At 31.8% G+C, this 72,089-nt stretch overlaps 2 protein-coding genes across 7 annotated transcripts; one reads left to right on the top strand and one right to left on the bottom strand.

Annotated features, from left to right (window-relative positions):
* Positions 1-24,903: 24,903 nt before the first annotated feature.
* LOC133190416 (uncharacterized) lies at positions 24,904-71,233 on the top strand. 6 transcript variants are annotated; one of them, XM_061326039.1, is made up of 32 exons: positions 24,904-25,263; positions 26,718-27,029; positions 35,070-35,177; positions 46,558-46,698; positions 49,231-49,785; positions 51,148-52,116; positions 52,873-52,941; positions 53,677-53,746; positions 54,198-54,301; positions 54,568-54,828; positions 54,941-55,116; positions 55,469-55,580; positions 56,467-57,357; positions 57,843-58,002; positions 58,440-58,511; positions 59,253-59,355; positions 59,553-59,670; positions 59,925-59,990; positions 60,113-60,178; positions 60,270-60,338; positions 60,430-60,801; positions 61,882-61,989; positions 62,581-62,657; positions 63,066-63,362; positions 63,649-63,775; positions 64,204-64,394; positions 64,618-64,726; positions 66,103-66,219; positions 67,879-68,478; positions 68,875-68,996; positions 69,251-69,415; positions 69,657-71,233. In XM_061326039.1, the coding sequence occupies exons 2-32, from the start codon at positions 26,810-26,812 to the stop codon at positions 69,855-69,857; spliced, it is 6,816 nt and encodes a 2,271-aa protein (XP_061182023.1). In that variant the 5' UTR covers positions 24,904-25,263; positions 26,718-26,809; the 3' UTR covers positions 69,858-71,233. The 6 variants fall into 6 exon arrangements, with proteins under 6 accessions (XP_061182023.1, XP_061182021.1, XP_061182020.1 ...); XM_061326037.1 differs by having other exon boundaries at positions 55,415-55,580; positions 57,867-58,002; XM_061326036.1 differs by having other exon boundaries at positions 24,905-25,263; positions 55,415-55,580.
* Positions 42,449-44,163, bottom strand: LOC133190597 (paraneoplastic antigen Ma3 homolog). The gene has a single exon (XM_061326289.1). It carries the CDS (start codon positions 44,161-44,163, stop codon positions 42,940-42,942), a length of 1,224 nt encoding a protein of 407 aa, XP_061182273.1. The 3' UTR covers positions 42,449-42,939.
* Positions 71,234-72,089: the final 856 nt, after the last annotated feature.

Here is a 72,089-nt window from a genome sequence, read left to right as displayed (position 1 = left end):
ATGTCACTGCACTATCCATGAAATGAAGCGATTTCACAATGTCCTCAAAATGTTTAACATTTCCCGCGGGGTCCCACATCATACGACTGAAATAGACAATGTGGCGGTGATGAAATTTATCTGTCCCGGAAAATAAATTTCCTATATCATGTGTCAATTAATCTTCTTTATCAAAATGTCGTTCAAGAACAAACAAAGAAGGTACATCGGTTGAAACAAGCAGGTTATCCTAGTTGCACCATTAATTATGTTTCATTATTTTTATTTTCAAAATGTTACCAGAATAGGTTATGTTTAAATAAGGGATTATTTATTTATATGGCGTTTTATTGGTATTGCGTGTTACGACTATGTGTACTAAAATGTGTTGAATTCTAAGAAATTAACCAATTTATTTTGTGAACCTAAATAAGAGCAATAAACGTGAAAAAATGATGATATTATTCTAAAACGTTTCTATAAATAATGAAGGAAGTTTGTGTTTGCGTTAGAATGAGGGATTTATAAGAGAGAGAGCGAGAGAGTACAATAGCTACTTTACTATTAAACGAAATACTTTTCCATGAAAGACGAATAATGTACACACATTAATTTTTAACATTAACTATCACTATCATTTCATTCATATTGAATACTACCACAAAGATGATTAACTCTTTTCTTGGTAAATATTGATTTTATATAAATGCACTTATTACAATTAAATCAATATAAATTAATTTTACATTCGATAATTAAGAATCTTTGAGAAAAGAAAAATCATAACTGGTCTAACATCAATAGAGATTATTTTCTCTGTACAAAAAGAAAAAAAACTCTAAAGGAGAAATGCAAGTAATTGAATTTAGTCATTTACTTCAGGTATATCTAATCATAAAATGCTTGAATATATAAATAAATAAAAGTGTATGGTTTAATTCCACGTCTGTTTAATTCTAATAAATAAATTGTCATGTTGTAAATTTTGTATTTACTGCCACCCAGTAAATTCAAAATTTACAACATGACAAAATGAAAAAAAAAATTCCAAATACAACTCGATATATGGAAAGAAATAAAACCAATAAAACAGGGTCTATTTATGCTCGTTTAATACATACATATGTTGTGTATGACCAAATATTTGTATTTAAAAAATATAAATTTGGTAGAGGATTGTTACACTATTTGACGGACCAATCATTTTAATATAAAATATCATAGTTTGAAAATTAAAGACGATACCGAATTTTTTCCTAATTTGACATTTAGACCCTCATTATCCTTTCGTTAAAAGACGTCCGTTTATATATATATATATATATATATATATATATATATATATATATATATATATATATATATATATATATATATATATATATATATATATATATATATATATATATATATATATATATATATATATATATCCAAAAAATGAAAAGAAATATCACAGTGTCCGGTAATTAATATGAAAATTAAAAATAACAAGGCAACAATGTTAGTAAAACGTAAGCGCTTTCATTATACTTCTTCAGACGTTTTACAATTCAAAACAATTCAAACATGTGACGTTATAACGCTACCTGATGATAACGTCAACAACAATGCAATGACGTCACAATGCTTATAGAGGAAACAATTATAGAGTCTAAGTAAAATTACTTTGTTCATTAATAGCGTAATAAATAATAAAGTCATGAAACAGTCTATATTAAACTATTTAAGGACGGTTTAAAAATCTTGATGAAATGTTTTTCTTTTTCCCGTCTTTCTAAAAGATTTTCTGTTTTGAGTTTATAAAAGGGATAAACTGAGAATTGTCCCTGTCCACAAACAGCAAGATGTTCACTGAGTTTTATTTTTCTGTACTCGGGTTGGTTGATATGTTGTCTATGTATGCGTATACTGGCAGGTTCCACAACGTGAATCTGATTCACGTTGTGGAACCTGCCAGTATATTAAAGAGGGAAGTACTTTTACACTCGGAAATAAAGAATTTACTATCAATGCAGATATGACCTGTGCATCTAAAAACGTTATTTATTGTATAACATGCACTGGATGCGGACAATTATACATAGGAGAAACGGGGACCACACTACGCACTACCCTGTTAAGAAATGTTTTGTTTTTTTTTAAACTTATAGTTTTTATTATAGATTTTTACTTTTAATCATAGATAAAAAATGTTGCCCCATCTCGGATGATGCTGCCTAAGCTGAAGATAAAAGAAAGTAATTTATGTGTGACGTAACAAAAACGTCATAGCGGTCCAACATCTTAATAACTGGTCCAACATCACATCTCAGCAAAGAAATGGAAATGTCGGATTTTTCTTTAGAAGCAGTTTTTAAATTTAAAAAATTATGAATATGTATATGAGGTTTTTATTCACATTGAGCAATCAAGAAACTTGTAGACCTATATATTCATTTGAAAGGTCATTGTGGTGAACTTCTTGCAAAAATATGTACTACTTTAAGATATTATGTACTTTGCTTTGACGTATTAAGGGCAGCTTTCTGAAAATGTTAAATCTCCTTGAATCAAAAAAGCGACAGAAACGACAACCTTTCGAGTAATTTTACGACGCTCATGTCAATATTACAATAAAAATTTCAAGAAAATTTGACGTTTAAAGACTTATATGTGATAATCAGTTTCTGATGTTCTAAGCTCTGATGAATAATTTTGGACACTGGAATACATTTTGTTTCACCAAGTCAAGCACCTGCTCGGTATGCATGGAAAATGGTCTTGAGTACTGTTTCCTTTTTTCCAGGAAACATCTACTCGCATTAATAGCATTAAAGGATTGAACAAGAATTAATAAAAAAGGAAAAAACCCATCTTGTAGTAAAGTTCTAATTTTGAAAACAACAAACTATGGAGTATAGGAGTACATGTATACTAGTATATGTATCATTACAGATATGATAGTAAGTATTGATTACAAAACAAAATAGAGCAGAAAAGGGGGGACTGAGAACACTGTTCACAAGTACTTGAGGGAGGGGGGATCTGCAAGTGTCTTAATGTAGGTTTGTTCTGCAGATATTCAAGTGTCATTCTTTCCATTATCACTATTTATACGATATTTTACATTAAGCATCATTTACAGAAGTATTGAAAACAATAGATCGTCTGGCTTACGAACACCTCTTGTCCTCTAGAAAATGAGATATTCAATTATTACATACTAATATTACTTAGGATCGTTAGTCATTGCTTATTTTTTGCAATGCTTGGAACTAATGAGTCATTTAAACATTCACATTGTAAATAATTTATTTTCTCCTAATGCTTCTAAAATTTGAAAAAAATCTTTAGAAGAAAAACATGTTTACTGCGTTTCGAGCTCGTGTAGCATATGAAGTTCAGTTATGGATCCTCGATGGTATATATTTGTGTCCCAGTAAATAAATCAACTTGTGTCCTAAATAATCAAAATACAAAAACGATATCAAACAATGTGTATCGAACCCCTCTTGTCACTGTTCGTATATTTATTGCAACTCTTCAGCATACTAACTTTGTGATGAATAGGAGAAGGAACGATAACTGTTAATACATTCACGACATCACTAAATATTTCACTTGAAAATTTCTGGCAGATTTATGGATTATTATAGCTAAAAAATATGACGTTTACATCCCATAATTATGCTGGAATAATTGTTCGGCAGTTTTTTTTAAGTTCTCCAGTACCGGTTTACGTGGTACTTTGACTGAGTAATCAATAAAATGTGAAAAAGTGGGGATTATTCGCCACTCGTGAAAACAAAACCTTAACGCATAAAGATGTCAAAAGGCTAAGGGCAATTGCCAGTGTACTGACAATATCTTTTTTCTTTAAGCACTATTGTGAAAGAAATCATTAAAAAATGATGTTTTCAGTGGAAAAATAGGTTTCAGTATATGTCTGAAAATACTAATAATCATTATGTATTACTATAATAGTATAATTGCTTGTATCAGCAATATATCATGTAAGATTTTTTATTTCTTTCTTCAAAATATTATACATATATCACATGGCTTCGAGGGTGACATTATACATATATCACATGGCTTCGAGGGTGACATAACACTCCAGGACTTTCCTGTCACCGAGGAGCAAACATTCTGGTATAGTCACCCCAGAAGTCATGTGGTATATGTTATATAACATTTTTAAATTAAAAAATAGTCTAGAATTATTAAAATTTAGGCAAATAATCCAAAAATGCTTTCATGACGTTAAGAATTGCGCTCCGTTGTTTACGTTTGCTTAGCAACCAACGTCATGAAATCTCGAACCCGAGCTACAAATGCGTAACATAAAGACACGTGAAAGTGATCGGGAGGGTGTTAAAACTGTTTCCGCTGGGTGATATAACTGTTTCCGTGTGTTACATAACTGTTTCCGGTGTGATTCAGCATTCTTCAGGAGTGAAACTTATTACATTTGTGATATAATAGGAAAACTTCTTCAAAAATGTTATATCACTATTTGTTTGGGCATGTCAATTTCAGAGAACCTAACTTCTTAATCCACAGATACTTGTGGAAAGCCCCCCCCCCCCCTTTCCCGTTGTACAACCCCTGGCCTTGGATTTTTTGATAAATTATATTTATAAGACTTAATTATAATGCAGACCAAAGGGGAAAATTGTTTTAAAATGATAAAAATAAATAAATAAATAAAATGAAAAGAGAAGAGAATCATTCCACACAAAAATTACCGGACTGACTGTACATAATACTATTAATTTTTTGTTTACCCTCCAGGTTTTCGCATTGTATACATGACAGATTAGTGTAATAAATATAAATTATGAAAAAAATTCCAAGGGCCTGATTTTTTTTAGGGGGGGGGGGGGGCTGTCCACAAGTACACGTCTCCTAACCGTGTATCCAATAAATACGTTTATCATATGATTGAATAAATCCCAGCTCTCTGATTGGCTGAGATCCAATATTGTAGAATTAATACTGCGTTATGCATGATCACCTGCTTGGGTTCTTCAAGGTTACATTTTTATTTTCCTACATTGGACCAAAGAAAGACTGTGAACTTCCAGTTGATACAATAAGATACAATAATGTATGCAAAGTTATGTTCAACTGCACCCGACCAGGTGAATATAACGATTATTTTTTCTTCACTGGAACAAAAATAGATCCAGAACTTCTAGATTGATACAATTGGGTTTGAAAAGTTATTTTACCTGCACTCGACTAACATTTATTTTTTTCTACATTGTACAAAAAAGAAAGAAAGAAAGAAAAGACAAAGAATAGATCAAGAAATTCCAAATAAATACGACTGGTTTTGTTTATTTTAATCCCGCTTCCCTCATTAGGCTGTGTCCAGCTAAGACTTCAACAAACGTTAACAAATCAAAGAAAGATTGCAAGCTTTGCTTAAAGAGTTTGTATCATTCAATCATTGAATCATATAATAAAACAATTATTGCTTTTTCAGTCAATATTTCTTATTAGGCTTGTTACTGACTGTTTACAAAAATATGTCGGGCTGTTCAAGTCCATGGAACTTCGCCTCGACTTCCATTAAACAAACCGACATATTTATGTGAACATTCAGTAACAAACTTGTCGAGGACCAATAAAAGCTACGAATCAGTTACAATTACAAAAGATTTTCTTGCCTGTGCAAAGTCATCTTGTTGTTTACTGATTTCATTACTGAAATGGGGTACAACTAAAATTCAATCTCAGCATTAAAGAAGTAAATTTATCAGTTTTTTTTTAAGGGAAAATAATAATGACATGATGTTTTTTCTATAAATTTGGATGACATAACGTCATTTTATTAGCCATGTTTGCCGTCCAAAATTTGCAACTCACCGTCCAAAGGAATATTGACAGCAGGCACGTTACGTCAGTTATCTAATGACAAAGCGCCGGGCATTAGGGGTCATTTGGATGAGACCTTAGAAACCAAGGTCCCGTGTCACGGTAGGCGTTGGCACGATAAAGAACCCTCACTGCTCAATGGTCCTGAGTGACGAATATAGATCTAAATTTTGAAGCCTTTTATTGGTATATGTTGATGTCTCAATATGAGTGAAAAATTCTTGAATGGGACTTAAAACAATATACAATCATCAATCGAACAAATATTGTAATGCTTGTCTAAAGTCGTTGAAGAGGAACTTCATGATCACTGGTTCGTACTGTAAGTTTGTATTCATATTTGAGTATATATTTTCTTTATTTTATTGATACTTTTATGACAAAGAATGTGAATGGTAATTTTTACGTGTTCTTAATGCACTAACAACTCCATAATGTCAAAGAAATATCAGTAGGGTTTTGCTAATTAAGAATAAACAAGTGTAAGATATTTTTCAGAATCCAAAGAAATATACCCATGAAACCAATTTTTTTGATTTTTTTTTAATATCTCTTTTTTCCCTGATACGGGTTTATGTGTATTTGATAATGCATTAAAAATATTTAATGCTTAAACTCGGATGAAAATCTCAAAAAATTTACACGAACTTTAAAAAAAACTTACCATACACGAATTCCGTTTACTAGTATTCGAATTTGAGTATTTTTCATATTTAACATTAAAATCTTCAAAGACGTGAATTAAAATAAAAACATAATAGCTTAAGCAAGAAATAGAACTCTGCTGCTATGGAAGTGTCAAGGCCGGTAACCCTTTTCGTCTAGTTACGCCATATTTACATTTAAGCCTCAAGGTCAAGACAGAAATCTATATACAGGAAATGCTAATGACATCTATGGTGTTTTTAAATGCTGTAATTTGCTTCGGTTGTGATTTTAAAACTCTTTATCTGTTTATGGAATACTTTTACGCTTATGTTCCTTTTTGAAGAAGGAAAAAAAATCTTGATTCCTATGTCTATGCGGATGCAGAGTGATAAAAGTTATCAGGCTGGATCAACATATGGGTCATTAAAATGAGGTATTTTCTGATGATAAAAGTAAAATTGGAGAATTTATCATTTGAAGGTGCATACTATTAAGATCTTACGTTGCAACATTATTTTTAAGACTGACGTTATTATCTGTGAAAAGTAAAATGAAATGTACGTCGATATCTTACTGCATGTATTTATTCCAGGTTTATCATTTTTGTTGTGTGTATGTCATGTTGATGACAAGGTTAAGATCTTTTGCATTAGAGGATTGCAAGTACTTTAAAATTATATAAGATTCTGTTGTTTCCACTCCACTTACAAAAATTTAAAACCACAAAAAAATTTGATCATATTCGTACATGTTTTTCCTTTGGCTTTACATTTTTCAAAAATTACGTACAAGTTTCTTGAAATTGATGTTTTGTCAAACGAGCTTAAGTATACAATTGTCTAATATTCTTTTAAAATAATAGGTGTAATACGATGTATTGAAATTTGAAAGATTCACTGATGTTGCATTTTTACTACAAAATTAACTGCTTAAACTAAGTTTATATTTAAAAAAAAAATGATTTTATTATAGATATAACAGTTTACTAACGGTATAACATTTATTATTAGCATCTTCAGCTTAAAACAGTGAAAAATGTTCATGTTTTGTAGAACCAACATACAATATGAATTTCATTTTGTTTAAATTACTTTTATACAAATTTAAAGTGTCAAAAACTTTTCTGAGCTTTGTAATTTTGGAAAAAATTTCGCACATAGCTATGAAGTTGGGGAAATGAAAAAAAAAATGTTGTGAATCTATTCTTTGTTTGTCCTATCTATTTATCTATTTATGATTTAAAATATGTTTACGATGTCTATCATGTACAGAAACTTATACCATAACCATTTTTCTGTTGTATAAATGGTCTGTTATTCTGATATTAAGCAAATGAAGATTAATGATATAGAGAACAGCTAGTTCCTCTCAGAAATATAATTTTTTTACATTATTTTATAAGAAAACTCCAGATATACACGTATGTATTTTGTATGTAAAAAAGTGTTATGTCCAAATTCGAGTAAAACACATTGTGCTCATATTATTAATTAATTGAAAGTAATAGTTTCCAGGAGAAAACCCATTTCCAAAAAAAAAAAAAAAAAAAAAAAAAAAAAAAAAAAAAAATTAGATGTACGTGATATTCGATCTCTATTTTTCAAACAGCAGAGACAGTGGGCTATAGTTGAAAAGTAGGTAAAATGTAATATTTTTAGCAAGTTCTAAAGGGAAATAATATTCTATGCATATGTCTTCATTTTTTGGAAATATTACTTATATTTGAATGCTTATGCATACTTTTAGAGATTGAGATTTGTTTAAAATTCAAAATTTCTTAGAAGAAACAGGTTCATAAGAAATGTGACCGTAAATTGGGTCAATTTTAAAAGATAAATTAAATAAATTGGAAGGAGACTTTTCGTATTTTCCCCTCATTTTATTTAATACTTTCATAGTCTTGCCCACGATAAAAAGCAAACCTTATTTTAGATATTATCAAGTTACTGACTGACTACAGGATATTTGGAAAATATTTAAACAAAAAGTTGTTTTTTTTATTTGTTAACAGGAAAAGATAAGTAAAAAAATACATCACCACCTTGTAATATTTGAAAATAAGCATTTTTTTTTCTTTTTGTTGTGTGTGTGTGTGTGTGTGTGTGTTTTGCTTTATCATTTAGTTTGGTTTATTACTCAATCATACTTGAAATGATTGACAACAAACTAGGTGGGTGTGAATGTTCATCTCCTCAAGTAGAGGGACTTACATGATGTAGGTATTTTATTTTTAGTTTGACAAATCATCAGGCATTATACTCAAGGATACCAAAATTTTTATAATTTTTGTTTCGTGTGTACGTGTTCTGTTTTGTTTTGTTTTGTTGGGTTCTACTGTATGTATGATATTGTGTGTGTTTTCAAAAGTGTTTAAAAATTTCATTTTACTCAAGATTTTCTTTAAATAAAATAAATCATTTTGATCTTCTTTAAAATTAACAGATCAATACATTACGTGTTTTTTTTTTTTTTTTTGTTTTTTTTTTGTTTTTTTTTTTTGTTTTGTTTAATATCTCCGTGTTTCACGCGAGTCACCAGATTTCAATTTTAGAAGGAAATTTTCCAATATTTTCTCTGTTGTGTCTAAAGTTTAAAATGACATATCAATTCACCTTTGAATACCTAGGAAACGATTTCCAATTAGTTCTGAAAATATTGCTACATTTCCTTTCCAGATCAATCAACCCATAACCCATACGATCATAAGAGAAAAATATTTTTTTGCCTTTTTTTTCAATCAGTTTGTTGATATATCGAAGCATGACATATGTGCTGATAAAGTGTTCATACTGGCGTACTGCATTATTGATATGTCCTTGCTGTTGTCTGAATCCAAATAATAAGAAACAATGCTTTTTTGTTCTGTTGATCATGTCTTGTCAAGGACATTGAATGAAATCGAAAATGTCCATAAACATTATTTATGGTTCAACTCAATATTTCATGAATTAATAAAAATAAAAAAATTGGATTGTATTCATATTATTTTAAGCAATATATCAAGGAAAGTATTTTTTTTTGGTTTTTTTTGGAGTTTTTATTCAAACTGGATAAATATATATATGACAATCGCTTTGCTCTACAGCTTAAACTATTTCATCTTCTTGCTTGTATGTGATGGATGTCTTCAAACTCAAAACTCAGATCAAAGAATTCGATGCATTTGCAAATAGTTTGATAACACATTTACAAACCTACACATGCATGTGTGTATTGTTTTATAAACCAAAAATCTCTTGAATGTGCATGCAAAAAAAAAAAAAAAAAAAAAAAAAAAAAAAAAACCAGCTATCTGCTAAGATCGATGTAGAAACGACTTGAATTATGTATTATTTTATGCAAATACGTGTTTTAATTTTTTGGTATCCTTTAACATTTCACATTAAAAGGATTGGATAAGAATAAACATGATGGACAGTTTCGCCAAACGCAAATAAAAACCTTGAACCTTACCATGACGACATAGAGAACCTCCAGAAATGATTAATTTAATCACTTGGAATCGGGTAATGCTATTGCAGTTGATAAAAGATAATTCTTCTCCTACCATTTCATGCTATTATGTTTCATAACTCAAAAGTAATTATATATAATTTTCTCTATTGACACATTTTTGCAAGAAACACCTTCGTGAGAAACAGTATTGCAAATGTGTGAAGAAAATGTCGAAAACAAGATGCTTATATGCTTGAATCTTAAAAAAAAAGATAACAACATAATAAATGTCTAATTATTGATTGAGAAATATGGTAAACAAAAAGTGTTTATCGAAAGATTAATATACGGTTTCAAGGACTTCTATTAACGTCAAAACATTCATATACATTAGTTGTTGAAATATCCAAAATGTTTATTTCACGCCAAGAATTTAAGTAACCAACGAAAAATCGGTTTTAGGAGCGAAGTCAATTTGTAAGTTGATTGTTTGTCTATTTCAAATTATGAAACATATATCACTGAAACCTTTCACCTTCACATTACATCCGTAACACTGAAATTTACGTAAGAGAGGTATAATTTCAAATACATGTGTATATACATTATACGCATGAATTCGTTTTCGTGTATTCTGCCTGCAATAAAACATGCAAAATATTACGACATGAAAGATGAAATTTCACAATCTACCTGTGTGACAAAATAAAATTAATGGTCATATTTATTAATTTATTCACTGTGGCATGTGTTTAGAATGCAGTGACTTTTTTGAACTAGAGAAGACATTAAAAAAAAAATCAACTAAGAAATGCATTATACCTAAAACGCTATTAGGAGAAGAACTCTACAAAGTTATATAAAAAAAAATCATTTGTTTGTTATAATCAGAGGAAGAGCAACAATAAGACGATAGTAATCACGTGACATGATGTATTGTTGTATTTACTACCACCCCCTTAATTATTTATTTTCATTAATCTGTTTAATCTGTATAATCCTACATAGGAAATAATTCACACAAAAGTTAACTAAAAGTTACTATTTTTTCTCAAGAATTTGGTAGATCCTTGATTTTGAATACATTGTTTTTAATGTATTTTGAGGATCCTGAAGGTAGTAAATTTCTATCATTTTGAAAGCAAAGTTGTTGAATGAACTTTGGAATTTTAGTGGAACAACTTAAATCCACACAATTTTTAAAATCACGAACATTTATGATTCTATTTTGTTTTTATAAAACTTTGTTTTAAAATATTTTTTCCTCTATATATTGCAATATCAAATTATGTAAAACTTTGATTTCCTTAGAGGCCATGATTTGAACAAACTTGATTCTACATTGCCTGAGGATACTTGCATATACTAGTGTCAAATCATGGCCCTATTTTCTTGAGAAGAAGATTTTTAATTTTTTTTTTCGTGTATATTCTTTTGTAAAAATTTGATTCCCTATTCTGAACCCACCCAACCCCAGGGATTACGATTTGAACAAACGTGATACTCGTATATTTGTGTTCTTGTATAGTATTACTAATAATCATGGCCTCATTGTTCCTGGCGGATCTAGAGGAGGGTTACGGGGGTTGGAACCCCCCCCCCCCTCTTTGATGCCGGAAAAAAAAGAAATATAAAGGGGAAACGGAAAAAGAAAAAAAAAGTTATAGATGTAATAAAGAGAGAGGGTTGTGTATAAATGTTAATGACATTTTGAGATTTATCTGACCTTGTCCAACATTATAAAGTCGTTTTAAATTCCAATTTCACTGTCTCCACATCGGCTCGATTAAAATAATATATATGAAACTCCATTTTTATTTGTTTACAATAACTTTGGCGGGTAAGATTTAAAAAAAAAGTTTATACAGTGTATACACAAAACAGCAAGAAAATAGGAAATTTTGCAATACATGTATTTGATTTCAAAATTCATAGCTTTCGTGTACTTCCCTCGATATCCCATATTGTATCACTGCGTATAGCCGTGATTTACCGGGATTTAAATACAAAATCTATATTAAAATACACCGATGCTAAATTTATACTTTTCTGGTTAAAAAAAATGTAATATTTAGTTGATACATTTTTATGAATTAGATTTGCACAATTAAATTGTGTGTCAGTTTCTTTATTCAATGAGTGTTTTCTTTAATACATCGTTAGCATTCAAGTAAAAGATGTACGCTGTACATAGTTTATAAATGTAAACATATATTATGCCAAACAATTAAAAAAAAAAATCCTCGACCTCCCCCCTTTCTTCATAAATTTATTGGATCCGCGCCTGCCATATATTCCCGCGTAATACTTTGATCCTCTAATGTGGCCCCACTTTATCCCAGGAACCATTAGCTGCAATAATGTTACAGTAGCCTTCTCCTTTTTTTATGGGGGGAGGGGGGGGGCCTACAACTCCATAGGATCTCCGTAATGGTGGAAGTGCGGGAGAGATTCACTACCGCACGAATTTCGGCTCAAATTATTAGAAAGTGACTATTTTATTAACATCTCTAAAACATCAGATTAAAAAAAAAAAATTAAGGCTTCATCGTACATTATTACAGCTAGGGAAGCATGATCTTAACAAATTTGAATCTGCACTACCTTATATATATATAGCAGATATAATAGCATTTTATCGAAGCTGCTGCATTAAGGCGTAAAATTTCGATATTATTGTAAAGGCAGGTAAATCATGGGAAGAAGACAGGGAATTCCGTAGGGGTCCGAGCTCAAAAACGGTTCTGCCGGATGTGATGCACCACGTGATATATACTTAGGGTATAAATATATATATGGCCTTCGAGACTCCTGGTCATTCCCAGTTGTGGTACAGAAGTTGAACCGACGAGGGCATAGGTGGTAAGTATGTTAGGAAGTCAAGATTGCTTAGCGATTTGCGAAACAGTATAATAACCATTGCAACTATGTCTGCATGAGCGTTGCATACGCTGCATATTGCAGAAGTAACCGTCGCTTTAGGTAGAGGTGACGTGCCCGCTTTGATTGCTAAAGATGGTGGGTGATTCTCAGGTAGAATTCCCGTTGATTAGGAGGGTGTTGATTTTATTTATTTTGTTTACTTGTGTACGAAGGGAGCACTGGTGGATTTAGAAGAGGACGAAGGGGAGCCCCCCCCCCCCCCCCATAGGTTACATACATGTGTGTGTATTTGGGTTGTTACATAAAGGAAAACTGTCATGATATTAAAGTGTGCATATCAAAATACATTGAAATAAATTAAGAAAAATACAAGATTTGGCACTTTTTCAAAAACAGTATTACTTGGATTTTAAGTAATTTTTGGAAACAAAATAAGATGGTTTTCCTATGACGTATTTTTCCTCGGAGTTATTCCCGTTGGCCGCCATCTAGTAGGTCAAAGTAGTGAATTTTCCTCTTGGAACAACCAATTTAAAAATGCATGCCAAAAAATATGGGAAAAATATTTACAATATTGAAATTATGAATTAAAAGAAGCTTTAACAAACGTATATTCATAAGAAAAACAGTGTTATCTTCACCTCAGTATTGAACTTGGTTGAATAATGAAGGGATCTGGGGATTGACCTACAATATGGTGGCTATGGGAAATAACTCTTGCTTAAATCACCTCGATGGAAATCCATCTATAACGGGAGAAATGTTATCAGTTTCATGGTACCAAAGAATTTAAAGACATTTTAAACTAAAGATGTAACATTACTTGTCTCAGATATTCTTTTAAATGCCTTCACATACCTTGGGAAATGAAGGAGGACGACTTTGTTTAGGGTAAAAATGGCGATTTTAGATCGGCAAGAATTAAAGGCAATTTCTCTTCCATGACTGATGAAGGCAATTAAAAGAATTTCTAAATGACAACATTCGCGAAATGTCTTCAGAATTTTTTGGTACAAGGCCGTTTTACGAGCATGCATGTGTATCTCTATGATCTGCCACCTATTTTTTCAGCTAGTTGTAAACATGTACATCAAATAGCAGATTAGTTTGAATGATTTTTTACATTCATAAGATAACATATGAGGTTGAAATAAATATTAAATGTCCGACTTAAAAATACTCATTACAATTTTAACTTTTTAAAACGACAGTTTCAGATAGATTTATGAAATTTAAAGATACAGAAAATATACTTTTTTTCTTGTCTTCGTCATTTGCACAGGAAAGTCATTCTGACTCAGAAATCATGCATTATTGTTTTGGATAATATTTCCTTAAGATATTTGCAAGCGTATTGATTATTACAAAAACGAGAAGACGTGCATTGAGAAAAGAGGTGTCATCACACGCGATGAAAGAGGTGAAGGGGGATGCGACTCAAATCCAAGAAATATATAAGTAAAGTAGATGGGTTCAAATCACCGCTCAAAGACGAACAAATAAGTTTGATTAGAAAGAAAGTTTCTGACGAAAATTTTTTACATAAGGCCAAACAAAAAAATATGTGTGGTTCCGGTTACACTTCCAAAAAAAAATAGGGTAGGTAGGAAGGGATTTTTTTTTTTTTTTTTTTTTTTTTTTTTTTTTAACAATATGATTTTCTCAATTTTTCTAAATAATACCTATCACTACTTTGCAAATGGCATTTAGATGTGATGTGATAATATACTAGTCAATATTGGTAGGGAACACCTACATGCTAGCTTGCTTTGGACTTAATACTATTAAACACTTGCACAATGTTTTGCAAGGAGGCTGTCATTGCTGAAACTAAAACTAAAACCGGAGCCATTGATGGAAATCGGGGAAAATTCCGGAAAAAATATGAAAATTGCCGAAAAAAAAGTTTAGGGTCGGGGGTATAAAATAGGGAAGGTCGGGTAACCGGAACCACACATATTTTTTTATTTGGCCTAATGACGTTTCTGACTGTTTTCACTTTGATAACTCTTTGAAAGTTCCGTGTATTAATTTCTTGATATTATCAACTGAATGTAAGTTTTGCCACGTGAAAGGTCAAATGCCTACTATGCATGTCAATTAACGGGCTGTCATTGTGTCTGATGAAAGTGGGCAGGGACTATGGAAATTAATGCCCCGTTAATTAAACGTTACGTTAAAAGTTACTGTGAATTAAATTTGAACCGCGTTCACACGGAGAATTTAATGCAAATAGTTCAATTCGAATTAATTTACTGCTCATCAAATTACTTCGCATTAGCTCCGTGTGAACGCTAAGCGAAGGTAATTCGAATTGAATTCTGACGCATGCGTAATGGCAAAATTAAGTCACATGCCACATGTCGGTGATCAGATATAGGTACTTATGCTATTTTTGAGTGAAAAACACAGAAAAAATATATAAAAAATCTGAAAAAATGTGTACAGATACTATGACATTATGTCAAATGGATTTGCTCTGCATAAGGTGACGTGATTTGAAATATGGAGATAACGAACAGTATTCAAGCTCATAGTCAATTTAAACAATATAAATCGGGAGTAGAGCAAACACGGACCTCCAAAAAACATCAAAGGTGGGATCAGGTGCCATGGAGGAGTGAGCATCCCCCTGCCGACCGGTCACACTCGCCGTGTGCTCCTTGTCATGATCGGGAAAAACGGAAAAATCCGTAGACAATTGAATGTGTAAATAATGGCCTAATAATCAGTATGAAAAACGTCATTAAGATTGTATTTGCTGACAAGGTCATTGTATCGACCATAGAACTTGCGAAATGATGACTTTAAACGAGACTGTTGATATCCTTGTTTCATCAACTTGTTTGTTAATAGCTTGCATCGTTTTAGAAATTGTTCGTACGTAGAGCATTCTCTTGGGTATATAATCAACTGAGAAACATAAATCCCATATGCAGGCGATAAGGGTATATTGCTGCATACGTATGGGAAGTTGACGATAGAAAAGTTGAAGTCATCACAGTTACCATAAAATTTTGTTGTTAGGTTACCATTAACTTCTTTTTCTAGCAAAATATACAAATGACATCATAATAGCCTTACTGAATTAATTCGCTTTTGTTTAATTCGCATTATTTTTCTTTGCATTAATTTACCTCGAATCAAATATCTAATGTGCTTTCGTGTGAACAGCATAACTTTAAATGGTTCGTGTACATTTTAATTTTTTGATTTATATTTATATTTTAATTTCACATATATATGTAAATATAAGGAATCACTATCACTGTCAAGTTTGTAGAGTATATGTTGGAGACACTAACGACAGTTGGAAAAGTGGGATAATTTACGCATAGCGGGCTAAGCCCGTTATGTTTATTTATCCACGTTTCTAACTGTCGTTAATGCCCTGGCATACCCAACAAACTAGACAGTGATTCCTTAATAAATTGCGTTTGTGTATGTATGAGGAAGTGTAACTGCACTTATGAAGGCTAATTATGAGGTTAAATTTTACTTTTAAATCACTTAAATTCAGGAGCTCCCCGGGGCCTTCGCCCCCTGGACCCACACCAGTGACCTAAAAGGGACCTTGAGGTGGCCCCCAGACCCCTCCTGCCTCTTAAAAAATCTCAGGAACCAGAAACTTCAGCAATCAGAGGGGGTTCTAGACCATTTCATGTTGAGGCAAACACGTTTTGTAATCATCATCTTCATCATGCATAGCAGTTCTATAACCCTTAAAAAAAAATGAGGACAAAATCTACAAGGAGGCTGGGAGTACATTGTCCTCAGCGAAAATATGCACATGCATGTATTATTTTGCAATCAAAGAAAAGTACCTATGGAATACAATATGTGCAGTGAGGGTAGGTGCATATTGCCGCTGGGCATAACGTCACAAGGGATCTTGATTGATAGTTGTACAACTGTATGTTTTAGATATGTCATTCAGAGCTGCTCTATGGCTGTGAGCGCTCTAGGAAGAAAGAATCAATTTTTAACATTTTTAACAATTTTTAAGTTCTGGCTTCAAGACCATTAATAGAGAACAGATTTTAGTCAAAATTCATATTTTGAAAATCTCGGTTGTAATTTCACAAACATGTTTAAAACTGTGTTGCATGTGTGTATAATATTTAAAATACAAACACAAAATGAAAATTTTGTTATTTTTTTCAAATTATTTCAAGTATTTTGAAATGTTGACTTAAGTCTATTCTTATAGTTTAACTCCTGAGACCTGGTCATATTGAATTCAAACTTCTTACTATTAGATTTCGAAGTGCAAGTAGTCACCCATGAAGATATCTACATGTGTATTTCACAGGGTACGACATCGTTATTAAAAAAAAAACAACTTTGGATTAGGTTCAATATTTGCAGTTTTTAATGATCAGAAAAGAAATCTAGAAAACACAGAAAAACACACACCACAATACACACAAATTAAAAAAAAGACAATCACAGCAAATTAAACAGTTACAACTTACACAACATAAGAAATTCACGTCTTTGTCAATGAAAATATTTCACGGATTATTGAAATTCAATAAAAAGTATTTACATCATTAGAAATAAATCTCTACTGGGTAATATAATGAAGTTGACTCATCGTGAAACTCGACGGAAACAAATCGCATTACAACGTAAAGGAACAAATAACTATAAGTTATTTGATTTGGCGGAATTATATATAGTGCACAGTTATTAAACATGCATTTTAATTATCACATAGTAGTTGGTCATTGTACCAGGTCAGTTTTGTAGGCTAAAAATAGAAACATCACGTGACAAGAACAATCACATATGGCACTCATTCACAGAAATAGCGCTACGATTAGGAATGCATACTAATCAAATATAGATTATTAACAAAATGTTTAATTAAGGTAGAATAAGAATTTTTTAAAATAAAACAGTAAGAATGCAGACAGTTTATTCAAAATTAATGTTATTACTTATCAGGAAAAAAAAAACAACATTGAGTGTATCTCTTCATGTATATGCATGTTTAAAGAAATAAACAATTTGCCAAGTGAAGAACATATAAAATATGCATTTGTGAACATGAACAGGTATACTCAATGCTTACTTTAATAGTGTCGTAAATTAAAGTTGTCTCGTAAATCGACTCTGGCAGGACCTTATAAATACTTGCATCTGTTAATTTTTCTCTCGGTTGGTGTCAACATATATTTTTATTGTATCAAATAATATCCATAGATTGGGAGCTAGTATAGATTATTTTTCTTTTTAATTATTCAAGGATAATAATTGGTTTTTTTTTTGTTTCTTCAGAAACTGTTCAGATTTTAAACGCGCCATCTCAATGTTGTAGCAAAATAATTCTTTTTGATATTCAGAGTTTTTTTTTAATTTTTGGTCGGAGAAAAAATACAAACACGTTAAAACTCCATTTATTTCAGAACATTTCACGTGACTTATAAAACGTAATGTATGACGATAAATGGATAAATCTGAAAGAGGGTTTTTTGTGTTTAAAAAATTAATACTGAATTATTTTCAGAGTGCAATTTTGCAAATGACAGGAGTGGAATTTCATCACAGGATAACACCGGACATGTTGAACAGAAGAATTAGCGAATTTTCTGGTCGTAAATTGGCGATAAATCATGCCAAATCCGAACGATTTTACACCCATTTGAAAATGTTAAAAGGAAGCGTATACACTCCTGATGACATTTAATGTTAATGATCTTTTAATTTGCAATAGGATTATTTATTGAAGACAGACTTTCAGATATTATTTAGTAGTGCCCATGAATGTACTTTTCTGTACGTAAAATTTTAATCTGTACAAATAAAATGACGAAAAAATTTCAAAATCTTTCCAAATTCTTAATTTGTTTACATTTCGCTAGTTCTTTAGAAGCGCCAAAAACTTGACATGATTTATGGGACAATTAGCAATGTTTTATTTATTATGATAAATACACATGTTAATTAATTTACATGAGAAAGAGATTTACTTCGACCTCACTAAATACTCTTATATACTAATTAAATATTCATCAGAAACATGCAGTTATCTTTCGTTTGCATTTTCCTGATTCCTTACGTCTATCCTTACGCCTAATATATAAACAAAAATTTTGAAGTCACGCAAACAATATTGCTAAAAAGAACGAATGGCGAAAGTGTGTTACTAATGAGACCCAAAGGAATAAATTAATTATTCTGTTTCGAACATCACTGCATGCACATTTCTTTGACGCCAATAGTTTGAAATTTATGCAAGCTTGAATGAAAATTTCATCAGTATGTAAATTTCGCAACGTACTTCGATACGAGAGATTTTGAAATGGTAAATAACGGTGTGTGGTTAAAAGAAATCTACAGAACAGATAAAGTGGTAACTGACTGTAGTAACAGACAAATGTTCCTTAGATATTTGATATTTTGTCTGAGTATGTGACATGTTCTTGAAAAAAAAAATCATTTTATTTATTGTTATCGTTTTTCATAATAACTTGATTGGTGAATAAACATATGTATATAGGTTCTGTTCCTCAGAAACTGTTGTTGAAAACCTTTAATTTGTAGAAACCATATCCTTTGTGATAACCATGAAGTAGCTTCTAAAATAAATGGTATATTCTATTCACATTCTAATTTTCTTTGTGAATTTCTTGAAGTTGTATATTTAGTGAATAATGCTTCGAGAAGCACTTGATTTGAAGCGGAACAGATTTGCTCATGGAACCCCTTGGAAAAAAATTAAAAGATAACAATACAAATGTATTCATATCTTGTCATTGGTTGACAAATAAATAGAATGTCTTCCGCTCCGTCTATTTTTTTTTTTTTACACCCCGAACTTGAAAATCCAGCTCGTTGCATTATAATCCAAACACAGATATCTTAATTGAAATTACCGTCCACAAACATTGTTACCAGACCAGAGACATTTGGATGATTATGTACACCATTAACCTTCGAATTTACGACCCTATCAAAGTTAGAGTTAATTCATTTTTTGGAATGAACACAATAAAAATTGTTAAATTATAGACCAACTTAACCTTATGTGTATCTGGAATGCATCAACTTTCACCTTTCCGGGGCTGTGCTATTTCGTTAACAAAATTAATGTTTTCCTAAAATAGCTTTAATGGCAAAATGTTTATATGTATTTTAGATGCTTTTTGTAATCAATTTGAAATTTTGTTACTTGCAAGACTCTTTTTTTAATAGCCATTAAACATTAGATGTATAATGTTTTAAAACATGCACCGTTTTGTTTTTAGTGGCAACCATAAGACACAGATAAAGATGCAAACAAAAATCACATATATACCTTAAATAATTATCAGAGATTAATTCCCATTTCCATGTGTAATTTTTACCCCTTGACAAATGTACATGTGGATATCGTTTAGCAAACGTATCAGGAATCACCATTAAAACATTATTCATCGTGTTATTTTGCATGCTCTTTCATTATATTTAAAGACATTTAGAAACAAAATCACACAATTTGGTATATTGCCCATTTTTAGTCGAAAATTAATTCCAAAAAGTAATACAAAATAATTTTATTTTACATGCAGCCTACTGATCTTTCTTTTGCACTTAATCCGTTTATTCTCCTGTATTTTGACAATATTTGCTCCAGAAATCGATCTTTGAAATAGTTTGATTTATATTAAGTAGCATTAAAACTTTCCTGTGAAACAGTTGTAAATGAAAAGTGGTAAATTCTTACAATTTAGCAGGGTTTATCACAGATCAAGAGGTTACATCCTTAGTGAAGTCAATCTCAACCTTGATAAATAATCCATTTCTAAGGTTCAAGTTCTAAAAACTAACTCTTTATCACTGAAATTTTAACCAAGTATCGCTATAATAAAAGATAAAAAGCACCAATGGTAGATATGTCTTTATGGAGATTGTCTGTTCTATACTGTATTGTAACTTATCAATAACTTTCTAAAATTATGTTTATTCAGATATTTTCAGTACAAAAATAAAAAAAATATACGGAAGATAATATTTTTCGCATAAACACATTAGACGTATTCTATCAATTGTGTACAAATCAATTTCTACACAATACACCTTAGCTACACGGTACATTATGAATCTTACCTACAAAAAAATTCTAGGTAATGCTATCTTTCTTATTCCCTATGTTTTTGAGACCAACTGAGTAATACTATTTTAACATGTAAAAATCTTTCAGTCATCCATTCTGATTGATTTAAAATTTATGTTTCCTCATGACCAATATTGGAAAAGAGGGTAACAAATGTGTTTTTCTATAATGTTTCCGTGTTAATATACCACTTTTGACTAGGTTTATTTAATTGTCCATTATGATTGATAGAAACTGAAATATATCAAGAAACGCGTACGTTGTAGAAACCTAACTACGTATGTCAGAGACCTAACTCAGAGTTTAGGGTCAATTTTTTTTTAATTTTTTTTTTATTTTTGTATTTTTTTAGTTTCTGTTGTAAATCCTCAAAGAAAAAAAAAATAAATTTACGATCATCAAAATGCACTTAAAATTCATAACTATTATTACACAGTTTATCTCTAAAAAAAGTCGTTTTGTTGCGTACATGATAATCATAATAAATAGATTAATATAAACTTGTTTCATTTCAACAATTTTCCTTTATAAAATTGATACATAATATTTGTACATCAAATAAAGAAAACATCTTTTCAACCATAAATTTTCTGTAATTTGAAGTTTAAACAATTCTTAGTTGTGGAGGGATAGCAAGAAAATACAACAAAACTCCTTGTATTGGAAACGGATACATGTGACACGTTAATATTTCTTTTTCCGCGTGAATATCACTGAAGTTTTTCTCGGCAAACTTAACCCAATCTGTCTGCCACATTTATAATTCACAGTATATACCTGACATTTTACTGTACCTAACGATTTCCAAAATCACGTACATATTTTTTAACACTAACATTGAAATAGACTCAAGTATTCGTGGCAAAATTTTTGACCACGTGTATTGGCAATCCTTAACCAAAGAGAGGGAACCATATATAAAGATTGAATATGCAGTTTTAACAAACAACTCATTCATGAGCAGATTAATGTCGCGTTTTCTTGATTGAGAACGTCTTACATAATAAGCTATTTATGCAATTTATTAGTCATCAACAATTTCTGCAATTAAAATTATTCCACATACTTTTCAATCTGAATCACCCCACCCTTGTTTTTCATTCATTGAATATTATGTAATGTTTAAATTAAGCTATCCATCAAATATGGATTTATCTTATTTTATTTACTTATTTCATTTGTTAATTTTCTTTACATTAGTGTGATGTAGTACAAATGAACACAAAAAGTGGAATGATAAGTACATGTGTTGCATTAAATGTGTTCTAAGAGTGTTAGTAGGTCAAATGAATAAAGCATTTGGTCAAAGAAACATTAAAAAAATCTATAGTTTATACATCTCTCTGCATGCAGATTTATTAATTTTTATTGCAACAACTCTTCACTACAAGGTTTCTCCTAAATTTATTGTAAAGAAGCACCAATTCATCGATTAAAAATATATATGAACTCCTTCATTTATTGCTATTTAATCTTGGTTTCTAAATTATTCTCTTTAGTCAAATTGACCATAAATAATAAATGAATATGTGGAGGTACAGTTAAATAAACCGATTCCGTTTTTAAGCTTTATTAATAAAAAAAAAAGTCGTAAAAAAATTAAATAGAATTATTTGATAAAATATTTTATTATTTTAGTTCAGAAAAAATATTTCAAATAACATTATTTACATAAAATCAAATGTATAATTTAGTGTTGTTGTATAACTATACGCACACACCATTTCAAAAGGTTGACATTGTCATTACGTACCTACAAAGTTTGTAAGTTTACAATTCTTTTTATCTCCTAGGGCCAACCAAGAAAGCCCCAGAACTGAGGTTATGTGGTACAAATTTAACCACATTTTATCATATTTAAACAAACCATTATCAACACATTGTGACAGAGGTATAAATGTATGGTTAAAGTCGTATCTTAAGTTATTTAACTATGTATTCAACATATACCATGATATACATACTCTTTACGTTGCAATTTCTATTTAACAAATTATACAAATTAAAGTTGATAATATATGAAGAATATATTTTCACTCAAATGAATACCATGAAGAAATTAAAAACTAAAAAATTGTATAAAAGTGTTCAAATAAAAATCAAAAGATAAAAGACGTGGTATTATTTTACATTAATATGTCTTAAAGTTTGTCAACAATCATTAGGTGTTTTGTTTATTGTAATTTGTTTTGTACATTTTCAAAATATTTGACATGCATCTGTTGTTTTCTATCTGATATTTGTACATTTTTTAAATAAAGAATATATTTCCTCACAATATAAAAAGTATTCTGTTTTAATCATTAAAGGGCTCAAATACTGATAAGAATAATATTTATATGAGAAAATTTTAAATATTTTTAGTATATAATATATAAGAAACTAATCTTTGAATTTTAGCATGTAAATAAAGTCATGCTTGCATTCTTTTATAAATTTTGAATAAAAAGTTTTAATTTTTCATATTCAAAAGAAAAACGCTGTGGTTTTACATTGTAAGAAAATTCTGATATAAATTAAAAGTGTTTCTTTTCTCTCTCTCTCTCTCTCTCTCTCTCTCTCTCTCTCTCTCTCTCTCTGTCGTTCAGTCCATCTGTGTGACATTCATTCACATCTCCCCATGTTCACATCTCGCACAGAAAGACGTGCGTCTATAAAAGCAATTTATCGATTGTCTTGTAAACATTATCTTAAAATAGAAACAGCATTGATTAGAGGGAACATATCAATGACCACGGTATTCCAGAGGATTAATTCCCCGCTCATCCAATGACCGCAACACAACAAAATTTTAAGATGGTTGAGGCTGATGGACAACACCACATTCAGTACTTTAATTTTTATTTTACTGCACGGGTTAAATCTTTTTACATCAGGGATTACATTTTGCAATTTTAAAAAAACTGTGTAATAAAAAGGCTTGATACAAAAAAGACTCATTCTAACTTAACATAATTTTCTGTTTTCCCTAATATAGATTTTTTTTAACAAAACCCCGTAAAAACTTAATGATGATAATGGGAAATAATGTGAATTTTATAGATGTAATTAGTCCCTTTCACACTAAATAACAGACGCATTATAAATCATGTCTAAATTATTTATTAAATAAAAGTGAACCAAAATTAAGTACATTTCTTTATTTTGTGCGTATATTTCAAACCACATTTTATTAAATACAGAATACTGAGGTTCAAATCTGACACATGCTTCTACAGAAAGAAATCAACAAACAAACAAAAAATTATGATGTTTGTATTTCTTTCATGGCCAAATTATTAATTTCATATCCACAAACGTTTCATGCTTGTAAAGAACGAATTTATGTCACGCATTATTTTTTTCAATGCAATAATTGTAAATATTTTATTTTTTTCAAAACGCAACACTGTCTATTATTTAAACATGAAATATACCAAGTAGAACAAAAATTGAAATGCTATTTTAATTTTAATTCAAATAAAACTAAACACATGCGATTTTTAAACCTCAGCATTTTTATACAAGATTCCTAAAATTAATACTTACGGCGAAGCGATCATAAAAGCGATATGAACACTACAAATAGACATATTGTTAATTTCAAAATTGCACATGGTGCCGCGAAGCAGCACAAGCTCACACGCTAAAAATATCCCTGACCGACGATTTCACCCGCATTACAAGTGGCAAGGCTTGCTAGCGCCCAGTTTAGTACAAAAACTCTCAACTTTCAATTACAAACGACAGTGCTGGCAACTTAATACTCTCCATTGATTTAAAGAGATCAGATCCGCTGTGGCGTTGTCCATCATGAATAACCCATACAGCACTCCACGTGATTGTAATATAAATAAACAGTTTCTAGATCCCCAAAGCATATAGATTATAAGTAAAACGAGGTCACCACTGAATGATGGTGTTTGCGATAGTTATGCCTTGCAGAAATCTGAATGCGCGACTTCCATTAAAACACAAAAATGCTAAACATAAATCCGGGGTAAATGAATCGTTATAAACATGACCACATGCGTCCCGATTCGATTTGCAGAGTACCTTCGTTCCAGAGAAAGCTCTTCTCCCCTTCCAACACTGGTATTTGTTTACTGGGGAACACTGAAACACGTATGTAAAACGAAAACAGATAGATGTGTCCACGGGGGATTTACAGTCGGCCAATCAAATCGCAGCTAACATTCTTTGCGAGAGACAACCCCGTACCAACAATAATTCAATGTGCCTTGCTTAGTAAACCGCGTCGAATGTGTATGATAAAATCGTTATCGCTCTGTACAGGCGCAGTTTGTGCAGACAGTAGAAAACACTGGTATATGCTTCAAATGGATTTAACATATACGGAATCTCGAAATAAGGTAAGAAAAGAGTGTTTTAATACAATTTAATAACAAATACACACATGACATCTCCTGATTCATATGTGAATCATGTAATTATTTGTGACTAGGAATGTAAACAACAAATTCGGGGGGAAATTTGGCTATGTTCTTGCCGGAAAAGTCTTGACAAGATTTTAAAAGAGCAATAGCAAGTTTCATATACCGAGAGGAATTCTTGTCCTACTAAAAATATAAGAAAAGAATATATCCGACTAAAGACGCCATTTAGGAAGAGACGAAGCTCTGATATTTTAGGCTACCTGTTTTATATTCACCCAAGAACATCTAACCTTTGGAGATAAAAAATAAAGATGAATAAAATGAAATCATTAAAAAATAAATTATGAATTTTACAGGGGTCTCACCCAGGTTAGGAGAAGCAATTAAGGGGAAAATCTATGTTATTTGTAGCGTGTGATAAACCGGACATTTTGAATGAAATAATTCTGTTTTAAATAAATCAGATATAATCAAAATTTTTATTAGAATTATTTAATAAAATATTTAATAGTTAAATATTTTCACAAAAAGGAAATCCCTATCTCAAAATTATTACTGTTGTGCTCACCTCATACATATATATATTTTTCTAATTAAGAATTTGTGTAAAGGCGATTTCTACAACCTTTTAATTAAATTCCGAAATGACTGTACCTTGGTCACTTTAATTTTCTGATGAAGACCACGTAGCTGTTTTCCTCCGACACGACGACATAAACATACATCATTTCCCACTCAGACTTCTCATTTTAGCCGGAACAGTAATAAATTTTTTGCCCACAATTTATTTTTCGTTAATTATAGTTATTGTAGCTATATCATTATGAAAATTTTTTTTAGCATTGAATGAATGATAAATATAAATTAACACGTGTATGGATATAATTATGAGCTACATGAACTAATATCTATGAGAAAGAAATATATATATATATGTATATATAAAGTAGATAATATTAAATTGCTTTGTATAAATCGCAATGAATATAGCGTGATATAGGGCAGTTCAGACATAAAAGTTATTTAAATGCTGATTTTGTTTTGTTGTCGGCTATACCCATACAAAAGCCCCCTATATTTTGAAAAACTGGGCAATGTTAAAAATGATAGATAAAAACGCAAAAGTTTCCATGGTTGAAAAAGCCTGTCATGCGACACAGCTTAGGGTATCCACACTTGTGCGCTTTTTCACAGGCATTCTATTGTACAAGATCAACAGCGTTAAAAACCTGTTCTTCACACAGCCTATATTATTTGGATCAAAACTTTTAAATCATACACAAGGATGTAGTTTGAATTAAAGTAGGAAGAAATTGATTACGTAAGCGCGCTTGAAAAAAAAATCAGGTAAAATGGAGATTATAAATTGGAGACTAACTGTCTGACGCACTAGCAAAATACCAATCAAGTGTGTATTTTCCTCTTTTCAGATATAATGCAATGTTTCAGTTCATGATAGTGATATTGAGAACATGACTACCAGTTTCCCAAAGGATAGTTATATTTTCTCTTGGATTCAATCATGGACGCACCTGTAGATTTTTCATTGGATAGAGCTCGGATTTTGAATGGAAACATTACTTCTTACAATGGGAGTAATTTTAGTGAATCTGGGAGATCTTCTTCTGTTGGAGGAGGAGGAGGGTGTGTTCAGGATCTCAATCGAGGGTCTACAACCCCCTCCACCTCCACTGACTTCCATAGATATTTTCATCCGGCGGGAATTGCTTTGACTGCTCAAGGTATGTCGTCAAAATTTTGTAAGCGAATGCTAAATACATGTGTAAATTGTTACTGGAATAGAAGAACGTTTAAACAATATTTAAGGGTGTTGTTCGAAATTACACATGAATTTTTACCTTAGACACGATATATTACACTCAATTTTTTTTCTCTCAATATTTGTGAAAAACATATGAAGAAAAGAAGAAAATGTTAATGTGCTATTGTACAGGAATGTAAGAAAGGTTCATAATTTTATTCCGAGTATAGAAAATGTAAAAAATAGAATAACTTTAAAAAGTTGATAAAAGTTGTTCAGGGTATCACGGGGAAATTCTTGCCCTTATAGCATTTATTTTCTTATGAAAGTTCGCCATTTGTTCAAGATATTGAAATAACCTAACATTGTTGTGACAGCTTTTGTAAATCATTTCAAAAATGACCCTATGAATCTGAATCTTTTCTTTACTGTAAGATTTAAAGCTCTGCATTGGTCTGGCGATCAATAAGCATCCAATACCAAACCAAATTTCGGTTTTCAAGCCATACAATTTTAGCTTATAACACATTTTCAGATAAAGTGTTATCAGTCTAATTTCCTGAAATTTACTAGTGTAATTTCTGATAGCCGTCGTTATAACTGATAATATTTCAGGGCGCCATAGAAAACATCTGTATGTGAGGAATAAATTTGAACTAGGTTTTTTAACAGTATTGTATATTTACATTGTACATATTTTTAATATATCTAATTTTGGCAACATATATATTATACAAACATGTATGTTCTAGAGAACATTGAATATATTTGTCCTTTTGCTTCCATTTTCATATTACTATATAAACTAAATAATACATGTACGAGAATGACAATTTTCTTCTTGGTATTTCCCTTTTCGGATTTAAGGTCTGACGATACGTTCCTAGAATATCTGATTTTGTATATCTTTATAAAATTGTATGCCAGAAATATTTATAATTATTATAATCTTGTGATTACTGAACTGGTTTCAAAATTTTTAAAAAGATGTAGACCAAAACCTGTGATATCAGTAATTCAAGTGATATCGTAAAGGATTATATAGGAAATACATGCTCTGGTGTTTTGCACAAATACCTGGTAATGCACCTCAACTTTTTGTGAAAAAAAACTTGTTAAAGTAGCAATACTCCAATCACAAATAGGGTAGGAAAAATATATATTATTGAGGAAAGTCTCGTCTGACCTTAACAGTTGTACTTTTTTCATCAATATGGAAATTACACGTGGAATTTAGTTAAGTTGGCATGGGCACTATGCTGTGATCCAAGTTTGTCTCGCATCCTAGCGGGTGGCCTTTATATCGTATGACTGCTTGAGAATAAATTCGAAGCATATTTTTGTATCTGTGTTAAATGTTCGAAGTCGTAAAAGTTAACAGCAAAGAGGAGTATATATAGGATTTTGTTCTGAAGTTGCAGACTATAATTTGTTTTCAATTATTGTTAATTTCTGATGTTAAGCAGAGGTTTAAAATATTGAATACCATTATGTATTATATATAGAAACAAGAATTTATGCGCACTTAAAAAAAAGAATTTTCTATTACAATGATGTGTCCATAGCGAAAAATGATGTTTTAAAAGTCATATATATTTCATACTGGAATTAAGTCAATAAAAGAGATAGTCAGAACAATTATATAAATTTCAAGACCATGCTTGTAAGGAAAAATATCAGAAAGCCTATTGTTTTTCTAAGTGTATCGACTTCTTGATTTCAAAATAATTTGAATTATTAATTGATAAGAAAAACTTGATAAAACTGGATAATCATGCCATGGCTAATAGTTGAAAGTTATAGCGTATAACTATTAACATAGTATAGGCTTTTTTCTCTTCAAGTTATAATGAGATTTATTCCAGCTGTGCTGTTTTAAATATATTTTAATGAGTTGGAAATGCATGTGTAAAAGTACAGCTGTGCATAATCTCGGGTTTATTTATTATAGAGCAATAAATATACTATTTTCTTTAATTTCAAGGGATAATAATGGCGGGATGGTTTTTTTGAAAAGCAAGTTCAGAGATCAAGAAAATATAAATGTGAATGTGTGCATATGAATTTAGAATATTCCTTGTTTGGAAAATCTTTCTTTGTCAAAATTCTTTTTTTTAGACCGTTTTATTTTACTTCATGCTATAATCCCAGACGAAAATGCCCGAAATACTGGGTTTCATATAATTTTGTTAAGTAGTAACTTTTTGTTTTGTTGAAATTTAAAAATCCAATTCAGTGATTTTTGTTTCTTTCCTGAAACGCAATTAAATGGTTTATGTTAAAAAGTCTCTATTCATGTCTGTTTCAATTTCTTAAAAATCATTTTCTTGAAAGAATTTTTTGAAGTCAGGTTAGACTAACTCATTTATTACTCCTCTTTCATCTGGTACCTCATTATTTCATCATTATTTCTTATTGCTCTTTACTATTGCGTCTGTTATTATTGATTCTCTCTTCACTGACGGGACAGAAAAGTAACTCAATAATTATGAACATGAATAATTTTATACAAAATATCCTATTTTCATCCCTGATTAATAAATTTCACAATTATCTAAAGCATATTTTCAATTAGATAGATCAATATATCTGTCTACAGAATTAGCCCACCACGTAATTACAATACATTAAATATTCGTTGAGATCTTTGTTGTAATGATGTCAAAGTTCTATTGAAAATATAGATGTTTAAATATATTAATGTGGTAATATTTTTACATCAAAAGGAATTGACATGGTGCAACTAACAGAATGAGAATTTTGCTTTTGGTAAAATCTAATTAACAAAAATTAGCAACGCATTTTGAGCATTGTTATATTTTTCAATCAAATTGTAATATTTCAAATGACTGAAGTAATAGCAAAATACAATATCGTAGGCGTTTTCCTAGAAAAAAAAATAACGAGAATAACGTTCAAAGTAATTGAACCCTTTTCTTAGAAGTTTTGACTAACACAGGAAGAAAATTTACCAAAGCTTTTAAGGAGAGTCATACTTGATAAAAAAAAATAGAATTATGTAAAATGTGAAGATAAAGAACAATGACGAATCTGATGAATCCAGTAAACAAAACGAATTATAGAATAAGTATGAAGTATATTGTGAAATCATCATTGTTCGTGGGGGACCAATGTTCGTGGTTATCGTGGGTCACCCTTACCCAGTATTGTTTCTAGAAACGAAGAAAACCTGAAGGATAGCAGAAGTTTCAAACTGCTATAATAAAACTTTTTTCTCTCCCTTTTTCATGTAATCCTACAATAAGGAAAAATGAACGATGCACAAGAAACCCATTAAATGTGCATACGTACATATATTGGCACTCTCTGATTCAATTTCTGTTCTGTCATTTCATTTTATTTTCTAATCAAGACACACCTGATGCCTACAAAAGTTATCCCATAAAAGGCGCTTTTTCCTTTAATCAAGGAACACAACGGATTAGCTCACATTCAGTATGACATTGAAAGAATATGTATAAATTTGGTCTGAAATCATAAATATCATTATACTCTCAACAGTGGGCGGAATAGCACACGGAGCACAGATGTGCTTCTATTTTCAAATCAATACACCATGAGCTGATGTCTAGCTGGAAATAGGGATTGTACATCGTCAAAAAAGAGCTATTAAAATGCTTTCCGGGTTTAATATTACCCACATAAAGCATGCATCATCTGACAAAATATGAATATTCAAGCATAAACAAAGTGATTCGAAAATATTTTGGAGAGAAAACAAAAACATAGTGATTTCCTATTTAACGATGGGGGAAAAATTAGAAAACAGACTGTTTTAATGTTTTGCTATATTGGACTTCAACAAAATCATTTTCCATTGTTTAGATACAGTTTTCATTGCCATTCATCACGTTTAATATATATTGTTTTATTTTTATTCATTTTGAATTTTGATCCAAAGATGGATTTTTCATGAATTTCTTCTGTATCAACCAATTACAATGCATGAATAAAATAACTGTAATAGAAAAACAACTTTCATGTGATATTAAGTTTAGTCACGTTTAGGAAATTACTACAACTTTCACAACCAATATGTTTATAAATATCAAATCATTAATTTTTATTTTGGACCATAATGTAGAAGAAATCAATCAGAAATTATATTATATTCTGCAGTCACTCATTGCAGATGGCATCTTAATAATTCAAAAAGCCATTTATACGAAATTTTCGAAATTTCTTATTTGATTAACCGAGGCATTGCTTTCAATTATGATATTCATGCTAAAGTGTCGTTTTGTTCCGTTTCATATCTATCTGCAATGCATTTATTTATATTTATGTAAGAACTTTGAATAAAAAAATATATCTAAAAAAAAAGTTTGGTAGATCGAACCAAGGGATATTATTTTATTAAGCCTTAATGTACAATATCAATTATAGGGGGAAAAAAGAACCTTTGATAGATAAAATTTCAATATTTAAATATGAAAAAAAGTCGGTTGTTTTATTTTGATATAATGCAGATCTATTTTATCATACAAGATCGAAAATCAAACTTTATCCATTCAAAATATTAATCACAGAAATGAAGGTAAAGAATATATATATAAATAACGAATATGTAGTGATATATTAAATTTTTATTTTTTCATTAACAACATCGACAATAACTTACCAAAGAAAAAAATTGAATCCATAGTTAAGAGAGCCTTATTAATTTTTTAATAGTGAAACGAGTCCTGTTTAGATTAAAACAATATAAACTTTTTTATCATTAATTTTCTCCCGTTTTCGTCTCCTTCTCACAACACACAACACATTTTCAACACGAGTGAAATCCACCGCCGCCATGTTTGTTGAAATAAACAATTAACACATTCAGAATCTCCTTTGGAAAATTTAAAGAAAAAATGCAAAGAAATAGAATTCGATAAAAACTTCCATCGGTAATGCACGGTATTATGATTTACAGAAAAAATCGTCCTTACATCTTCGTTGGCATTCAGATGTAGGTCATCTATAACATTAAATTCGGCCTTTTACGTCGAACGAAGCGTTAACAAAGAGCATTCGACCTGATTCCTAGCCACGTCTGACAGGCAGTGACGATAGCATTGTAATCCACAGTGTGAGGCCAATAAAGGGGCACTAGAAAATTTTTATTCCTATTTGAAAAGCTTATACTTGTCTTAAAGTTTCAATTGAAATAGTCAATCGTTGTTGGAAAAACTTATCTCAAATAATGTGAAAGTCTTAAGAAATTTTTGATGCAGCTATGCAAGGTATTTTTTCTGTGTTTAGGAAATTTAGAAAAATTATCAAAAATATAATCTAGCATCAAAAAGCATAAATAAAGCAACATTCAACAAAATGCAATGTTATTTAATACGTAAATGGTAAGCAAATATTTTCTTGAATACAGACTGAAATAGTCGTGATTGCTGCTTTGATATTTCACATCCATTCATAATTAAGTGGATCAAACATGACTATTTTAGCTTGTTAGTGAAATAAGCAAGACGAAGCATCAGAAGTTCATAAAGTAGATGTTTTAGATATCATATGGGGTGTGACTAGAGAATCCACTAGTAAGAATCATGACTGCCTGAAGATGTAAGCTTTAATTATGAAAATGGGTGTTTCTGTCATAAATTACTATTTGTGCAATATTTCTCACAGATAACAACAACAACACAAACGGGAATGCTTTTATAAGCTATCCTCAGAAAAAAACTTCATGATCTGTATGGCATCGCACGATTTTTCTGTTTACCCAAGTCGCTATGTTTACTTGAATTTCCTATGTTGTAGATTCGGTAATGTATGAAAACGTTGTGCAAGACCTTCAAAGAAGACCCATTAATTTTCAGCATTTGCTTTATAAAATGCATGCGGGATTTGTGCTTGGAGATAAGACACAGTCTCCAGCAAAGGATATTCTCTAGAGAGTCGATATTTTGTAGGAACAAACGATTACGTTAAGTAAATACATCAGACCCCACATTCTAGTAGGCTTTTTGTTTGAGGAGTCTCTAGTCCATGAACTTTCTTATATTATTGAGCGATTTAACAATTCCATGAACATGCAATTTAATAATTTTTTTTTCTGATATTTCTAGGAAAAAAATTATGTGATCTTCAAAAATATTTTACCATTGAAACAAAACAAAGATTGACATGATTTATATTCACTCCAAGTATATGAAGCATATTTCAGTTGTCTTAGAGGAGTACATATTGAACACTCCTCTTCCATTCTTATCATCTTTAAAGTAATGTTGGTGAATTATTTTATTACTACGCAGCTTTTCTGATCGACGTCTTTTAAAAATCATGTTTCGAATGTTTTTGAATACTTTTCATTAATAGAAACATTATCGAAAACTTTTCTCTTAAGAACATGATCACTATAATATTCAGTACAGTCGTAGGATTTAAACAAATATCGGTTCTTTATTTTTTTTAATGTACACATAATCCTTTTCCTTGCATATATTTGGTGAGTAATACACATTCAGGCAACTCAGATACTTCAATTGATGTACCTTATTCCCACAGGGGCTGACATATGGAAACATTCCACATTTTATTTCACTTCTAAAATAAAACACATGTTCCATTTCACAGCATGATAATTCAGAAAAAATGACAGTCTAAATAAATGACCTTTAGCAGGGAACCTACGTCACGAAAATGCAAGTGTTTTTATGACTCGCATGTTATAATACCAAAATGGAAAAATTCGGAAGGAAGCGTTCAAGAATCACTCTAGATGATATTTATGAAGATAAAGTTTATGGCATGCTATGGCCTTGATCGAAGAAAATTACTTTTTTGACTATAAAACAGTACCCTGCTTTTGTAAAAATTTTAATACAATTCATTTGTGTGGGTAATTCAGTTGTATCTTTTATGTTTAGTTAGTAAGAATGAATTAATTACCTTACACTGTGCACTGACTATTGACAAATACAAAAAGTTATTGACTGTTGAAACCGGAAAAAGTAAGGAACTAAGAAAAATAAAGTCTGAAAAAAAAATTCATCAACATTAATTAAAATCTAAATTTTTTTTCTAAAAAACTCATTTGACCAGACTGTCGCTTACAATCAGCAAGTTTGTATGGATAAAAAACGAGATTATTTCGTTAATGCCAGCAAGTCCTCACAATACGTGATGTCGGGTATCAGTTATCCCAAGCACTCCACAATCGTGCTTTATTCCCAACCCATGGAATTAACTAAACCTAACACAAACCAATCATACAATATCAGATTTCCATAAAAAGTGGCATGTTTTGTTTTATGGCATATTGAGTTTTGTGATTGATATTCAAACTTTAAAGGGGCCATTGGGGGATAAGTTTATTAGGATTTATTTTAACATATACATTAGAATTTCTATTGAATTTGGTTTTCATAATATTAGTTTATTCTGAAAGTTAAAATGAATAGAATATAGTTCTAGTAAACCGAATGCATTTAAATTCTTTTCAAACATATTTATCGTAAGAACTAAGATATGCACAAATTTTCCCATTTGCATTAAAACAGCCTGTTTCGTCTTTAATAAAGAAGTTTTAAAAACCGTCCTGTTTAACTTCTGTAATGTGTTTCAGGAACTCATGATGTAATTTAACAATTAAATGACTAATTTCTTACATAAATAACAATTAAATATTAATTTCTATGAATAAATAGTCGTGTTTAGGATGTTACTTACTCAAGAAGGGAAAATATAGTCATAATTTAACACTTTTACACAAATCAAAGTCAGGGTGAAATCAAAGCTTTATGAATTACATCAAAGATTTTTTTTCTATGTTAACAACAAATTTGCTTTGCTCCTGTCATGCTTTATGATGATTTGAGCAATGGCATCTGAGGTTTTATTTGCCTTCCATGGTCACAAAAAGTAATTTATTAAGAAAAATGTTTAAGTCTTAGAAAAAAGAACTCATGATTGTCTCAAACAATTTATATTTGATTAAAAGCAGAACAGATCCTCCAAAAAGGTTTGTCTCAAAATTAATATCACTTTTACCTTCATATAGGTGCGTCCACTTATCCCATGATGCACAGCTACTTGGCGGGAGGCAGCTCGGGAATTCCTGATCACCTAAAAAATTTACTGCCAGAATACTACGCATCCCCTCCCGAAGGTAATATGTGTGCGTGAAAAATATCATGTTTTAAACATGTTTCATTTGTGTACTTTAAGATATTTTTGTAATAATGTTATTAATATGAATGCAACTTAGGTGATGTACATACATTCATGGATCGTAATAGTTGCAAAACATCAAAAATGTGTTTTATTTCATTCAACGGAAAATAAAGTATAGATTGGTAAATCAGAAAGAGGGGTACTTTTTTTTTAAAGTTGCACAAGCTTTTTAATATCCTTAATTGTTAGATTCTTACAATCATTATAGTTTTAGAAACTTAAACAGTTTGTAATCATTGAAAATTCTTGAAGCACACAACGTGTTGTAAATAGGAATTTTAATATTACTAAAGTGAAAATTTATTTGACATTTAACATTTTAAAACAAATCTGTATACAGAGAATGGATAAGATAGGAAAAAAATATTAGACAAAGCCAATTAAAAAATTGTTTGGTTGCACTCTCCCGACCGACTGGATAAAAATGGTCCGACTCAAAACTTATATTAACTTCAAGGAAGCAATTTTTTTTTATGCGTTCCTGAAAATATATTTTGAAATTTCAGCATTGATGTTGAAATATTTTAGCGAAATTCAGCATTGATGTTGAAATTTTAGGAAATAAAAAATCACCACCTACCTACCGACCCATTTTTTTCATCCTGGGTCGGGAGAGGGCAAGCAAACATTATTTTAAAGTTGGCCCAATAATTTATTCCTAAAGTTAATTTTTCAAAAATGTTTGCAGAATATGTATAAGATTATCCAAGTACGTCCAAAACAACATACCAATTGTCTTTTTCTTTAACCAACATATTTTGGTTACGGATATGGTTAGATTGTGGTTACGCTGTCAATAGTGCAGGAGTATTGTGCTGAACTCTTTTTTCTTTTAAATTTCACGATATCTAGTGTTTACATGTTGGCATGATATTCCACTGTCTATATATACCACATCCTGTGTTTGTCAAGCAAACGGGGCATACAGACATCTATAGCTCTGAATTAAATAGAATGTCGTGAAAATTGTTTATATTTGTATTGCTCTCGTTAACATTGTGCAACTCGTGTTTTAGTCATTAATAAAGAATATATTAGTACTAACTCTATGCTGATGCAGATCTTTATTATTATTTCCCCCAAATTTTAGCTACTTATCTGCATGATTCAAAAAGCAACGAAAAAGAACATACATAAAAATGGTATCATTAACCTTTTAAAGTTAGCGTTTTAAATCCTACATTTGATTGATTGATTGTATGTTATTTTAAGTCCATTCGAGAATTTTTCACTTATATAAAGACGTGAAAGTAAATAAATCTTTTTGAAAGAGGAGGAATATTGAAATGCATACGTTAACTGTTGCAAGTTGTTATTTCTAGAGCAGCACATTATTTTTGAGTAAGAATGCACAGTGATCTGGTTTGTGTAATACTAAAAAATTTAAGAATACAACGTCAGTGAAAAATCATCATCTAAAAATCAAATTATCTAGAATCTTCTTCAAAGACAAGGAAAGGATGAACACATTTCTATTTTCTTAACTTTCAAGAATACCTTTAAAATGATCTGTTCACAGGACTAAAAAAACCATATAAATGTCTTTTCCTAATGAATAAAAGTGTTTCAAAAATTAAAGCGGTTTTATTTAACAATCAAAGGTAATTCATTTCTCATTTTCAATTCATATTAATAATTTTACAAATCTTGAAACATTTCTTTCATTTTCTAAGAAATATAAGAAAAAGATGAGAAAAAATATCCTTAGAATTATAAATAGGTCTCTGTTTAGTCATCTAATCTTTATGGTTTTTGATTCAATCAATGTTTTGATTGTTTTCCTTTATCTAATTATTAAAATATAGGGTATTTGTATACAAATACCCTATATTTTAATAATTAGATAAAGGAAAACAATCAAAACATTGATTGAATCAAAAACCATGTCGGTAGATTCCAGGTTCTTCAGTAAGACATAAGTCAGTAGTAAGGTTTGACCAAGATTTTAATTATTGTAATATATATAAGAAAAACCTGAAATAAAGTCATAATAATTAATAAACATTTACAAATACTTGATGACTTTACTTTTAATTACAAAGATAATAAGAAATATGTATATAAAATAAATATATTTACCAAGCACCACTTGTTAATCAGCTCTAATACAATATAACGTCTATCCCCGTAAAGGGTGTAGCGCCGAGTGTGCATGGAAAACATTTAGTCGCGGGAAAGTTAGTAAAAAGTTATTAATAGAAATAGAACTGGTCAAACCGGAAATGGTCAAGTACGTCACACTAGTAAACATAAATACTCACACGTGGACATTCACACATGACAACATTTCTTTCATTTTCTAAGAAATATAAGAAAAAGATGAGAAAAAATATCCTTAGAATTATAAATAGGTCTCTGTTTAGTCATCTAATCTTTATGGTTTTTGATTCAATCAATGTTTTGATTGTTTTCCTTTATCTAATTATTAAAATATAGGGTATTTGTATACAAATACCCTATATTTTAATAATTAGATAAAGGAAAACAATCAAAACATTGATTGAATCAAAAACCATGTCGGTAGATTCCAGGTTCTTCAGTAAGACATAAGTCAGTAGTAAGGTTTGACCAAGATTTTAATTATTGTAATATATATAAGAAAAACCTGAAATAAAGTCATAATAATTAATAAACATTTACAAATACTTGATGACTTTACTTTTAATTACAAAGATAATAAGAAATATGTATATAAAATAAATATATTTACCAAGCACCACTTGTTAATCAGCTCTAATACAATATAACGTCTATCCCCGTAAAGGGTGTAGCGCCGAGTGTGCATGGAAAACATTTAGTCGCGGGAAAGTTAGTAAAAAGTTATTAATAGAAATAGAACTGGTCAAACCGGAAATGGTCAAGTACGTCACACTAGTAAACATAAATACTCACACGTGGACATTCACACATGACAACACAAATGTAAACACACACAACAGAAATAATTATAAAATAAAACATTGAAACTGAAACATTTAATTACTTACACTGGTTACATATTCCCCCTTTTATTAAATGGCTCCTGACATTCTCTGAAATTAAATATCAGGCAATGTTTTAATTCAAAGTGCTGAATCAATTCAGAATATATGTACAACAAATCAATTAATCCAGAAAACATGCTAAAAATATAATCAAACCACGTAAAATAATCGAACATCATCTGAATCCATTAATGCATCACCAAAATACAACTCACTGACACTGAAGAACAAACCTGCCACAAACCTTTGACACATAAGACCTCAACATCATTGTCAACGAATCATATCAACTGAACCAACCGCAATCAACTGAATATGTTCAAGTCAATCTCAAGTTAAATATTAATTTCATCAAATATCAATTGATGATGGGGGTTCAATAAAGTTACACTGTATAATTACAGTATCAATTGTTTATCTTTAAATAAACAACATGTATCGGTGAATGTCATGCATAGATTCATTTATTCAGTCGAGAATAAATATTTACACAAATCATAAAAACAATGATAAAATACTATCTTCACTTAAGAAGTCTTTGAAATCACTTTCACTTATCACTTTACTCTGAGTGTCCATTTTAACTCGTCCATTCCCCATATCTATCTGGCTGCTTCTTTGTTCTCGTAGATCGTCTAATAGTTGGAGCTTGCTCTGACACATCTGCCTCGGAATTCTGACTTGCTTCATTGGTCCTCTGGCTCAACTCATCAACATCTGAATTCTGAAAGGATAAAGAATAATTACAATTATTAAATTCATTTTGACTTTGACTAATACCCGAGTAACTATAACCTTCATCAACTACTGGCAAAACCCCTTGTATAGATGATGGCAGTTCAGGTTTGTCTCCCTTTGATCTTGTCCTCAAGACTCTTCTCACTGTCCAATTTTCCCTGTCACTCTCAGATTCTGTTTCAGATGAATCGGATGAATCCGTTGTTACTGCTGGCATACAAGTGTCCAAGCCCTCTTTCTTTGCCTTTTTTCGGCTACCTTCCTGCTGTTTAGACTGTACTTCCTTCCCCTCTTGCAATCCAGAATAAGGGAGAAGCATATTCCTATGCAGCGTCCTTGTTCTGCCTGGTCTACCCTGGGCTTTAACCCTAAACACCGGAACATCTGGATTTGGCATTTCCTTCACTGTATAAACAGTTTCTTCCCATTTGTCAGCCAACTTGTTTTTACCCTTTAAACCAACATTCCTTACCAAAACTTTATCTCCCGGTTCTAACTTGGTCTCTCTTACCTTAGCATCATATCTCTCTTTGTTCTTTAATCCTGATTTCCTTGCCTCCTCAGATGCTATGGCATATGCTGACTTCATCCTCTGTTGAAGTTTCTCCACATATCCTTTTGGGTTGACATCTCCTTCATTTCCTGGGTTAAGTCCAAGGAAGGAATCTATAGGTAGTCTTGGACTCCAACCAAACATTAAGAAATGTGGGGAAAAACCTGTCGCATCACTCTTGGTAGCGTTATATGCCTGAACCAAAGGGGCAACATGTTGTTTCCAGTCTGTCTTCTGTTTGGGATCTAGGGTACCCAGCATCTTCAAAAGTGTTTGATTAAACCGCTCTGCCGAACCATTACCCATAGGATGGTATGGTGTCGTACGGGTTTTTCTGATTCCTAGCAGCTTACAAAGCTCCTTTATAACTTTTGACTCGAAATTCCTGCCTTGATCGCTGTGCAATTTCTCTGGAAAACCATAATGAAGGAAGAAATTCTCATATAGGGCTTTTGCTGTTACAGTAGCCTTTTGGTTACGGCATGGTATGGCCTGTGCAAAGCGCGTATAGTGGTCGGTAATAACCAATATATCCTCTGTCCCTCCTTTACTTTTCTCTAGACTCAAAAAGTCAATACACACCAATTCCATTGGATGTGTGGTCTCAATAGGGACTAACTCAGCAAAAGGCTTTGCTTGAGTTTTGCGTCTTATGCATCTAGGGCAATTTTCTATCTTCTCAGTTATCTCCCTTTCTAACCCTGGCCAAAAATACCTTTGCCTTGCTAACCACAGGGTTTTCTCTTTTCCAGGATGACCTGTATCTCTGTGAATTCCTTGAAAAGCTACTTCACGATACACCTCAGGGATCACCAGCTGACTTACCTCTTTGTCGTCAATAATTACTTTCCTGTAGAGAATTCCATCTTTCAGATAAAGTTTCCTCCATTCCCTAAAAAATCTCTGAACTGAATAATCCTCCTTTTTCATGTTCACTCTTTTTGGGTAAAATCCTTGTTTCTTCAACTCTATAACTCTTGCTAGATACTTGTCCTCCTCCTGTTCTTTTCTCCAGTTAATTTTGCTTAGATATTGGGATTCTATAGTCTCAAAACTAGCAGAATTTGGTGAAGAGTCATCTATAATAGTCTGGCAATAAGGAACACCACACAGTATAGACTGGCATATGGCCTTAATAGCCTCTGAGAAAAGCTCTGGCTTCCTTGACAACCCATCTGCATCAGCGTTTTGCTGACCAGGTCTGTATGCTATTGTAAAATCATAGCCTGCCAAAGCAGCAACCCACCTTTGGCTGGTAGCGTCAAGCTTGGCTTTAAAGAGCACATATGTAAGGGGGTTATTGTCTGTGATCACTTGAAAAGTAGTACCATAGAGGTAATCATGAAATTTATCACTGACCGCCCATTTGAGTGCCAAGAACTCCAGTTTGTGAGCTGGATAGTTCCACTCGCTTGGCCTCAAGCCTCTGCTGGCATAGGCTATCACTCTTTTCCTACCTTGCTGGACCTGGTAGAGAACAGCCCCTAATCCAAAACTGCTAGCATCTGTATGTAAGATGAATGGTAATTTGTAATTGGCAAATCCAAGTATAGGGGGTTCTAGAAGCTTGCTCTTTACCGTCTGGATTGCCTCTTCCTCTTTCTTCGTCCACTGCCACTTTACTGGTGTATTTCTATTCTTTTTCCTCTTCTGTTTCTTAGTTGTACCATGACCTTGAAGTAGGGTGTTAAGTGGAGCTACTATCTTGGCAAAATGTTGTATGAAACGCCGATAGTATCCCACAAATCCAAGGAATTGACGGAGTTGTTTGATGTTGGTCGGTGTTGGCCAATCACGAACAGCTGATAATTTTTCCGGATCAGTTTGAATTCCTTTTTCTGAAATAACATGGCCTAAATAAGTTACTGAAGTTTTGAATAATTCACATTTTGATGGTTTCAATTTTAATCCATGCTGAGCTAACTTTGTAAATACATTTTTAAGTCTAACACAATGTTCTTCAAAAGTTTTTGAAAATATGAGTACATCATCCAAAAAGATCAAACATTCTTTCAAATGCATATCTCCCATGCACTTCTCCATCAACCGTTGGAATGTTGCAGGAGCATTTGTTAATCCAAAACTCATTCTGTTACACTCATAAAAACCTAAATTACCTACCGAGAATGCTGTTTTGTACCGATCTTTTTCCTCAATTTCCACCTGCCAATAGCCCGATCGTAGGTCGAGTTTGCTGAAAAACTTGGCTCCATACAGGGTATCTATGACGTCATCAAACCGAGGAAGCATATAGCAATCCTTACGCGTCTTCGAGTTTAACATTCTCATGTCGAGACAAAACCGCAAAGATCCGTCTGATTTTCGACAAAGCACTACGTTCGAAGAATAATTGCTATTGGATTCGCGAATAACTCCGGCATCTAACATTTCGCGCACGTGCTGACGGACTTCCTCATACATACCTGGAGGAATCCTGCGATATGGTTGTTTAAATGGTTTGGTGTCATCTAACTCAATAGAATGTTTGACTAAATCAGTTCTTCCGAGATCTAATGGTCCTTTCGAAAATACATGACTGTACTGTTTTAGCATATTTCTCACAGTATTGAACTGATCTTCATTAAGCATACTGGAGTCAACTTTAACTCCAAGTTCAATAGGGTCACACAGTTCAGATTTGGGATTTAATGCAGAAAAATTATCTACCACCTTAACTTCTTGGAGATTACAAAGTACAGTGCCATGCCTAACTGAGATGGGTTTGGCAGATATATTGCAAATTTTGACTTGCACTGTAGACTTTGTAGTAGGTGCAGAAAACTTAACTACCCTTGGACAAACTGTAAACCTATCAGTATTATCACAGTTTTCAGAAACCATTGTCATGTTGTTACTTGTTAAACCTTTAACACGACCCTTTATAACAGTAGATTCATTAGGTTGTACCATAATAGGCTTCTTACACACTGATTTGACATGGTAACACTTACTCTTCATACTCTTTAGTGCTACTTTCCATTCTTTTGGAATTGTTTTCATTTCATTGGAATCTTCACCCAACAAATCTCTACAAATTCTCAACACATTAGTTCCAATGATAACAGGACATGTTCTATTGAAATCAGTGTCTGGTACAATTAAAATAGGGACAAATAACTCTACATCCATAAATGGAATTTTTACAGTACACTCTATATACCCCTTGTATTTCAATAGAGAACCATCTGCAACAGACACTTCTAACCCTAAGTTAGATAAATCTTTCAACTCTGGTTGATTTTTCATAGAATAGTAACCTGATAATGACAATGTTGTTACCATTGATCCACTGTCAACAAGACCTGTAAAAGAATTGTCATGCATAAAAATAATAGTCTCATTTGACTCACCAATCATTTTGCATTTTAACTGCTGGCCTTCACTTGAAATCATGGTCCCCGGTCGGCCTTCATCAGAGACCTCTATTCGTTTGGGTTATAATTACCTGTTCTTTTTCCTTGATCCCGTCTCTGTCCTTGACCTCGGCCAGCATTAATCCTTTTGTCATTTGAATTACCTCTGTAGTAATTAGAGTTGCCTCTCCAAACTCCACGGCCTCTGTAGTAACTGCCTCTACCTCTGTTTTCTGTAGGTCTACTTGCTACATTACCTGTTCTACCATCCAATTTTTCTAGTATCTGGTTGAACTTGTCATTTATCTTACCTTCCAATTTTGTCTCCATATTCCTCATCTTCTCCATTAACTTCTCCTCTAAGTCTTCAGATACTGACATACCATGTTGATGAACTGGCTTTTTCTCTGAAATGCTAGAACTTATCAAAATTTCTTTTTCTACCCTTCTTATTTCTAACAACAACTTGTCATAATTCTTGATGTCATCATATTTATGTCTTGTTTGAGACTTAAGCTTCTCTGAACTCAATGAAGTCCAAAACTTATGCCGTAATAAGTCATTCTTAGATGCACGATCAAGATAACCATTATCTATGGCATTCTGTAGCATTGTTTCAAGTCTACATCCAAATGCTGTTACACACTCACCTGGTAGTTGAAATGCATTGAAAAATTCTTGCATAATCATGCCATTGTTGGAAATTTCACCAAACAAAATGTCAAGTTTTTCTAAAATTTGCTTAACACCAGCCTTCTCACCTAGCGGAATTAACATTGTTTTTGCTGTACCCCTTAATGACCGTCTAATACTTTGTATCAGAATATTTGATTTTATATCAGGGTCACGCATTAGGCACTGCACTTCAAATCTCCACTCTTTGTATGAAACATCCCCCTTCTGAGGAGGGTCATCACCCGAGAATTGTGGGATTCTTGGGATGTTAGTATTAAACTCATACACCTGGTTGATGCTATTCCCATCCTTATCATAAAAGGTATTTTGTAGTTTACTACCACTACTACTAGTATCACCAGAATTACAAGCTAACTTTGCAAAGGGATTGTGCTTTTGTCCAAGATGTAAAGGAACATTGTGATCAGGTATAGATACCTTTGGTTTTGCACTTTGTAAATGTTCAGCAGGTACAGATACCTCTGTTTTAACAGGGTTACCATCTTTTGTGGTTTTGGGGGTACTGGTTGCAGGTTGTGCAACACCAGCAAAATCAAGTTTGTTTTCCTCTGATGAGGATACATCTGCAGTAACCTTTTGTTTTTCTTTGTCAGCCATTTCTATGAACAATTAATTACACTTCACAACTTCACACCAAATATTTACGCCAACTGTACAGTTCAAACCAATATAAAATAACTATTCACAACAACAAACCAAAAAACTGTTCAACTGATCACCTCAACAGATCATTACAACTTTGTACATACAACCACAGCAACTGCTATCTGATGTAGTAACTCTTAATTAACTTTTGAGTAAGTTACCTGGTGATATGTTTACTGGTGAAATTGAATACTTTAAAGATGGTTTAATTCAACTTATGATACCCAGTTTTAAACAATTCATCATAAAATTCCTAAAATTCAAAACCACAAACACACAACATACAGACATACACACAATAACTCTCTGCTCCGTAGGTCTGTCTACTGTTCAATGGACTGAAAGAAATATTAGTTTGATTAGTGAAATAACTGCATGCTGGTTAGAAAGTGAACTCGGCTTGCTGCTACCTAAATTTACAAACACCTAATTTACAGCTACCTAGAAATAAATAAAACTATAAATAATGAACTTACAATGAAAATATAAATATAGATACAAAAATATAATTTGCAAAACAAACAATTATCAACCTGAAAAAGAAAAAAGTATACACTAATACAGCAAAACTTTAGAAACTGTCTTGTGCACTATAAATAGAAACAAAAATAGACCTTGGGAATTCCCTTTTTACACCTCAGTAGTAAGTACAGACATTGAGACAACACATTAGACGAAGACAGTAACTTGCACACACAAATATGACAAACAAGTACACAGAATAACACATGGAAATGACCATTTGTATGCACAATTAGTTACAGTACCTTTGCTCCGCAGACCAGTTTACGAATCACGCTGAATAGAATTGGAAGACTCCATTTTGGTCGGTCATTGGTTCGCTGCGCGCATAACTGTGACGTCACGGTTCCGGAAGTATCGGATTCGCCTCTCGGGATCCGCCTGTGAATTTTTTACACTGTTATGAACACACTTTTCAATACCGGCCAGTTTCAAACAAAACACATTAATGATTTACTGTACACTCATAGCTGATTTAGATCCATGAATTCACACAATAGGCCTATAATTCGCTGGATATGGAAATGAAAAGGTCAGCGACTTCTCTATGTCCGCCCTCTCTCCAATCCGCTCCCCGGGTTCTTTTCCTAATTATTCCAATGGATCAGTCTTGGATGCCTGGTTTTCCAATTAACGTGGGCGCCATTTGTAAACCATGTCGGTAGATTCCAGGTTCTTCAGTAAGACATAAGTCAGTAGTAAGGTTTGACCAAGATTTTAATTATTGTAATATATATAAGAAAAACCTGAAATAAAGTCATAATAATTAATAAACATTTACAAATACTTGATGACTTTACTTTTAATTACAAAGATAATAAGAAATATGTATATAAAATAAATATATTTACCAAGCACCACTTGTTAATCAGCTCTAATACAATATAACGTCTATCCCCGTAAAGGGTGTAGCGCCGAGTGTGCATGGAAAACATTTAGTCGCGGGAAAGTTAGTAAAAAGTTATTAATAGAAATAGAACTGGTCAAACCGGAAATGGTCAAGTACGTCACACTAGTAAACATAAATACTCACACGTGGACATTCACACATGACAACACAAATGTAAACACACACAACAGAAATAATTATAAAATAAAACATTGAAACTGAAACATTTAATTACTTACACTGGTTACATATAAGAAATCTAAAAAGTTCATAATGTAATGAAACTATTTCAAACTCTTCTTAATATAACTTTTATATTTAAAATTGAATATATATATATATACAATATATATATATATATATATATATATATATATATATATATATATATATATATATATATATATATATATATATATATATATATATATATATATGTATGTATGTATGTATGTATGTATGTATATATACAGTCCTCAATTTTAACATGAAGGCTTACATAGGTACCTTGAATTTAGGCTTTTGATTTTTGATACTAATTGTGTTGGTTTACATTTCAAGTTTAATGATTTAATACACAAACCAAGTAAAACCTTCTTGGTATTCATACGGTTCTGGTATTCAAGGTATCCTAATGACAAGCAGAATCGCCTCAAATTCAGATAAGTTTGATAGTCGTTGTTAACGTATTCAACGACACATTCTCATGGGCATTGTAATTATTTTGTTTAGACTATCAAGGCGTCTCAATTTTTGTCCTCTGAGAAGTCAAATTTTCAATGTGTTTTCAGCCGTTCTTTTTTTAATCACATTTATCAAGATGCTAGGCAGCACATCTTTGTTTATGCAGTTATTATATATATATATATATATATATATATATATATATATATATATATATATATATAACCTGATGCGTAATTTTGCTTCTGTAGGATTGTCCCGTTACATGTTTCCTGGACCTGGATTCCTCCCCCCTTATCTCCCGTCCTATATGTCCGCCACAGATTCGTTGTCTTTATTCGCCCATTCCGCAGGATCGTCGGCCTATCACAGGATTTATGATCTGCATAAAGGTCAGTATGAGTCTTTTTTTCTCTTCACTGCCGTAGAAATTCAGCCTACAAATATTTTCAGATAGTTTAATTAAGAATCATTAAGTTTTGAGATGTGAGTGATATAGGGTCTTTCTTTGCAATACTGGAATTTCTTCAACGAATTGGGAGGGGTTAATTTACCGAAAAAAGAGATAATTTATCATTTGCATTATGCAAGCATACTTGAATAAATATGCAAATTATTTAAAATACGATTAATAATATAATGCAAACATATATCGTTTAAAAGATATGAATAAGGAATAAGATATTTAAAACAAAAAAATTATTCAGATATTGAAAATTTCCCCTGGAAACATCAATAAATAGGATTATTTGCAGGGAAACAACTGGATGAAGGTCTTAAGACATTTTTATAACAAACATCTTTCTGAGTTTTTTCTTTAATTTATGATATTTTATAATCATACCCATTCCTGCATTTACATCAAAAGAACAATTTAAGCCTCGTAAATTATCACGTTAAATGACACTCGATGCACTGAGCTTCTTTTCCTTACCTCACCGGACTTTGATTAAATCCTGAGAGAGATTGTGAAATTTTTTTAAGGAGAGCAGAAACCTATTTACTTTTGTTGCCATTTTTTGTTGAAAGTTTCCTATTTCGTGTAAGATTCTTTCTTCTGTTTGAATTTTGCTCCTCTGAATAATATTTCAAACATCCAGAGAAATCTTTTGGACAGAATGACTGTTTGACAATCAGTTTTCCCGAAAAGATGCTTTCCCCTTTTTGTGAATTATTTTCAAAATAAAAACCCAGATTTTTTATACATACATACATACATATATATATATATATATATATATATATATATATATATATATATATATATATATATATATATATATATATATATATATATGTTTTATTTCAACTAGTAAGCGAAATGTTACAGAAACAATCCAGGCTCATAAATCGGAATATATCCTTCTTCCGTTTCGTAAAAAGTATACAAACATCATCAAAGTCTTTTTTTTCTTTTTTGTTCTTTTTAATCTCTTTATCTCTATGGAAATCTTTGGAATTGTCTGACTTTGCATTACTTACCGCATTTCATGCAGAAAAGTTACTTATCAGAAATTACTGATAGACTACCTTAATTATATCTTTTCTATTATGACAAAATCTTATGTCCTTGTGCCAATATATCTTCGATAAGATTTTTTTCCCATTATAAGTGGAGTTAAGTGTTTTAGAATATTTTCATTTTCTTTCTCACTGAATTATCCATTAATTGCTGTTCTTTTAAATCCACTTTTAATCTAATATCTTTTCACCAATTTCTTTTCATTCAAATTTTCTCAAAATTAAATGGATTAAAATGAAAAATAGTGTTATATATAGTTCCAATATTTTATTCAAATTAGAAATTTAAAGATATCCCGAAATTATTTTTACACTGAAATGGATAGTAAAAGTAAGCAATTAAGGAAATTAATTGTTAAATTGCACTCACCAGCAATTATTATTATAAAAGAACAATAATAGTAGACTTTTGATTAGAAAGCTGTAAAATTTAAGTGAACAGAAAAAATTTTAAGAAAAAAATCTTAAGTTGAAAAGGGATGTGCTTGTTGAATCAGTATGTATCAAAATGAAAATTACGGGATATAAAAATATACCTTCCTTTTCTTCTATAAGAGAGAAGTGTAAGCAGTAAAATGAAAGCACAAGATGCACATGTGGAAATCAAAAGTTCAACCTATTCCAGGCAAAACATATGCCGTTGTGTCGAATTATACAATCCATCTATTCAAAACATCACTGCACAGACTGTAACCGAGGGGGAATATAAAAACCCAAAAGACCTTTTAATCGAGGGTCAAGTATCAGCCATATACAATTGGTATTCAGGGGATGTTTAAAATCACTGCCAATCATGTCGCCAAATCAGAAGGCCACTACTTATTTCTTCTATTATACCTGACAGAAAGACGAATACGATAGTCATGTTTCAGTAACTCAATATCAGATGTATTTTCACACTAGCTCCGCCTATTAATGCCATTACAAAAATATTGTTTGAGGCACATTTGGGGAACGTGGAGAATGGATTTCATAGGAAAATATTCATTTTCTGTTCATTTGAAATTCATGTAAATCCTGTTTTTATAATCAATATCTCGAAGCAGAAAAAGGTAATAAAGGATCCTTTTTATGGAAGGAAAGAATGCCGTTATGGGTGGCATTTCTAAAAGCAGCTGATCGCACTCTTTCTAGAGGTGACATTGCTTCTGCTTGATTACTGTTATATGTGGAATAAAGTAAATACCGTTGGAGACAGAGAGCTTTCTAGCAAATAACATGCATTGTACTGTATTAATATTATGTTGATTTTTTTTAGAGTACCTTCCTTTTACGTTTTACTTTAGTAATTTGATATTTTTAATAATTTTCTATAAGCAAATGATCTTGATGATAGAGAATCAATAAATTTTTGAAATTAATGGTTTATGCAGATTTTTGTTGTTGATACTTTTTCCTTACAGAAGCAGCTCTTTATCACGGAGCAGCTCGTTCTGGGTTGTACAGTCCTCCATCTTCCTCGTCATCATCAACGACATCTGGAAGATTATCCTCCGATCATGCATCTAAACGAGATTCAAAATCGACAGACTCCAAACGCTCATTGGATCTCAGCAAACATGGCTCTCGCGACGAGGCAACTACATCAAAAGTTAAAATTTCCAAAGACATTGACAGAAAAGATGAACGAACGAACAAACGTCCATGTGAACTGTCGCCGACTAGAAGTAGAAAGACTAAAATTCCCAGAGTTTCAGAAAATGACAAGAAAATCGAGAAAGAATGTCCAAAAGAAAATCCGTCGACATTGGTCTTAGAATCCAAAATCTTGAATCAGACTACCAGTGATGTAAACGTGACCATTGACGATTGCAAGAAAATTGACAAAGATGACGTTTTAGTGGATTTATCTATTAAAATTCCAAAATCAGAGATAATATCTCCCAAAACTGTGAAAACTAGTCCAACTGCTTCTGATGTTTCTCAAGAGGAAAAAACTTCGCCTTGTTCAAATAAAGGTGAGTAAAATTCTGATCGCAAAGAATTTACAACGAATCGAAATTATCACATTAGCGTGTTTTTGTTCTTTTTTATTTCACTAATAGCACAACAAAGGTACTTTCATGCCCACATATTTGTTAAATTCGGCTGTATAAAATCTGTAGCAATTCTGCTCACAATATGGCTAGACTTTGTAATGAGCAGAGCTTGGATTTATTTATAGATTATTAATGACATGAACTGATACTACTTGTACAGTTGGATCTTTCTTGAACCCATTAAAGTATCATAATATGAATTAAAATAATAAGTTCAGAAAAGTAAATCAATTCAATTCTTTACAAATTTACCATAAGTATTAGATTTAACGGTAAATAAAAGTAATTGTTACTGTTTGTAATATAAATGATTTGTTGCTGTAAAGTTTATCTATAATTCTATGTAAACCCAATTAATCAATTTCTATTTCATTTTATTAATAGTATTACATTACTATTAGTCCATGAACCATGACATTCTAAAAAAAGATTTATTTTTTATTGCTGTACTTTACATGAGGTATTTTGAGTGAGTTTTAAAAAGAATGTAAGGTTCCTATAAAAATAATCTTACTGTATTTTGTTGAATTGCATTCAAAGTTTCTAGTGGAAAGGAAAAAGAAGAACAACATTGAAACTTGTTCGGCTTTGACATTTGTTATATATTATCATATAATCCCTAGATATGTAAAAAGAAGCATATTTTCTAATTTTTGTATTATTTAAATATTTCCCCATGCTTGGTTAAAGCAGATTTTTCTTATAAAGAATTATCAATGTATTCATATTACTGAATGCATAATACATTTCTTTCATATAATTCATCGTACATCAGATACATCAAGTGTGTAGTCTACTTTTCTTCAAAAACGTTTGCATAATGATGTTTAGTTTGCCTGAATTGACACAATTATCAACAATTAGACTGACAATCTATGGCAATAGCTTCTGATAGCTGTGAAGTTTTACACGCTTCTTTGTTGGGGTTTGATGTTTAATACGATAGAAATCATTCGAGCATAATCGTTTATTTGAAAAGGACGCTAGTTTGCTTAGGCAAAATTTTCCTGTCTTCAAAATATTAAAAGAGAAATTGAAAAGTTATGATAGGGGTTGAAAAATACTTGGATTCTCTTTTTTCTCTATTCATTAAATAGTTTCTTATGAAACAATTAAGGTGATTATGTGACAAGAGTATTTTAAAATTTCCTTGAAAAATTACATGTAAAGATTTTCTTAATTTGGAGAAAGCTAATTGCTACTATGTCTAATAATCACAAGAATCACCGGGAGATATTTTTCCTCGAGGTTTTTCCATTATCTTTGCTGTTTGCTTTACAGACACTAAATCATCAGAAGACAACAATACAATGACCACCAAGACTACGACAACGTATTCAATGCCCTACTACCACTCAATTTACTCTCACTCACAACCGGAGGGGGTCACGGACGGGAAGAAAGTCCATGCACCCACTTTTACTCCGGAGATCGTCACTTTACCGAGTGTGGTGCCCATTTCATCCCTTCCTGTACAAACAATAGCGTGTGATATGAGAATCAAGAAGGAAAAAACTTCCTCCTCATATTCATGTTGTAACCAGTCATCTGCATTAACACAGAACACGACTGCCACTTGCCAAATGAGTCCAAAAGCTCAGAAAAGTAACACTGCATCAAAACAGAACGATTCCCACGAACAATTAAAAACTGACAGTAATAAACGGAAAGGGAAAGACAAATCGGCATCTGGAAGAGATAATTCAATAGAAAGTGATATTGACAAGCTCTCAAAGAAAACAATAGATTCATGTCAAAGTAATGTTATGCAAAGTTCAAAATGTTCAAATAAAGGCAAATCGAATAACAGTTCCAAAACACAGTTAAGTGAATCTAATAAAACAGTGTCAAGCGAAATCGTCACAGATTTATCAAAGAAAACAAAGAATCAACCAACTGAGGTACTCTGTGAAAAATCGGTTATCAAGCCCAACACCAAATCAGCTTCTTTTACAAATGTGTCACCAAATGAACAAAATAGAGAAATCCCTGGCTTGAGTCAATCATCCCAATCCAGTACTGGAAAAGCAGCAGCCGACAAGGGAGAAAGAAGTGATTCTTCGGCTGTTAACTTAGTCAAGGAGAAATCTACAACTCCTGAAACTAACGTGACAAAAGCAGAACAACAGAGTTCAGATAATAATGGACCAGATAACACTCCTTGCGATGTTACTTCAAAAAAGAAGGCTGGGAAACAGTCAGGAAAAAGACAGACTGGAAAGCTGAAATCAAGTCTGGAGGATGGCACAGGTATAGTGGATACTTAATGGATATTAGTAACAGCTTGATAATAGCCTGAACTGTAATTGAAAAAAAAATACACGGTCGGATAAAGTGTCAGCAAATTTATCTAAACCTAGTACATTGTGTAAATATAGATTAAAAAGTAAAACAAAATCTCCAGTTTACACGAAGTATTTTTTTTTTATTTTGATGCAGTAATATTAATAACTTATTTTTTCTGTTCAATTTTTGTTTGATAGTGTTCACTGTGAAAGTTTTTTTCATTTATTTAATTTAATATCTACTCAGATATGGAAATGGAACTCTTGTTACATTATGAGTATAATTGAGATCTGGCTCGGAATTCATTGCAATTTTCTACATCAGTAAAACACATCAATATTTTATTATCATACGATGGACAGAAAAGAAAGCGTACAAATAGAGCAAGGGTTGTTTGACCTTTACTCTTTCCCTTAGATCGTATCAGATCCCCATTCATCAGTAAACCGAGATTTTAAATCAGGCATGTTTTTGAGAACTGGGAAAAACTGCGTCAAGGCAAGAAAGATGCAGCGGGAATTTCGTCCTCCAAGATCAATATGTGACTGTAGGCTTTCAGAAGCCTGCTCTGTCGGTCGAATCGATCTATGAGCCTCAAAGACCATATTTTCTCTCTTTCCATGTTCATGCAAGTGCTTCGTCTCAAAGTTTTTCTCAACATGGATGCATGGTTAGAAATTACTTGACTTTTTGTGCTTTAAATGTGCGATTTCGTTCTAGGAATGAGTAATATACCAATTGGAATAGCAGTAGCACAGAAACGTGAGGATAAAAAGACCGACAAGACAGGTAAAGGATTAGTCATATTGCTCAACACTCTAATATTAAGCAGCTTCTTCTCATTAAGCTATATTTCTCGATGGAAAATTGATTCCTTCTAGTACATAAAATTTGTGTATCCGTTACACGACGATCTAAATCTATATTTAGAAAAAAAAATTATAAAGACTGTTGATACTAATTCGTGATTTTAAAAAAAAATGTTATGGGATATTTTTGGAGAACTGTCTTTCCCTTGTTTTATAAGAATACTAGTATATAATATTGACATTTCATATTCTTTGAAATTTCATTAAAAAAGGGTTTTGCATTTAATTGTAAAAGTTTCAAAGACAAACAAATTTCTGAATGGAGAAAATGTTCTATAAGTTTTTCATGGAAACCTTTCAGACAAGACGAAAATGGTGTTTATAATATAACATGATTTTCGTTAGTGGGTCATCCGATCTCTTTCTTCGTGCACTAACGAGCAAATTTTCTAATTAGTAAAGTATACACGTATCTGTTTAATTAAGAGAATTTGATTATTAATAAATGTCAATTAATAAAGGAGTTGCAAAAAGCATTTCTCAATATGACGATCCTCATATTTGATAATTCTAATAAATATTTATAAAAACTAAGAAAATATACTACAGTTTTGAACAGGTTATTGTGTAAATAATTATGTTACCTGCAAAGACAGCTGTGTCAAAATCTTTTATTAATATGATGCTTATATGATGATTTTTTTTTTATTTTTAGAGACATTAAATGAAACAACCTTTAATAATAGTGCACCTAATGAGTCGTCAGCACGTACCCATGGAGACTGGTATATACTTTTAGAAAGTGGCATAAATCTAGATCATCTTAAATTTATGCTAATTTTGAGAATGATTTGAAAACTCGTATTTAACCTGAAATTTCAGACATCTTTATGAAATGCGTGTAATAAAAAAAAATGAAAGTCTTGACGGAAATATAAGATGGATTGTTGGATTATTACTCTCTTTCGTTTGACACAGGATAAATTCGTCCTTGTTCTGTCTTATCGAAAGTAATTCACTGATAATATAAACAGGAAGTTAAATAAAGAATAAATCAACTATGAATTACATGAGTACTTTAATATTTGTTATGTTACTTTTAAATGGATCGGTATTTACTTCCTCGTATATCAAGTTTGCATGGTGAATTTTCCCTTTGCTCAAATATATTGCTTTGAATATTTTTCTCTTGAAAATGGAAATTCCATATTTAGAGTTGCATTACTTCCTTTTCAGTGTACAAGTTGTATCCAACCAACGAGCTTTGTCTAAGTCGACCACCCCTAGTTCCTCTATTTCTGATATGCGCAATCAGCTTCCGGCAAACCTAATTGTAACAGGTACCTCACTTACGAAAAATAAAATACTTAACAAAACAATTTTTTTTAATGTAGATACAAATATATGGGTTTTAACGAAGAGTGAAAAATAGGGGTATATGAATATAATGAAAATACCTTGAAAAATAAGACTAAATAAGACAAAATAAAAACGTATATGAGCTAAATGACCTTACATTTTGTTAGTATTTATTTACCAGTGGAATATGAGTATACAATTTCTTCATATAATGCTGTTATGTCAAATTTGTTCATAATATTACTAGGTTCTGCAAATGGCACCGGGGTGGCTTGGGCAGATGACCCATCCGCTCGACATTTTACGCCACCATGGATTCAATCTGGGCATTCCACAATCGGCCAAACGCCATGGCTGTCTCAACTTCCAGCTTTTAACTTAAGCACTAGTATCCCTACATCTACCACCTCCATCGAAGGGAACCAACTCCCCTTGACCATTCCACCTGGATACAAATTGATACAAGATTCTGTCGGACAGCTTTTACTAATACCTTCCGCAAATATTGGTAGGAACTACTATAAATAAATTCTAATTAACACTAAAATAAAACAACATTACCTTTGCATTCTGTAATTAAGAAAAGAAAAATATAACGAGGACCATTTCCACTTATTTAGACATGTATGATCATCATCGTCTTTGGGCTTTTCCTGGAACACACACACCACAGATACAACAAATATTTACAACACAGCAAGCTCCTCTTCAGCATCAAGTCATTGGGAACACTGCTGATCGACCTTCTACCGACTTTACGCTTGGTGTAACGTATCCCCAGCAGTTCCAGACCCTGGTATAGTTTTTGGAAGAATATTAGAAAATCGCTCATATTAGATCGCTTATATTAGAATTTTAGAGTAATATAAAATTTGCTTATCTTTGTCAGGTTGGATTTCCTAAAAAAAAAAGAAAGAAAGTTCTTTATAACTCTTTATAAACAGAATAGACTTCATTTTGTAAAGAGATATAATTTTGAAGCTTCTAATTAAGATAGTTTTAAATGAGTTTCTGTTTAAATAAAGAAAAAGGCTTTTTTAAAATTCTACTTGCATGACAAAGAGGAATAATGCAAGCTTTTATTTCTCTGTTAGTACCAGTCTCGTGATGATCAAATGATAGACAAGAAAAGCGTTCAAATTTTGCAGCCAAAGGTCGTCTCTGATCAAGAGATCTTGGAAAAAGATGTAACAACAGTCAAGGAAGAGGTGGCATCAAAAGTGAACAAAGAAAGGGAGAAAAACGACATTACCAAAGAAGGTAACTAACTATAACAACAATTCTTATTATACATGTTTTTTCTACGCAGCAACCAATTTGTCACAATGATTACTAGATTTAAAGATATACAAGAATAATTACTGTGAAAGTAATCTGTTGATTTTCGTTCCAAGTTTATAGGCATGCAACTCGTATAAATAATATTGCTAATTTTTGCGATTAGAATGAACATTATGAAACGTAAACAGCTCAATTATGCATCAGCTTTCAAAGTAAGACTGTGTTTCAAATACGTGGAGATCGGTCCTTCGGATGAGACTGTATAAACCGAAGTTCCGTGTCACAGTAGGTGCTGGCACGAAGAGAGATCCCTCATTGCTCAAAGGCCTTAAGTACCGAGTCCAGGTCTAAATTTGCAGCCCTCTACCGGCAAGTGGTGGCCTCTCAATATGAGTGAAAAATCTCGAAGGGAGACGATAAACAAATCAAATCAAATAACTGGAACAGAATTCGCTATTTCTCTGAAATAGCTCCAACCAATTTATAAAGTACATTAAACCTAGGAAGATGTTTTATATAAAATTTCTATATGATAAAATCTTTCATTGATTGTATCTGCATCTATTGAAGTGGAAAAATTGTCCTTAGTATTTAACTGAACAGATTTTCTTTGACTTTTTAACAGTATTTTATAGAAAATTTGAATTCCAAATTATTCTTATAATACTACTCTTATTTATTAATATTTAAAGAGCTAATTACAGAAAGCACAAAGTTTACCTGTTATCAAAGAACATGTACCCTATTATTCTGTGTACTCAAAGCTATCATTTCATACAATTACTTCTTCATAAACAATCATTACTGTACAATGCGGCGTTTCTGAAATAAATGCTTAATTGGCCATTTCTTGTCTTTCTTTCAGAAGTACCTGCCGCTAAAGTACTGCCTACTTCAAATCAAGTAGTGTTTCCTCCAGCTTTCAATGCAGCAGTTGTTACCGACGTACCGTGTACCGTAAGTGTGGTGCAGGCTGTCAAAGCGGTGACGTCATTAGTCCAGTCACGTGGCACGTCACCCATGATTCCTGGGACTGAATGCGAAGACACGCCTCAGGAGAAGATAGAGGATGTGAACCAAAGTAATGAAATATCTTCTGTTGAGGTCTCTGGTTTGTGTTCCAAAGGAGTTGCAGCTGTACAAACAGAGAGCACTCACAAAACGTCTAAATCTGATACCAAATGTAAAATTGAAAAAGAAGACTCATTAAAGGATTGTAGTGAAGAGATTACAAGCAATCAGTGTGCTAAAGCGGCTCTTCCTACCACCACAGTCATCGGGGACGTGACAATCGTAGAAATGACACCGGACACTAAATCACATTCACATGAAATCGCATCAAATATTGATCAAAACAAAACAGAGAAACATACCGATCTAATTCCGACAAAAACGGAACAAGATAGCAATAATTACAATCCCTTTTTAGATCCTCAAATTCTTCAAGCAGCAGATGGATTAGAACTTCTAAGTGCCTTGGCCGAACAACGGGCAAAATTTGCCTCCCCTGAAAAAGAAGAGAGTAAGATTGATCAGACAGTTGCGAAAGATCAAACAGAATCAAAAACATATACAAAAACAAACCCAAAAGATACAACTAAAACAAAAAGTGTGGAAAAGAAGGAGTCGAAATCAGCGGTAAAACAAGTGCGAAAGAAGTCAGTGAGCAGGACACGATCCCTCCCACCTGCTAAGCCAGACTGTAAAACCGAAGGAGGCAGTTATTACACATCTTCTGGTCTTCGTATCCCTCAAGGTACACATCTTTTCAGTGACGTCACTTTTTATCGTTGAAGTGCCCAAAATTGCTTTTTAAACAAATCTATTCTTTTGATAGTTCTTCGTAATGATTTTTGCAAGATGAAAAGCACCTAAAGGCATCCATTATGCTGGAGTTTTAAAACTAGAGGGAATATTTGAGAACTGTATCCCAATTCCCTCTATTGATTACGCCTATTAAAACACAGTAGGCCCTTCTCTATTTTAATTTTGTAGTAATCTAATTTCCACATGATTGTATTATATTGCTTTTTTAAAAATTCTGTTTCTTTTATATCTATTTTTCCCCTGTATTTGTTTTTGTTTTATGGTAGTAAAACCGAAGATGATATTCTGCCTATCTCTCTAGAGTTTCTGTTTTATCTAGTTATCTATTTCAAGACTGAGTTTGTATTATTTTATTATATTATGACATTAGCATCGGTTCTACTGTGTCACACACATTACAACTCAAAGAAACAGATCTGGGTTCTTTTCTTGAAATAGGAGACGAAGAAATTAACGCCATAGAACTAGATATGAGAATTCGTCTGGCAGAACTTCAAAGGCTCTACAAAGAAAAACAAAAGTTGTATGCAAAACTACAACCAAAGAAAAACGACAAAGAAAAGGAACGTGTCGAGTACGTCGCAAAATTTATGTTGATTATGTAATCCTTGTTTAAGTGGAAAACAGATACATGAAAATCACAGTGATAAAACTCCTCTCTTAATTCCAAGGCATTCTATCATTTATACAGTAAATTAATCATAAGAAAACTTTAAATAGTAAATTCATTATAAGAAAACTTTAAATGTGAATTTTACATTGTTCCAAGACTGATATATTTTTTTTTGATTAAAAAAAAAAACAACAACATTAGTTTATTTCATGAAAAATATGAGAGTTTTTTTTTTTTTTACCTTCAATTATTTTAATTCAAGTAGGGTTTTATGAATATGTTTCACCTTTTCTATATAAGAACTCTAGTTTTGTGCAAAACGGCTAATCTTAAGGCTCCAAATAATCCTCTTCATTATATTTGGAAAGAAATTCAAAATGACATGTTATTGATTACAGTGACAAGCAGCGGGGACCAGGACGGCCGAGAAAGAGACAAAATACTACCGGATCTCCCCAGGATAACACCAAGTCAGTACATAGTTCAATCTCTTATCTTCTCAACCATTATTTACTTTTTCTTGGAATTGATTACGTAAACTTTGCAATTTCCATGAGAAATGTCAACCGATCTCTAAGCTTTATGGAGAGTTTGATCATTAGTTGTACCCCTACAGAATATACAACAGAGCATTTCGAGTATAGTTAATGGTGATTTTAAGATTAAAAGATTTCTGGAATTAGTTACGCAAAATTAGAAACTGAAGTCGGCTAATGGACCATTTTTGTTACTTTTCATTTATTCATCTGAGCAATCCGATAACAGCCCATCCCTTTTTCATAAAAAGCAAAAAGGTACATTGCCTAGTGGCTTTGTTTGCAAGTTCTGAACAAGCAATTGTTTTGAAATAAGTGGAAACGACAAAGCTGGTGATATGTAAAGTGAAGGCTAATGTTAATTTTGTTCCGTTTTATCCTTGAGAGTGCTAAAAGTGGTTTCCTTTGGCCTTGTTTGCTAATAAATAATTATTTAATCAATTATTTTCCAAAATCTACAAACAACGTCGCAATACATGTGAATTTCACCACTTTTATTATGATGAAGTATTCTATTTTAATAGAAAGAAGCATAATGAAAAAATTTCACTTGAAACGTCCTTTACGTACATTCTCAGCCAAAAATTTATTTTGAAAATAACATATATATTTAGAAGAGAACGTAACATTATATATATTTCACAGTCATCAAGAGAAAAAATCACTTTATTGCAGCTCTGGTGACAAGACTAAGGGGAAAGAACCGCCCGTAAAGAAGAAGAAACAAGCCGAGGAGTTAGTAGATAGGGTGTTTAGAAAAACGGGTGGAGGATTTGGGGTAAGTATGACAACCAAGAAGAAGATAAAGTGAAAATCTCTATCCAAAAATGACAAAAACTGTTGTGATATGGAATATATTATGATAATATTGCATTTAATCAGCTGTACAATTTGATGACAACGCGTGATAAAAGTGTTGTGAAAATCCATTTCATGAGATGAGGCTTACGTAGGTTAATTAAAACTCTATTTTAGATGCCACTTAGCAAAAAGCTGAAGGCTAACGCTATGGCAGCACTTTTTAAGACTCAATCTGGCTTTACTATGAAACGGAAAGGCAGCACATCTGGCGGTCACGCCAGCGAGAACCAGGGTACGTGCTTCCTTAAACAGATCTTGTTCTCTTAATTACGCATTGCTATGCATCCTTCCTCATACTGTAAAATCATATTATACACGACCTTAACAACAGTTCATTTTCTTGTCAGTAGAATTAATTCAAATCGTCATTTAACGGTCTAATTCACAAATAAACAAATTAGACATTTTTAAATACTTTTTTAGAAACGTTTTTTGTATCAAGCTGAATGATATAAAAAAGTAAAAAATGTCTCAATATTTTTTCAGATAATCATTTTCACTTTGGGAAGACTGGATTTTCCACATCTACAGAAAAGCCACTGGACTTCAAGGGTAAATTTCTTTTTCCTCTTTTTATTTGTTTAAATCCATGCAGATGTATTTGTTATATATTGCAGTTATTTAATTTCTAGTATTTATTTAATATTTTTTCCATGTATTTCTTCTCATTTTAGTGAAAAGAAAACATTCTAAATCGGAAGAATCGAAACTAAAATCGACAAAGAAATCATTTCAGAAACGTAAGTATTGAATGTATTTTTTAAAAAAAATTCATTCATGATGCAGCTTTGATGGCATATTAAGATTTTGCATTACTTTAAATTTACTTAGATAATTTATTTGGATCTGCGATGAAGATGTTTAAGAAGATCAAGAAATCAAGTTCACACTCCCATGAAAGTAAGAATTCTATATTAAAGGTTTCATATAAGATGAACATCAATCTTAGAAGTACTAAAAAATTTCATTAAAATAAAACTATTGTTTATAGAAGATAAACACAGATACAAGTACCAGGATGGACTGTCAATGCTTGCAAACTATGCCGTCTGCCACCAACGAGAGCAGGAACGATCGTCTTTTCGAGATTTGCACGAGAACTCGCAAACATCACATAAGAAACAGAAGGATAAGAAAAGGCGCGAAGAGAAGCATGAAGATCGGGCTGAAAGCAGACGCGAAGATAAGGAGAGATTGGTTGATAAACATGAAGACGAAAGCAAAGAGGGGTTGGAAGATCGATTAAGTCTGTGTAAGACTGAGCATGATATTCCAAACGTTTTGGAGAGCAAAACAACTGTAGATTTTGAGTCCTTGTCTGCACTTACTAAACCGCATGTTTCTACTAACACTGACATTAAAGGTAGTATCACCTTTTATATAGTTAAAAATAAACGTTATTACTAATCATTAAAGGTATTTGACTTTCTCTTCCCTTTATTGACTGGTTATTCATGAGTTCGAATCTCTGCCGATCGGACTTTCGACTTTGAAATATGTAGGTATCGACTGCTACTTGCCAAACGTGGTCCCTTTTAAGATACAATCACAGCATAAGACCAAATATTACACTACATAATACAGGCTAAAATTTTAAAATAAGACAATATCTTTTTTTGTTGGTGAGATTTTAATTTTAGAATAATAAAATATGCCCACCAAAAATATCATTTTTGAATATATTTTATATATTACATTTTTGTGACACCGTGTAAAAAGTTGAATCAGGTTACATTTGTCATATCCATTCTTTTTTTTCCTTCAAGTGTTAATGTAGACTCATTCATCATAAAGGCATATGTTTACCCATCCAGTAAAAGAAATAATCAATAATTATGACAATGATGATAATAAAAGAATGAATAATCCATCCGAAATGAAAAGTACAGACGAAAAATATTTCTCCATAGAGTTCCGTGTCGCAGTGATTAAGTAAGATAAATAAGATGTACATGAACACTGCAGACGCGTCTGAATCACCAGCGTGGAAGGAAAAGGGCCTTTATGTTTTGCATGTTATGTAATATGTCAAATTAATGCATCATGAAATATTATGAGGGGAATTTTAATTCAGAATACATGAAAAGATATAAGTATATATATGGAAAGAAAAATAAAAGCCCATCATGAAATTCCAGTTGTAAAAACAAAAGGAGATTGGTTCATTTTCTTTTTTATTGATTAAATTATGTCAGATATTTTATTCATTAACATCTGTGACACGTCAAGCTTTCTCCTGAAATGTTTATTGTTAAAAACAACTGATGCTGTATATCAAATTACTTAATATCAATATTGTCAACCACGCTCCAAATATCACATCAAATTTATTAACGATCGTTGGCCATTAAAATCTACAATTTCCTCATTGTGGATTATCAAGTCCTTCCGATAATGAATGAAAAAAGGCTGTAATAAAAGTCGAATTGATATTGCCTTTCAGATTCCGAGAAAACGAGCAAGAGCGAAACTCCTTCAAACAGTGGAAATAAAAAAAGGAAGCCTGGAAGACCCAGAAAATGTACCCCAGATCAGTCAGAAAATGGGACAGGTGTGTTTGTATGTGTGTGTGTGAAAAATTGAAATTGATTAAGCTCAATCAAAGCTCAATCGAAATTGAATCAAACTATCATTCCACACTGAAAGCTGAAATTTCGGTGGAAAAATTTATTTATCACAATGATTGCCAGTTGTTTAGCAAAATATATTTTTTTCATCGATTTTACCTAAAATATCCAGACCTGCTAGATGATGGCAAATTCACATATTTTCATGGGGTCAAATTTTTGTGGTTTGAGGAAAAAATATGGGTTCATGGGAATTTGATTTCGTAGATGAAGAATTGTTGATTTTTAATATATGTAAAAAAAAAAAAAAAAAGGACATTTCGTGGTGGATATAAATTCGGGGGTCTCCTCCTTCCACGAAAACAACGAAAATTTAACTTCTACGAACATTTATGATTTCACAGTAAAGCAAAGAAAAAATTGAACTACACTTAATACTTAATTACTTAGAATATGACCACAGACAGAGAAAGTTTAACTAAGCTGGTCTTGAGGTAAATTGACAGTACTTATTTTAAGCTTTGAACTTCTGCATCCGAACAAACAACATAATCATATATTCTTTTCTGTGGTAGAAACAATTGTTGCAAAGACGGCCAAGAATTTCAGACTGTACCAACTTCAGAATTTTGAAAAAGACAGAAAGATAAAGGTATGATAATTGAGTATATATATATATATATATATATATATATATAACCTGTTTAGTTTTTAACTATGGATGCCTTTCCTCTTCCTAAATATCAGTTTGCCGGAGTTGTATTCCCTTATACATGGAAGAGAAAAATTGTATATATTTAGAGAAAAATGGCGAAAATAAAGAATGTATTCAACTCCAAAGTTAAAATTTAAATTCAATGTATTCATTTGAGTTGAAATAGCATTGTTAAAAAAATGTAAACTACAATACATTGTTCACTGTTCGTTATCCTCACCTTTCACATTTATACGTAATTTCTCTGATGAACAGAAAAATAACAGGTGATTCTGAGAAAGAAAAATCAATCTTTATCTCTACTGTGTGATATGAATTCCTAGAAAATTACCCTATCCCTTTTAGATGGAAAACCAGGAAACGATGAAACCTATATATCTAGATGAGGAGTGGTTACGAAGGCGAAGTGAGCGCATCTTCTTGAGTGATCCCAGCCCGCAGCCATCGCCAAACTTAACGTCATCCACAACACAGCAAAGCAAATCAGCAAATCAGCCACAGACGGCATCTACAGTGACAAAAGTGACAAAACCTCACTGCAATCAGGCTAAATTACAAAAGGCTAAAAGTATCAAAGAGTTGACTGACAAAGTCAAGAAAAAGTACTCAAAGAAGTTTCAGAAGAATACAGACAAGATAGAAGTAATTACTTGTAGTTTAGATTCCTTCCTGCAATTAATGCTAGTATCATTTTTTTTAAACATCTGTAATTGTCATGATTTGATGTGGCTTGTCAAAACAAATACTATGTTTGTTGAACAATGTTTATATGCATATTGTAAATAACAAGAAAGCACATAGTACAGGTGCATTTAGAAAGAAAATCCTGACCAAAAATATTTTTTTAAAAAAAAGTTGTTTCCCCCAAAGGGTCTTTTAATCTCTTAGAGCTTTAGGAAAACAAAAGATAATTTTTCTCTTATTGCAGAGGAGACCACCACACAAAAAGCAGCCAAAATCGAAGGCTTTTATCGACTCCGACAGCAGTAGTGAGAGCGAGAGTGATGCAGACAATATACCACTCAGCGTGCTCCGAGATCGCCCCCACACTCCAGGTAAAGAAAATATTGGCATCTTCATTTGACGTGAAGTCGATAGGTATTTCCGTATATCTTGAAGATCCCAGACATACTTCACCAACTCATATCATTCTTAAATAATAAAATTTGTACATTTAATTGCATCTGTATTCTGTAACTACACGAAAACATCCAGAGTGTTTGATATGTGCATTATTTATTAAACAAGACAAATAAAACTATGTTGTTGGGTATTGAATGTTTCGGCTTTTAAATGAACCCATACAGTATATGTATATCGTTATATAAGTTTCATTATAAATATAAAAATAACCTTTGAGATTAATAATTGAAAATTGTTTTAATTAAAGTTTCGTATTTAATATTCAAATTCATCACAGTCACATTTGAAGGTATACATGTATAAAGTCAACTCCAAGTAAGTAATACGTATTTACATTCAGAGCCTAAAACGTGTACCATAGATAAAGATGAGTTGGTTGATGGATTAAGAGTCCTGGTTTTCAAAGATGGTTTATTCTACGAAGGAGCTGTTAAAGCGATTCGTCCACCAGACGTTTACGGTGTTGTTGTGGATAATGCACGGGGAAATCGACCTTATATTTACTCACAAGAAGAAATGCTAAAGGAAGTGGTAAGTCAATTGTCAATTATAGAGAGAGAGAGAGAGATTTCCACTTTTAACAGCAATAAATTGTTGCCAAATTCCAAAAAGATTATTATTATGTATAATAGATCCTAATCTGAAATTTTATCGACTATATAAGGATAATTAATATTAATTTATTAATTTATTTACTCTGTGAAAAGAATTTTTCATAGTCATTTTTTTCTCATTTATACTTTTGTCACTTTAGATTTTAGATGTAAGGCCTCAGTCCTCAAAGGTTCTTAAAGAAGGAACCAGAATCTGTGCATACTGGAGCCAGCAGTTTAGTTGTCTTTACCCAGGCACTATTGCAAAAGGTATGTAAAAATAACTTTGGTTAAAATGCAGAAAGTTTGTAAATAGTTAACGGTGATTACAATTGATTGATTGACTGATTGTATGTTGTTAAACGTCCCATTCGAGAATTTTTCACTCAAACTGAAACTTCACCGTGTGCTGGTGAAGGGCTTCAAATTCAGACCTATACTCGGCACTGAGGGTCATCGCTTACCGTAACACGGGACCTCGGATTTTAAGGTCTCATCCAAAAGACCCGTGACTTTGACTTCTAATGCAGGGTGTTTGGCGAAGGAACAGTCATTTCCTATGTTACCTTAGGTTTGACACGGCTCAGCGAACGAGAATCGAACCCGGACTCCCCTATCACGAAGCGAACGCCCTACACTAGGCTACCGTGACCGGATGATTACAATTAAAAATTTATGAATATGTTATAATTTAACAAAGCTATATTGTAGCAACATGTAGTAAAAACTGAAGATAACGAACAGTGATCTATCTCATAAATCCAGTAAACAAAACAAATCGTGGATAGGTAAAGATATGGACCAGAGATTCTGGAAAAGTTAACATTGTTAAGGTATAAAAATTGTTGGAATCCCATAATGCTAGATCGAGTTCGGTAATTCTTGGAAACGATTATTTTTAAAGTTTAAATTAATTATGAAGAATACTTTGGAGTAACCATGAAAAAAAGGAAGAAAGATTCTGAATGTGCTGTTTTTGTGTGTAAAAAATAAAGTGAGTCAAAACAAGGTATTTCGAAAAATGTTTCTTAGTTTATTGTTCATAATGCCTATAAATTTATCAATTTTGTCATTTGTAGCATTCTTCATAACAATGAATACGAAATAAATTATATAAATATTTACAAAAGAATTGCATAAACTAAGCACAAAGAAAAATATATTTAGTTTCTAATTTACACATTAAAAGCTCATATGAGTGGTGATATAAATCTTTTAATAATAACACTTCGATCTTTATTGGTTTTTATTTTGAAAGATTCTATTTTTATAGATTATAAAAACAGTCAGACCCCCATGGTTTGTTTTTCGTTCGATGTAAAACTTAAAGAATATTTAGTTATTGTACTGATCAATGATGGGATAAAAATAAAATACGTGCTGTCTGTTTTGTGTGATGAAATTATAAATAGTATAAAAAAAACATGAATGCAACACGTTGTTGTTATTTCAAGGTTGTATTGTAAAGTCTCCCTTCCAATTTACGAGGTAATTAACGCAAAAAAAAAAATTGAAGTATATTCACAAAAATCTGCGTTAATTTTGATTTTCTGAGAAGTGAGATAGTACATATCTAATGTAATTTTTGTTACCGAGTTGAAAATGATAAATTATTCACCGTTGTCCTTTTTTCTGTGTTTGAACAGCTAGTCCCAATCCTCACTCTGATAAATCCAGCATTAATGTCGAGTTTGATGATGGAGATTCAGGGAGAATACCACTTGATCACATCCGAATGCTGCCACGTGATTTCCCAGTTGTCTGTAAGTACAGAGAGGGAAAATAATTAACCATGGTCCAAGTTGTCTTTGAGTACATAAAGGGAAAGTACTAAAACACCCACCTATACCCTTTTTTCAATTAGTATTTGATACCCTGTGACATCTAAAAGGTCCCTAAAGGAAAGATTAATTTTTTTAACATGATATTACGTTGCATTGGTTTATAGTAATATTCGAATTTCTTTTTTATATAATTTTTTTTTTTTTTGAGTTAACCATGCCAGAAACTTTTAAGTCTTGTTGGGAAGGAAGGTTATTGAAAAGGTTAAGGATTATGTAAATTATAGTACTTTAGCAAGAGTAAGCAAGAGTTCCGTAGTTGAACGGTCTTTAAATGCGAAATATTTCATTACCTGATAATTAATAGAGTGTTGGATAATCAATGTTACTGGGAATTTGTAATTGAATGACACATGCATAAATCTGATGAAAAGGTTTAAGTTATTTTTATCTCGCATCGACGAAATCGAGATGATTTAATGCTATATCCCAGGCGAAGGTGTGAGCGTCAACATCCTGGTTGAAGATTTTGGAGCAACTCCATTCCCAAGCCCTATTACAACCAAACTTACATGGATGGTGCAGCTAGGGATACTACCAGATTTCAATTTTTCCCAATTTGGCAGTATTTTTTCCCAATTGGTGAACAATGCTTTTATATTTAATTATCTTGGAAAAACTAAGTAAAATTGTCAGATTGTCTGTAATTTTCCTCTATTGATCTCATTTAGAAAAGCTATTGTTTAAAACACTGTAAACATCGCCGACTTTTAATCCGAATTTCCTCCGTTTTTCTGAAAATGGTGTAATGTTGTGTAATAATATAGATTTATTAAGATATTTCCACCTACTCAATTGATCTATGAGTGAATGGTAAGAACTGTAGGCATTATTTCAGATGGAAAAATATATCTGCAATGCATTATTATATATTAAAATGGGACTTTGAGAAAATGTGTACTTAGTATAATTTTTTGCAGGATGTTTATAATCTCCAGAAATATATTATAATGACCTAAATTGGAATCTCATACACACATGTACTATCCTAAGTTGTATAATTTAAAATACTTGATACTCATTGGGGTTAAATTTAGGTTCATTAGTCTATTGTTTCGTAATTGATCTTGAATGTTGAAGTTGGAAAATATTTACTTGTCTGTTAATTTGGGTGCCCAAATTAGAGTTCATGCAGAAATGTTAAATGTATTACACCTGAATACATGATGTAAGCAAGATTTTTTATTTTTCCCAATTTCATCAAAAAGCCGATAATTTTTTTTCCAATTCCCTAAAAATGGCGTTTCCCAAAATAGGCTGTTAAATCCCTGGCATCAAGGGACATTTTAAAGATGATTGGCAAGATTAAAAATTTTTGTAGTAGATTCATTCCTAGGTACCTTTAATTCCTATCTAGACCAATTTTACATGGATGTTGCAATATACGGATTCACATTACCAGAACATTCATTTGGTCTAAGAGTTTGCTTTACTTGTAGATTATATTTGTCGAGGTGACCTTTGTAATCCTTGATTATCTATGATTTGAATATGGTGTTTGTGCATCCCCCACATATACACAAAGTTTCAAATTTAAATCAACACGAACATTCGATAACGTTTTCTTTCATTATATTGCAGCTTATGACCCTAACCCTCTGTTGCTTATTGGTAAGCGTAGAAGACACACCACATCTGAAAGTGTTGAATCATCCACAAAGTTATCTGAAAGATCTGAGAGCATGGACTCAAAACCAGCTCAGAAACGGGGCCCTGGTCGACCCCCAAAGCCAAAGCCTGACAGAAAGGATGAAGAAGACTGTGATATTGATGTTTGCGGACTTGATGACGACATAAATGACGTGTTTTCACCATCTGCCAACAGCAATCAAAAGAATGTTTCTCAATCAAATAGTAGTGAAGATAGAAAAACTGAGAAAAACAAAACGAACAAATCCAAGAAGGAAAAGTCAAAGGATTCAGCTAAAAGTAACCAAGAACAAGGTAAAAATAAGTTTTATCACAGTCTGGGAAATTTGAAGAAGGCGTCTTCTCTCGATAAAAAACCTTTTTACAAGTCAACCCCTTCATTGTCTCGAAAAGGCGGAAGTGACGTAAAAATGGAACAATCTACGCATTCTCAAGATGTAAATTCGGTTGATGACACAGAAAGAGGTAGAACAATATGTACTCCATTCAACAACTTGAATAGATCTAGTACAATTGAGCCAAAGGCGGCAGGTACGACTTCAATGTGACCTAGCTGGCTTACAGTGCTTTCTTGTATTTGCCCGTCTGTCTCCTAATACAAGCTACAGTGTATCACTAGCTTCGCCTCCTCGTATGTGCACATTCTTTAACGGAACACATAACTTGTATTACGTCAGAAGCTCAAAAAAATATAACACAGTAATCAAACTTACCAGCTATGATATAGTTATTGTTGCTTAAAGGTCTGTTTTCTCATATGACTTAACTACATTTATCTTATTCTCCTTTGAACTGTGTTTTCCTCAATAGCCAACCTTTCTGTTTATTGAACTGACTTGTAGTATTTAGGTAGAAAAATCATAAATGATATACTTTGTGTAATTATACAATGTTGTTAAGGTATCGGTTCTTTGGTGATACTTGCAGCATTTATACCTGCTCGACAACTCTGGGAATGGTCTGGAAAAAGTACAAAAAGACCTGGATTAAAAGGGAAGGCAAAGAAGGAATTCTACCGATCTATTATCAGGAACAAAGAGCATATATCCGTGAGTAGAAGCATTCAAAGCCTAAAATACTTTACTTGTAATGTATGGTATTTGATAATAATAAAATTAATTATGTTTATTAAAAGCTGACGATTTTTATTTTTCGAGGGACAAAAGTTTAAAGATAATGATATATCTATAGTGTATTTTCATTTTCCAAAATATAACCAAGATATAATTCCAAACTTTTAACATGGTATTGTAAGATATATATCATTTACAATCCCATCTTCAAAGTTCGTATTACCATTCAGGTTGGGGATTGCGCAGTGTTTCTATCCACCGGACGTCCTCATTTGCCATATGTGGGCAGAATAGATAGCATGTGGGAGGCATGGGGAGGACAAATGGTGGTCAAGGTCAAATGGTTCTACCACCCAGAGGAAACCAGAGGTGGAAAGAAACTACACGACATGAAGGTATGGCACTTAAATTTGTGTTTTTGGGGGGTTGGTTGGTTGGTTTGTTTTTATTATGATTTTTTCTTTTTTTTTTTTCTTTGTTTTGTGTTGGTTTCTCTTCTTCTTATTCGTATTATTCATTTACCTGATACATAAAATTATTAACGTTATAAGTGACGAATCAAACTGCATGTCCAACAAACCAGAAAAATCAGAAATTAAGGTACAATACGAATTCACTTTCCTATCTTGCTTTCAGGGTGCTTTGTTTCAGTCTCCACATATTGATGAAAATGATGTTCAAACAATTTCTCACAAATGTGAAGTATTATCTTACACGGAATACAGGAAAACACAGAGACCTGATAATCTGGTAACAAAGGAAACAGACGTTTACTATTTAGCGGGGACATATGAACCGACTATTGGACTACTGAAGTTTGAAAAGGACGTGATGTAATTTACGAAATATGTTGATAACATGTCTTTGTGACAATGTACCGCAAACAAAAATGTTGAAATAATTTGTTAATATTTGTAGTTGTTAAAAACTGTGATAAGATTTTTTATGTTCTTAAATATAAATGTCCGTAATATTTTCAAAACATTAAATAACAAGTAGCTGGCAATTTATTTCTGAAGAACGGACCTTTTTGAATTAAAAAAAAAGGTTTTTAAAAGATAATATTTAAACAGTTCGACACGCAAGTTTACACAGTTTCTCTCCAATGACAACTTCTTGTGAAGTTATTCCATCCTTTCATTTGTTATTATATATTTTAAAGGTTATTTTTAAAGCTTTTGAAATATATTTTAAAATTGTATTTTCAGTGTTTGAATATGTGCATTTATTATTCCAAATAACTTTAAGGACATAATAATTAAGTGTTAATGACTTACTGGAGTGCTAAAATTACATTTAGGATAATGAAATATGTTATTTTTACTACTGTTAAATTTTAGCTATAGAATATTGTACACACTATGGCAGAAAGGTGCTTTAGATATCATTATTATGATTTTGGTTATACCTGTATATGCAGGATAACTTGATTTTAACGTATCTTTTATCCAATATGCTTTGCATTTTATTTTTTTGTTGTTGAAATTCCAATATTGAGGACGCAAATAATGTTACTTCATATATATATATATATATATATATATATATATATATATATATGATATAATGTAATTTTCAAATCTTTGTGCTTACATTTTGTGTTCATCTATTATTCCAAATCATTCTGTGCTTGTTTAAACACCGCATTCTTTGATGTCCCTTTTGAAAATAACTTTTTTTGTTCTGCAGCTACGACATAATTGTGCTGAGAAGTATCCATGCATTACTGTGTATATAATGCATATATATAAGTGCAATAGCCATGCTTTTGAAAAATAAGTATACATGATATAATCTGGTTGCACGTTGAGTCTTTCATGAATGTTGGAGTCAAGCCTTATATCAATATCCATTCGCTAGTTCGTTCCGCTAGTTCGTATGGCATCGTTTTCTACAAAGAAAAAGCAGTGTTTGCTTAGCTCAAAGGGAACAGTAATTATTATTTTGAAATATGTTCTTTTAGTGCTTTAGAATTCCATTTCTTGAAAAGGATTTTGAGATGAGGCTTGAAAAAAATACTTGTTGATATACAGTGGTTGTTAACTATGTTAATATTGAGTATTGTCAAAATATAAGTATTTTTGGTACAAAAGCTTTGATTGAAAGAGAGTGTGATAGATATACGCTTATAAGAATAAGAGTGAATCTCTTTAAAAATCTTATATTTTTAACTGCAGTCAGACAGTGTCTCAAATAAAGAAACTACAGCACGAGTTACTTGTTCTTTTTCATCAATTGACTGAGGACACGAACTGCACGTTGGAGTTAAGGTTCTTTTACTGTTTCTCTTTCTAGACACACGCACACAACACAATATTAATTTACCTTTATTGCTTGACACCTCTTACAATCCTATCAATCTGTCACCAAGATACGCTTTAAAACAGTACAAATAACACGCACCATTCCTTTTAAGACTTGAGTACAAACCTCAGAGACAAAATCGTGTACATTGTACTTTGAAAATGTTAGATTAATGTCGGAATACGTGATACATATACTAGCAACTCAATTTGGAGAGAAAGAAAGAAATGCAAGCCGAAACTCTATTGGATAAATGACTTAAGGAAATATACAGCTTATATGGCTGTTACAAAATTAGATTGTAATAATGTCATCATTTATTCATTTATGAAGCTGTTTATGACTATAGGGAAATAGAACATCTTTGTGCTCACCGAGTTTTATAGAAGTTAAGGCGACGTGTGCTTCGCAACCATTTACGTCAATCAGCTTCACTGCAGGCGTCATTGGTTTCTTTGGAGATGTCCCTGCTTTACTATGACCAAGGCAGAGAAACACCTACAGAAGCGCAAAAGATGTTCATCTTATATTCACTCTTTAGATTTGAAGGTGAAAAAAAATTATTTTGCTTAAATTTATTTACTTTGTCATTTATTTTAAAATGGGTCGCGTATCACTCTCATACACACTCAAAATAGACACATTACCTATATTTAGATTTTTGCTTCAAGGTTTCTATAACCCACCTCTGCATCAAAATTAATATATTACTAGTAGGTAAAAACACTTTATAGAAACTAAAATCAAACACTCTCTTCCAATATA

Source organism: Saccostrea echinata, unplaced genomic scaffold (assembly GCF_033153115.1).
Source record: "Saccostrea echinata isolate AGI-Se365-2 ecotype Australia unplaced genomic scaffold, CSIRO_AGI_Sech_v1 ptg000022l, whole genome shotgun sequence".
In the NCBI taxonomy this organism is placed as follows: Eukaryota; Metazoa; Mollusca; class Bivalvia; order Ostreida; family Ostreidae; genus Saccostrea; species Saccostrea echinata.
The sequence above is the reverse complement of the archived record's forward strand: the minus strand, read 5'-3'. Positions and strand labels throughout refer to the sequence as shown.

Coding starts and splice junctions, on each gene's coding strand:
- LOC133190416 (XM_061326036.1), top strand. CDS start 26,810: ATGGACGCACCTGTAGATTTTTCATTGGATAGAGCTCGGATTTTGAAT. Junction 52,117..52,872: donor AAGTCTGGAGGATGGCACAG/GTATAGTGGATA, acceptor ATTTCGTTCTAG/GAATGAGTAATATACCAATT. Junction 64,727..66,102: donor CCCAGGCACTATTGCAAAAG/GTATGTAAAAAT, acceptor GTGTTTGAACAG/CTAGTCCCAATCCTCACTCT.
- LOC133190597 (XM_061326289.1), bottom strand. CDS start 44,163: ATGGCTGACAAAGAAAAACAAAAGGTTACTGCAGATGTATCCTCATCA.